At 48.3% G+C, this 72089-nt stretch overlaps 1 protein-coding gene across 2 annotated transcripts; it reads right to left on the bottom strand.

Annotated features, from left to right (window-relative positions):
- Positions 1 to 39035: 39035 nt before the first annotated feature.
- On the bottom strand, positions 39036 to 53320 carry GAPDH (glyceraldehyde-3-phosphate dehydrogenase). 2 transcript variants are annotated; one of them, XM_069243096.1, is made up of 12 exons: positions 53214 to 53320; positions 51301 to 51343; positions 47224 to 47323; positions 46776 to 46882; positions 43906 to 43996; positions 43680 to 43795; positions 43303 to 43384; positions 42898 to 43049; positions 40649 to 40727; positions 40244 to 40327; positions 39851 to 39948; positions 39036 to 39366 (listed from the first exon to the last, which is right to left on the bottom strand). In XM_069243096.1, the coding sequence occupies exons 2-12, from the start codon at positions 51321 to 51323 to the stop codon at positions 39297 to 39299; spliced, it is 1002 nt and encodes a 333-aa protein (XP_069099197.1). In that variant the 5' UTR covers positions 51324 to 51343; positions 53214 to 53320; the 3' UTR covers positions 39036 to 39296. The 2 variants fall into 2 exon arrangements, with proteins under 2 accessions (XP_069099197.1, XP_069099196.1); XM_069243095.1 differs by lacking the exon at positions 53214 to 53320 and adding an exon at positions 52368 to 52512.
- Positions 53321 to 72089: the final 18769 nt, after the last annotated feature.

The raw sequence follows: 72089 nt of genomic DNA, 5'->3' as shown, positions 1-72089 counted from the left end.
AGACAAGATTCTCGTCACATCGAAAATGAGAGTAGCTATGGATTGGTGGGCAGCACCAACAAATTTGTCCAGAGGTCTCACGTTTCTGCACCAGGTGCCTCACTATGTAGTGACAACGGATGCTTTCCCTAGAAGCGTGGGGTGCCCACCTTCAGGATCTTCGCATCAGTGGGTCCTGGACCCCGAAGGACAGACAGCTCCACATCAATCACCTGGAGCTCAAAGCAATAGATTTCGCCCTAAAAGCTTTCCAACCAAGGCTTCAGGGCTCAGACGTTTTGATCAGAATGGACAATACCACATGCATGTTTTACCTAAACAAACAAGGTGGCACAAAGTCTCTGCAGCTCTCACGGCAGGCTCAAAACATATGGAAATGGGCCAGAGAGCACAACATTTCTTTGAAGGCAGAACATGTCCCAGGGCACAACAATGTACTGGTGGACACCCTGAGCAGGACAGTAATTCCCTACCACGAGTGGGAACTGGATCAGGAAGTTCTGGATCAAATATTCCAGTTATGGGGCAAACCAAACATCGATCTGTTTGCCACACTCGAGAACAGAAAATGCTCTTACTACGCAAGCTGCCATCCCCAAAGAGGGTTGTGGGGGAATGCATTTTGGACAAGATGGTCAGGCATTTATGCCTACGCTTTTCCTCCGATCCCTCTCATACCGAGGGTCCTCAGCAAAATGAAAGCGGAGGGTTGTCGCATCCTGTTGATAGCACCGAGATGGCCCAGACAGGTGTGGTTCACGGAGCTCCTCATGCTCTCGGAACGACCACATGTGCTACTCAAACGGAAACCAGCCCTATTAACGATGCACCAGGGCCAAGTCAGACATCCAGACCCGTCATATCTCCCCTTATCCGCCTGGCTCCTGAGTTCCATGAGTACGCCAAAGTAAATATCTCTTCTGATTGCAGAAAAATTCTAGTCAGGGCTAGAGCGGATACTACCAACAAGACCTACAGGCTAAAGTGGAAGCGTTTTTGTCTGTGGTGCACGGCTGAAGGAATGCACCCGATCTCTTTGCCTCCAGAGCAGGTACTACCGTACTTGTTGCACCTGGCGAAGTCTGGCCTCTCATACGCTTCTATCCGCGTGCACGTGGTGGCAATTTCAAGATACTGCAGATCTCAGGATGCAGTTTCATTGTGTTCCACCAGAATTGTGAAACAGTTTCTTAAGGGGCTGTTTCGTACTTTTCCGCCAGTGCAAAAACCTCCACTGTTGTGGTCTTTGAACGTGGTCCTGGGGCAGCTCATGAAGCCTCCTTTTGAGCCCATTCATAGAGCAGAATTAAAGTTCATTGCATGGAAGACGGCGCTGTTACTGGCTCTTACCTCCGCTAAGAGAGTGAGTGACATACAGGCATTCACAATTAAAGAACCGTTTCTTCAGTTCACCACTTCTAGCATGATTTTAAGAACAAATCCCAAGTACATTCCGACGGTGCCTTCAACTTTCCGTCTAAACGAACCAGTTGTTTAGAAACCTTTCTTTCCTAATCCGCAGACAGTGGCGGAAAAAGCACTGCATTCCCTGGTCGTTAAAAGATGTCTGAAGTTTTACCTTCAAATGACTTCTAAGCATACGCAGGTCGGACCAGTTATTCGTAGCCTTTGGAAGTGCAAGGAAGGGACTTGCAGTATCCAAACAAACTATAGCTAGGTGGATTGGCCTAGCCATACAGTTCTGTCATACCCAAGCTGGTAAGCCTCTCCACAGCAAGGAACGGGCCCACACGACTAGGGCGGTAGCCGCATCGGCTGCCCTCTTCGCTGGAGTGCCCCTATGACAAATCTGTAGAGCAGCTACATGGTCCAGCCAACACACCTTCACGAGGCACTATTGTCTTGAAGAGGCAAATACCATGGACACAGCAGTGGGCCAAGCTGTCTTGTGGCACTTGTTTCGCTAAGGTGAGCCTCTTGGATCATCCCAACTCCACATCCGGGGTAAGGTGAACAACAATTTTGTCATATATTAATAAAGATTAGTCTGTTTCATGTCTTATGTTTTTTGCTAGAGTTTGATTGTTGTAGCAGGATATGTATATTTTTATATATACATACATATATATATATATATATATATATATATATATATATATATATATATTTCTTATTTAACAGTGATCTGGGCTTATTATGTTTGATAGTTACTTGCGTGATAACAACATTATGCTCTATTGATCACTAACTAGAACTGCTGTTGCCTTCTTTCCTATTGATATCCCAATGTTGGTTCGGTTGGTATGAACAGGAATTTATATATATTTATATCTGCTTATTCAATCTTACTGCTCGCTACTCTAATTCAAGCATGTGAATCTATGAAAGATCCAATACTGGAGAAGAAAATTAGTTACTTACCTGTAGCTGTGGTTCTCCAGTATTGGTATCTTTCATAGATTCACATGCGACCCACCCTCCTCCCCGCAAAGGCTCCCCTTATATGTAAACTCTTATCTTCACACTTATACTAGAAAATCTGAGGGAGAGAGCCTCTGTTGGGAGTGTTCTAGAGGGTGTCGACGCCTGATTGGCTGAGTTTCAACTTTGGGTCTTTTTACAAAACGACAGAGATAGACTGTAAAAGAACTCAAAGAGGCCCTTGAGGCCTAGTGTGTAAAATGTACTGCTATATGTATTTCAGGTTACCGTGAGGCTCCTACCTCGACGATGGGGATGATTCAAGCATGTCAATCTATGAAAGATACTGTAAGGAAATGCGTCCTTGGCATGGTTACCCCCTGACTTTCTGCGTTTCCTGATGCCAACTTATGATTTGAAAGTGTGCTGAGGCCTGCTAACCAGGCCCCAGCACCAGTGTTCTTTCCCTAAACCGGTACCTTTGTTTCCACAATTGGCACACCCTGGCATCCAGGTAAGCCCCTTGTAACTGGTACCCCTGGTACCAAGGGCCCTGATGCCAGGGAAGGTCCCTAAGGGCTGCAGCATGTCTTATGCCACCCTGGGGACCCCTCACTCGGCACAGACCCACTGCTTGCCACCTTGTGTGTGCTGGTGGGGAGAAAATGACTAAGTCAACATGACACTCCCCTCAGGGTGCCATGCCAACCTTACACTGCCTATGGCATAGATAAGTCACCCCTTTAGCAGGCCTTACAGCCCTAAGGCAGGGTGCACTATACCCTAGGTGAGGGCATAAGTGCATGAGCACTATGCCCCTACAGTGTCTAAGCAAAACCTTAGACATTGTAAGTGCAGGGTAGCCATAAGAGTATATGGTCTGGGAGTCTGTCAAACACGAACTCCACAGCACCATAATGGTTACACTGAAAACTGTGAAGTTTGGTATCAAACTTCTCAGCACAATAAATGCACACTGATGCCAGTGTACAATTTATTGTAACATACACCCCAGAGGGCACCTTAGAGGTGCCCCCTGAAACCTTAACCGACTACCAGTGTAGGCTGACTAGTTTTAGCAGCCTGCCACACACCAGACATGTTGCTGGCCACATGCGGAGAGTGCCTTTGTCACTCTGTGGCTAGTAACAAAGCCTGTACTGGGTGGAGGTGCTTCTCACCTCCCCCTGCAGGAACTGTAACACCTGGCGATGAGCCTCAAAGGCTCACCCCCTTTGTTACAGCACCCCAGGGCACTCCAGCTAGTGGAGTTGCCCACCCCCTCCGGCCACGGCCCCACTTTTGGCGGCAAGGCCGGAGGAGATAATGAGAAAAACAGGGAGGAGTCACTGGCCAGTCAGGACAGCCCCTAAGGTGTCCTGAGCTGAGGTGACTCTAACTTTTAGAAATCCTCCATCTTGTAGATGGAGGATTCCCCCAATAGGATTAGGGATGTGCCCCCCTCCCCTCAGGGAGGAGGCACAAAGAGGGTGTAGCCACTCTCAGGCCTAGTAGCCACTGGCTACTAACCCCCCAGACCTAAACACACCCCTAAATCGAGTATTTAGGGGCTCCCAGAACACAGCAAGATAGATTCCTGCAACCTAAGATGAAGAAGGACTGCCGAGCTGAAAACCTGCAGAGAAGACGGAGATACCAACTGCTTTGGCCCCAGCTCTACCGGCCTGTCTCCCCACATCTAAAGACACTCTCCAGCGACACGTTCCACAGGGTCCAGCGACCTCTGAAGCCTCAGAGGACTACCCTGCATCTAGAAGGACCAAGAACTCCAGAGGACAGCGGCTCAGCTCCACAAAGACTGCAACTTTGCAACAAAGAAGCAACTTTGAAACAACACACGTTTCCCGCCGGAAGCGTTTGACTTTGCACTCTGCACCCGACGCCCCCGGCTCGACTTGTGGAGAATCGCTGAAGAGACCCCTAGGTCTCCCATTGGAATACATTGCAAACCCGACGCCTGTTTGCACACTGCACCCGGCCGCCCCCGTGCCGCGGAGGGTGTACTTTTTATGCTGACTTGTGTCCCCCCCGTGCCCTACAAAACACCCCTGGTCTTCCCTCCGAAGACGCGGGTACTTACCTGCTGGCAGACTGGAACCGGGGAACCCCCTTCTCCATTTAAGCCTATGCGTTTTGGGCACCACTTTGACCTCTGCACCTGACCGGCCCTGAGCTGCTGGTGTGGTAACTCTGGGGTTGCTCTGAACCCCCAACGGTGGGCTACCTTGGACCCAACTTTGAACCCCGTAGGTGGTTTACTTACCTGCAAAACTAACAAACACTTACCTCCCTCAGGAACTGTTGAAAATTGCACTGTGTCTAGTTTTAAAATAGCTATATGCCATTTGTGTGACAACTGTATATGCTGTTTTGCTAATTCAAAGTTCCTAAGTGAAATACCTTTCATTTAAAGTATTGTTTGTAAATCTTGAAACTGTGGTTCTTAAAATAAACTAAGAAAATATATTTTTCTATACAAAAATCTATTGGCCTGGAATTGTCTCTGAGTGTGTGTTCCTCATTTATTGCCTGTGTGTGTACAACAAATGCTTAACACTACCCTCTGATAAGCCTACTGCTCTCACACTACCACAAAATAGAGCATTAGAATTATCTCTTTTTGCCACTATCTTACCTCTAAGGGGAACCCTTGGACTCTGTGCATGCTATTTCTTACTTTGAAATAGTACATACAGAGCCAACTTCCTACATTGGTGGATTAGCGGTGGGGTACAAGACTTTGCATTTGCTGGACTACTCAGCCAATACCTGATCACACAACAAAATTCCAAAAATTGTCATTAGAAATTGATTTTTGAAAATTTAGCTATTTTTCTAAGTTTTTAAAAGTCCTGCTAGGGCCTTGTGTTAGTCCCTGTTAGCATTTCTTTTAGAATTAGAAAATGTTGTAAAAGTTTGAATTCAGTTCTAGAGATAGTTTTAGATTCTTAAAGAGTATTCCAACTTTTAGAAACATAGGGGGTGAATCTCACCCTGGCGGGCGGCGGAGGCCACCCGCCAGAGTTCCCCCCTCCAAAATACCGCTCCGCGGTCGAAAGACAGCTGAGGGTATTTTGGGTTTTGCACTGGGCTGGCGGGCGACCGCCAAAAGGCCGCCCGCCAGCCCAGTGCAAAACACCTTCCCACGAGGACGCCGGCTCAGAATTGAGCCGGCGGAGTGGGAAGGTGCGACGGGTGCAGTGGCACCCGTCGCGTATTTCAGTGTCTGCAAAGCAGACACTGAAATTCAAAGTGGGGCCCTCTTACGGGGGCCCCTGCAGTGCCCATGCCATGCCATTGGCATGGGCACTGCAGGGGCCCCCAGGGGCCCCACGACAACCCATACCGCCATCCTGTTCCTGGCGGGCGAACCGCCAGGAACAGGATGGCGGTATGGGCTGTCAGAATCCCCATGGCGGCGCAGCGAGCTGCGCCGCCATGGAGGATTCTTAAGGGCAGCGGAAAACCGGCGGGAGACCGCCGGTTTTCCACTTCTGACCGCGGCAAAACCGCCGCGGTCAGAATGCCCTGCGGGGCACCGCCAGCCTGTTGGCGGTGCTCCCGCCAACCCTGGCCCCGGCGGTCCATGACCGCCGGGGTCAGAATGACCCCCATAATGCCTAATGCAGAAGAGAATGTGATGGAACTCGACATCACCCCTTACCTGAATCTTAGGATGTCAGAGTTAATGTCTCTCTGCAAAACCCAAAAGATTAGAACTGGTTCAAACCCTACCAAAGTACAGCTCCAGGAGCTTTTGGCAGAGTTTGCCAAGAACAACCCCTCTGAGGATGACCTCCCAGGGGGGGAAGCTAGTGATGTGGAGGAATTCCCACCACCAGTCCTAGTTAGGGAGGCCAGGGTCCCTCAAACCCTGACTCCCCAAGTGATAGTCAGAGATGCTGCTTCTCTCACAGGAGAGTCCAGCACCTCTGGAATCACTGAGGATAGCCTCAGTGAAGAGGACCTCCTGCTAGCCAGGATGGCCAAAATAATTGGCTTTAGAGAGACAGCTCCTAGCCATAGAAAGGGAAAGACAAGACATGGGTTTTGGTCCCATCAATGGTGGCAGCAACATAAATAGGGTCAGAGATTCTCCTGACATGTTGAAAATCCCAAAAGGGATTGTAACTAAATATGAAGATGGTGATGCCATCACCAAATGGTTCACAGCTTTTGAGAGGGCTTGTGCAACCAGAAAAGTAAACAGATCTCACTGGGGTGCTCTTCTTTGGGAAATGTTCACTGGAAAGTGTAGGGATAGACTCCTCACACTCTCTGGAAAAGATGCAGAATCCTATGACCTCATGAAGGCTACCCTGATTGAGGGCTTTGGATTCTCCACTGAGGAGTATAGAATTAGGTTCAGGGGGGCTAATAAATCCTCGAGCCAGACCTGGGTTGATTTTGTTGACTACTCAGTGAAAACACTGGATGGTTGGATTCAAGGCAGTGGTGTAAATGATTATGATGGGCTGTACAATTTATTTGTGAAAGAACACCTGTTAAGTAATTGTTTCAATGATAAACTGCATCAGCATCTGTTAGACCTAGGACCAATTTCTCCCCAAGAATTGGGAAAGAAGGCGGACCATTGGGTCAAGACTAGGGTGACCAAGACTTCCACAGGGGGTGACCAAAAGAAAGGGGTCACAAAGACTCCCCAGGGGAAGAGTGTTGAGACATCCAAAGGGAAAAGTAAAGAGTCTTCTATAGGGCCCTAAAAACCTGCTCAGGAGGGAGGGTCCAGAGTCTCTTCACAATCCAATTTTGGGTACAAGGGTAAAAACTTTGATCCCAAAAAGGCCTGGTGTCGTAGCTGTAATCAGCCAGGACACCAAACTGGAGACAAGGCCTGTCCCAAGAAAGGTTCCACTTCTAACTCTTCTCCAGCTAACACTGGAATGGCCAGTCTCCAAGTGGGATCAACAGTGTGCCCAGAGCAAATCAGGGTTCACACTGAAGCTACATTAGTCTCTGAGGGTGGGGTGGATTTAGCCACACTGGCTGCCTGGCCCCCTAATATGCAAAAATACAGGCAGCAGCTCTTAATTAATGGGACAAGTGTAGAAGGCCTGAGGGATGCAGGTGCCAGTGTCACCATGGTGACAGAGAAACTGGTTTCCCCTGGTCAGTACCTGGCTGGACAAACTTATCCAGTCACCAACGCTGACAATCAGACTAAAGTACATCCCATGGCTATGGTAACTTTAGAGTGGGGAGGGGTCAATGGCCTGAAACAGGTGGTGGTCTCCTCAAATATCCCTGTAGACTGTTTGCTTGGAAATGACCTGGAGTCCTCAGCATGGACTGAGGTAGAACTCAAAACCCATGCAGCCATGCTGGGTATCCCTGAACTGGTGTGTGTCAAGACAAGGGCACAGTGCAAGGTTCAGGGTGAAAAAGTGGTGTTGGAGCCTGGAAAAAGGGCCCAACCCTCCAAGAGAAAAGGAAAGAAAACTGGGGAACCAGTTTCAACACAACAAGAAAAAGAGAATCTCTCTTCCCAGGAAGAAGTTCTGCCCTCTGAGGGAACTGAGCCCCTGGAGTTAGAACCTTATCAGGTTGAGCTCCTAGGCCCGGGGGGACCCTCATGGGAACAGTTGTGTAAGGGGCAAGAAACCTCCTTTACACTGAGGCAAGAGATCCCAAACCTGGTGCCATTAGGAGAGTGGGAGTTCATTCTAACCTTAGCTCATGATATTCCTCTTGCTGGGCATTTGGGACAGACCAAGACGTGGGAGAGATTAGTCAACCACTTCCATTGGCCCAACATGTCTCAGAAGGTCAAGGAGTTTTGTGTCTCCTGTGCCACCTGTCAAGCCAGTGGTAAGACAGGTGAACACCCAAAGCCCCCCCCTCATTCCACTTCCAGTGGTGGGGGTCCCCTTTGAAAGAGTGGGTGTGGACATAGTGGGTCCACTTGAACCTCCCACAGCCTCAGGGTCCCAATACATACTAGTAGTAGTGGATCATGCTACTAGATACCCTAAAGCAATTCCCCTTAGGTCGACTACTGCCCCTGCAGTAGCCAAAGCACTCATTGGTATTTTTACCAGAGTGGGATTTCCTAAGGAGGTGGTGTCTGACAGAGGTACCAACTTTATGTCAGCATACCTGAAATACTTGTGGAATGAGTGTGGGGTAACTTACAAATTCACCATACCATACCATCCACCATCCAATGGTCTTGTTGAAAGATTTAACAAGACATTGAAAGGCATGATCGTGGGGCTCCCTGAAAAAACTCAAAAGGAGATGGGATGTCCTCTTGCCATGTCTGCTTTTCACCTACAGAGAGGTGCCTCAGAAGGGAGTAGGGTTTTCCCCCTTTGAACTTCTGTTTGGCCATCCTGTAAGGGGACCACTAGCTCTTGTAAAAGAAGGCTGGGAGAGACCTCTTCATGAGCCTAAACAAGATATAATGGACTATGTACTAGGCCTACGTTCAAGGATGGCAGAGTATATGGAAAAGGCAAGCAAAAACCTTGAGGCTAGCCAACAACTCCAGAGGTTTTTGTATGACCAAAAGGCTGCTATGGTGGAGTTTCAGCCAGGGCAGAAAGTCTGGGTTCTGGAGCCTGTGGCTCTCAGGGCACTTCAGGACAGATGGAGTGGCCCTTACCTAGTGCTAGAAAGGAAGAGTCAGGTCACCTACCTGGTAGACCTAGGCACTAGCAGGACCCCCAAAAGGGTGATCCATGTGAACCGCCTCAAACTCTTCCATGACAGGGCAGATGTGAATCTGTTGATGGTAACAGATGAGTACCAGGAAGCTGAGAGTGAACCTCTCCCTGATCTCCTCTCCACAGACCCTAAAGATGGTTCAGTAGATAGAGTGATCTATTCAGACACTCTCTCTGGCCAACAGCAATCTGACTGTAGGAAGGTCCTGCAACAGTTTGCTGAGCTCTTTTCCCTATCCCCTGGTCAGACACACCTGTGTACCCATGATGTGGACACAGGAGACAGCACGCCTGTCAAAAACAAAATTTTCAGACAGTCTGACCAAGTTAAGGAAACCAAAGTGGAAGTCCACAAGATGCTGGATTTGGGAGTCATTGAGCACTCTGACAGTCCCTGGGCTAGCCCAGTGGTCTTAGTCCCCAAACCTCACACCAAAGATGGAAAGAGAGAGATGAGGTTTTGTGTGGACTACAGAGGACTTAATTCTGTCACCAAGACAGATGCCCATCCCATTCCAAGGGCAGATTAATTAATTGATAAATTAGGTGCTGCCAAATACTTAACTACCTTTGACTTGACAGCAGGATACTGGCAAATCAAAATGGCACCAGGAGCAAAAGAAAAGACAACATTCTCCACACCTGATGGGCATTATCAGTTTACTGTTATTCCCTTTGGTTTAAAGAATTCCCCTGCCACCTTCCAAAGGTTGGTGAATCAAGTCCTTGCTGGCTTGGAGTCCTTTAGTGCAGCTTATCTTGACAATATTGCTGTCTTTAGCTCCAGCTGGCAGGATCACCTGGTCCACCTGAAGAAGGTTTTGAAGGCTCTGCAAGCAGCAGGCCTCTCTATCAAGGCATCCAAATGCCAGATATGGCAGGGAACTGTGGTTTACTTGGGACACCTTGTAGGTGGAGGCCAAGTTCAACTCCCTAAACTCCTGAGGCACTACCACTCTCCTAGTGGCACCAGGTTTGGGATCTCGTGCCTCAGTGTAAAGGAGTCCATCTTCCCAATAGACTCTATGTGTTCCTGTTATTTTTCCTTTGGAGTCTTCAGCAGCTTGCTGCCTAAGGCCTTCAAGAGAGGGACAGGTTTCTTGCCCCTTACACAACTGTTCCCATGAGGGTCCCCCTGGGCCTAGGAGTTCAACCTGATAAGGTTCTAACTCCAGGGGCTCAGTTCCCTCAGAGAGTAGAACTTCTTCCTGAGAAGAGAGGTTCTCTTATTCTTGTTGTGTGGAAGCTGGTTCCCCAGTCTTCTTTCCTTTTCTCTTGGAGGGTTGGGCCCTTTTTCCAGGCTCCAACACCACTTTTTCACCCTGAGCCTTGCACTGTGCCCCTGTCTTGACACACACCAGTTCAGGGATACCCAGCATGGCTGCATGGGTTTTCAGTTCTACCTCAGCCCATGCTGAGGACTCCAGGTCATTTCCAAGCAAACAGTCTACAGGGATATTTGAGGAGACCACCACCCGTTTCAGGCCATTGACCCCTCCCCACTCTAAAGTTACCATAGCCATGGGATGTACTTTAGTCTGATTGTCAGCGTTGGTGACTGGATAAGTTTGTCCAGACAGGTATTGACCAGGGGAAACCAGTTTCTCTGTCACGATGGTGACACTGGCACCTGTATCCCTCAGGCCTTCTACACTTGTCCCATTAATTAAGAGTTGCTGCCTGTATTTTTTCAAATTAGGGGGCCAGGCAGCCCGTGTGGCTAAATCCACCCCACCCTCAGAGACTAATGTAGCTTCAGTGTGGACCCTGATTTGCTCTGGGCACACTGTTGATCCCACTTGGAGACTGGCCATTCCAGTGTTAGTTGGAGTAGATTTAGAAGTGGATCCTTTCTTGGGACAGGCCTTGTCTCCAGTTTGGTGTCCTGGCGGATTACAGCTACGACACCAGGCCTTTTTGGGATCAAAGTTTTTACCCTTGTACCCAAAATTGGATTGTGAAGAGGCTCTGGACCCTCCCTCCTGAGCAGGTGTTTGGGGCCCTATAGAAGACTCTTTACATTTTCCCTTGTATGTCTCAACACTCTTCCCCTGGGGAGTCTTTGTGACCCCTTTCTTTTGGTCACCCCCTGTGGAAGTCTTGGTCACCCTAGTCTTGACCCAATGGTCCGCCTTCTTTCCCAATTCTTGGGGAGAAATTGGTCCTAGGTCTACCAGATGCTGATGCAGCTTATCATTGAAACAATTACTTAACAGATGTTCTTTCACAAATAAATTGTACAGCCCATCATAATCATTTACACCACTGCCATGAATCCAACCATCCAGTGTTTTCACTGAGTAGTCTACAAAATCAACCTAGGTCTGGCTCGAGGATTTTTGCGCCCCCCTGAACCTAATTCTATACTCCTCAGTGGAGAATCCAAAGCCCTCAATCAGGGTAGCCTTCATGAGGTCATAGGATTCTGCATCTTTTCCAGAGAGTGTGAGGAGTCTATCCTTACACTTTCCAGTGAACATTTCCCAAAGGAGAGCACCCCAGTGAGGTCTGTTTACTTTTCTGGTTGCACAAGCCCTCTCAAAAGCTGTGAACCATTTGGTGATGTCATCACCATCGTCATATTTAGTTACAATCCTTTTGGGGATTTTCAACATGTCAGGAGAATCTCTGACCCTATTTATGTTGCTGCCACCATTGATGCGACTTAGGCCCATCTCTTGTCTTTCCCTTTCTATGGCTAGGAGCTGTCTCTCTAAAGCCCATCTTTTGTCCATCCTGGCTAACAGGAGGTCATCTTCATTGAGGCTGCCCTCAATGCTTCCAGAGTTGCTGGACTCTCCTGTGAGAGAAGCAGCATCTGACTATCACATTTGGAGTCAGGGTTTGAGAGACCCTGGGCTCCCTATCTAGGACTGGAGGTGGGAAATCCTCTATGTCACTAGGGTCCCCCTCTGTGAGGCCATCATCAGAGGGGTTGTTTTTAGCAAACTCTGCCAAAAGCTCCTGGAGCTGTATTTTGGTAGGGTTTGAACCAGTTTTTATCTTTTTGAGTTTGCAGAGAGACCTTAACTCTAACATCCTAAGATGCAGGTAAGGGGTGAGGTTGAGTTCCATCACAATCTCTTCTGCATTAGACATTATGGGCCTTATTTATACTTTTTGGTGCAAAACTGCACTAACACAGTTTTGCACCGGCTTGCACCATTTTTTAGCACCAGCTGGGCACCATATTTATAGAATGGTGCAAGCCGGTGCAAAGGGTAGGCTAGCTTAAAAAAATATGACGTTAGGCAGTTTTGAGTCAAAATAAATGATTCTGACCAGATTAGCATCATTTTTTTTTTATGCTAAGGGGCATAGTTATACTCTGTTTGCACTGAATTAGGGTCACTTTTTTTTTAACTCTAATTCAGTGCAAAACTAACTCCATATTTATACTTTGGTGCTAGACCCATCTAGCACCAAATTTATGGAGTTCAAGTCATTTTTTGGAAGTGGAAACCTACCTTGCCTTAATGAGATGCAAGGTAGGCGTTCCCGTGAAAAAAATGACTCTATGGCCTTAACACCATATTTATACTCCTATGCAAAAATGGTGCAAGAGAGGGAGGAGGGGTAAAAAAAATGGGGCAAAGCTTGCTTTGCCCCCATGTTTTAAGACCTGGGTCAGGCAGGCGTTAGGGGACCTGTGGGCCTATTTCCATGGTGGAACACCATGGAATAAGCTCAGAGGTGCCCTCCCTAGGCCCCAGGGGCACCCCCACCCACACTAGAGGGACTGAGAGGATGGGGGACCCATCCCAGGTAAGTACAGGTAAGTGCATTTTATTTTTGAAAGTGCCATAGGGGGCCCTGAAGTAGGCCCCCATACATGGCACAGGGTGCAATGGCCATGCCCAGTGGACCCCTGTCCTCTGTGCTGGCCATTGTGATGGTGGGCATGACTCCTGCCTTTTCCAAGGCAGGAGTCATGTGGCATGGTAGGTTTAGCACCATAAAATGACGCTAATCTGGTTAGAGCCTTTTTTTTTTCTCTAACCTGCCTAAAGCCATTTTTTTGTGCTAAACCCTCTTCTTCTATACTGCCAGCCCCACCCGACTAAAGTAATTTTTTAAAACTCTAGCCTACCCTTTGCACCAGCTTGCATCATTCCATAAATATGGTGCCCGGCTGGTGCACAGAAATGGTGCAAGCCGGTGCTAAACTTTTTGGTGCAAAACTGAGTTAGTGCAGTTTTGCAGCAAAAAGTATAAATAAGGGCCAATATTTTGTAAGTTTGCACCACTTTTGCCTCAAAAAATGATGTTAATGCGGTGCAAAAAAAGTATCAATCAGGGTCTTGGTGCTAGATAGATCTAGCACCGAAGTATAAATATGGAGTTAGATTTGCCCCGAATTAGAGTAAAAAAAAAAAATGACGCTAATTCAGTGCAAACAGAGTATAAATATGCTGCATAGTATAAATATGCCCCTAAATATGGCGTTAAGGCCATAGAGTCATTTTTTGCACGGGAACGCCTACCTTGCATCTCATTAAGGCAAGGTAGGTCTCCACTTTCAAAAAATGACTTTAACTCCATAAATTTGGTGCTAGAGGGGTCTAGCGCAAAAGTATAAATATGGAGTTCATTTTGCACCGAATTATAGTAAAAAAAAATGACACTAATTCGGTGCAAACAGAGTATAAATATGGCCCTATGTTTCTAAAAGTTGGAATACTTTTTAAGAATCTAAAACTATCTCTAGAACTTAATTCAAACTTTTTAAAAACTTTTATACTCTAAAAGAAATGCTAACAGGGACTAACACATGGCCCTAGCAGGACTTTTAAAAATTTAGAAAAATAGCTAAATTTCAAAAATCAGTTTCTAATGACAATTTTTGGAATTTAGTCGTGTAATCAGGTATTGGCTGAGTAGTCCAGCAAATGCAAAGTCTTGTACCCCACCGCTGATCCACCAATGTGGGAAGTTGGCTCTGTATGTACTATTTCAAAGTAATAAATAGCATGCACAGAGTCCAAAGGTTCCCCTTAGAGGTAAGATAGTGGCAAAAAGAGATAATTCTAATGCTCTATTTTGTGGTAGTGTGGTCGAGCAGTAGGCTTATCAGAGGGTAGTGTTAAGCATTTGTTGTACACATACAGGCAATAAATGAGAAACACACACTCAAAGACAATTCAAGGCCAATGGGTTTTTATATAGAAAAATATATTTTCTTAGTTTATTTTAAGAACCACAGGTTCAAGATTTACAAACAATACTTTAAATGAAAGGTATTTCACTTAGGAACTTTAGGAACTTTGAATTAGCAAAATAGCATATACAGTTTTCACACAAATGGCAATAAGCTATTTTAAAACTGGACACTGCAATTTTCAACAGTTCCTGGGGGAGGTAAGTATTTGTTAGTTTTGCAGGTAAGTAAACCACCTACAGGGTTCAAAGTTGGGTCCAAGGTAGCCCACCGTTGGGGGTTCAGAGCAAAACCAAAGTTACCACACCAGCATCTCAGGGCCGGTCAGGTGCAGAGGTCAAAGTGGTGCCCAAAACACATAGGCTTCAATGGAGAAGGGGGTGCCCCGGTTCCAGTCTGCCAGCAGGTAAGTACCCGCGTCTTCGGAGGGAAGACCAGGGGGGTTTTGTAGGGCACGGGGGGACACACAAGTCAGCACAAAAAGTACACCCTAAGCGGCACGGGGGCGGCCGGGTGCAGTGTGCAAACAGGCGTCGGGTTTGCAATGTATTCCAATGGGAGACCTAGGGGTCTCTTCAGCGATGCAGGCAGGCAAGGGGGGGCTCCTCGGGGTAGCTACCACCTGGGCAAGGGAGAGGGCCACCTGGGGGTCGCTCCTGCACTGGAGGTCGGATCCTTCAGGTCCTGGGGGCTGCGGGTGCAGTGTCCTTACAAGGCGTCGGGTCTTTGAAGCAGGCAGTCGCGGTCAGGGGGAGCCTCTGGATTCACTCTGCAGGCGTCGCTGTAGGGGCTCAGGGGGGTCAACTCTGGCTACTCACGGGCTCGCAGTCGCCGCGGAGTCCTCCCTGTAGTGTTTGTTCTCCACAAGTCGAGCCGGGGGCGTCGGGTGCGGAGTGCAAAGTCTCACGCTTCCGGCGGGAAACGTGTGTTCTTTCAAAGTTGCTTCCTTGTTGCAAAGATGCTTCTTTCTTGAGGCAGAGCCTCTGTCCTTGGGAGTTCTTGGTCCTTTTAGATGCAGGGTAGTCCTCTGAGGCTTCAGAGGTCGCTGGACCCTGTGGAACGCGTCGCTGGAGCAGTTCTTTTGAAGTGGGGAGACAGGCCGGTAGAGCTGGGGCCAAAGCAGTTGGTGTCTCCGTCTTCTCTGCAGGTTTTTCAGCTCAGCAGTCCTTCTTCGTCTTAGGTTGCAGGAATCTATCTTGCTGGGATCTGGGAGCCCCTAAATACTCGATTTAGGGGTGTGTTTAGGTCTGGGGGGTTAGTAGCCAATGGCTACTAGCCCTGAGGGTGGCTACACCCTCTTTGTGCCTCCTCCCTGAGGGGAGGGGGGCACATCCCTAATCCTATTGGGGGAATCCTCCATCTGCAAGATGGAGGATTTCTAAATGTCAGAGTCACCTCAGCTCAGGACACCTTAGGGGCTGTCCTGACTGGCCAGTGATTCCTCCTTGTTTTTCTCATTATCTCCTCCGGCCTTGCTGCCAAAAGTGGGGCCATGGCCGGAGGGGGCGGGCAACTCCACTAGCTGGAGTGCCCTCGGGTGCTGTAACAAAGGGGGTGAGCCTTTGAGGCTCACCGCCAGGTGTTAGTGCCTGCAGGGTGAGGTGAGAAGCACCTCCACCCAGTACAGGCTTTGTTACTAGCCACAGAGGGACAGGGTGACAAAGGCACTCTCCCCATGTGGCCAGCAACATGTCTGGTGTGTAGCAGGCTGCTAAAACTAGTCAGCCCACACTGGTAGTCGGGTATGGTTTCAGGGGGCATCTCCAAGATGCCCTCTGGGGTGTATTTCACAATAAAATGTACACTGGCATCAGTGTGCATTTATTGTGCTGAGAAGTTTGATACCAAACTTCCCAGTTTTCAGTGTAGCCATTATGGTGCTGTGGAGTTTGTGCATGACAGACTCCCAGACCATATACTCTTATGGCTACCCTGCACTTACAATGTCTAAGGTTTCGCTTAGACACTGTAGGGGCATAGTGCTCATGCACTTATGCCTTCACCTATGGTATAGTGCACCCTGCCTTAGGGCTGTAAGGCCTGCTAGAGGGGTGACTTATCTATACCTATAGGCAGTGTGAGGTTGGCACTCCCCTCAGGGTGCCATGTCGACTTAGTCGTTTTATCTCCCCACCAGCACACACAAGCTGGCAAGCAATGTGTCTGTGATGGGGGAGGGGTCTCCTGGGTGGCATAAGACATGCTGCAGCCCTTAGAGACCTTCCCTGGCATCCAGGCCCTTGGTACCAGTTACAAAGGACTTACCTGGATGCCAGGGTGTGCCATTTGTGGAAACAAAAGTACAGGTTAGGGAAAGAACACTGGTGCTGGGCTTTGTTAGCAGGCCTCAGCACACTTTCAAATCATAACTTGGCATCAGCAAAGGCAAAAAGTCAGGGGGTAACCATGCCAAGGAGGCATTTCCTTACACACATCTACACAATAATGTTTTGTGAATGTATGAGGCGTAGACCATGTGGCTGCCTTACAGATTCCTGTCATAGGTATATTCCCTAGAAAAGCCATTGTGGCGCCTTTTTTCCTAGTGGAGTGCACCTTTGGTGTAATAGGTAGATCTCTTTTTGCTTTGATATAGCAGGTTTGAATACATTTCACTATCCATCTGGCAAGGCCTTGTTTGGATATTGGATTTCCTGCATGAGGTTTTTGGAAGGCTACAAACAATTGTTTTGTTTTGCGAAACTGTTTTGTTCTATCGATGTAATACATTAGTGCTCTTTTAATGTCTAACGTATGTAAGGCTCTTTCGGCTACCGAGTCTGGTTGTGGAAAAAAGACTGTGAGTTCCACTGTTTGGTTTAGGTGGAATGGTGATATGACTTTTGGTAAGAATTTGGGATTTGTCCGGAGAACTACTTTATGTTTATGTATCTGTATAAAAGGTTCTTGTATAGTGAATGCTTGTATTTCACTTACTCTTCTAAGAGATGTGATAGCTATTAGGAAGGCTACTTTCCAAGTTAAATATTGCATGTCACAAGAGTGCATGGGTTCGAATGGTGGTCCCATGAGCCGTGTTAACACAATATTGAGATTCCACGAAGGGACTGGTGGTGTTCTCGGTGGTATGATTCTTTTTATTCCCTCCATAAATGCTTTGATAACGGGGATTCTAAAAATTGATGTTGAATGTGTAATCTGCAGATAGGCAGATATTGCTGTGAGATGTATTTTAATAGAAGAGAATGCTAGTTTAGATTTTTGTAAGTGTAATAAGTAGCTTACAATGTTCTTTGCAGAAGCATGTAGTGGTTGAATTTGATTATTATGACAGTAATAAACAAATATTTTCCATTTGTTTGCATAACAATGTCTTGTAGTAGGTTTTCTAGCCTGTTTAATGACCTCCATACATTCTTGTGTAAGGTCTAAATGTCCAAATTCTAAGACTTCAGGAGCCAGATTGCTAGATTGAGCGATGCTGGATTCGGGTGTCTGATCTGTTGTTTCTGTTGAGTTAACAGATCTGATCTGTTTGGTAGTTTGATATGAGGTACTACTGACAGGTCCAGCAGTGTTGTGTACCACGGCTGGCAAGCCCAGGTTGGTGCTATGAGTATTAGTTTGAGTCTGCTTTGACTCAATTTGTTTACCAGATAAGGAAGGAGTGGGAGAGGGGAAAAAGCGTAAGCAAATATCCCTGACCAACTCATCCATAGTGCATTGCCCTTGGACAGAGGGTGTGGATACCTGGACGCAAAGTCTTGGCATTTTGCATTTTCTTTTGTTGCGGATAGGTCTATTTGTGGTGTTCCCCAGCGTAGAAAGTAAGTTTGTAGGATTTGGGGATGAATTTCCCATTCGTGTGTTTGTTGGTGAGCTCGACTGAGATTGTCGGCCAGCTGGTTTTGAATACCTGGGATGTATTGTGCTATTAGGCAAATGTGATTGTGGATTGCCCAATGCCAATTTTTTTGTGCTAAGAAACACAATTGTGAGGAGTGTGTCCCTCCCTGTTTGTTGAGGTAATATATTGTCATCATGTTGTCTGTTTTGACAAGAATGTGTTTGTGGGCTATCAGTGGTTGAAATGCCTTCAATGCTAGAAACACTGCCAACAGTTCTAAGTGATTTATGTGCAGTTGTTTCTGTTGAATGTTCCATTGTCCCTGTATACTGTGCTGGTTGAGGTGTGCTCCCCACCTTATCATGGAAGCATCTGTTGTGACCACGTATTGAGGCACTGGGTCTTTGAATGGCCGCCCTTGGTTTAAATTTATAGGGTTCCACCATTGAAGCGAGAGGTGTGTTTGGCGGTCTATCAACACTGGATCTTGGAGTTGACCCTGTGCCTGTGTCCATTGTGTTGTTAGGCACTGTTGTAGGGGCCGCATGTGTAGTCTTGCATTTGGGACGATGGCTATGCATGAAGACATCATGCCTAGAAGTTTCATTACAAACCTCACTTGGTAGTGTTGGTTTGGCTGTAAGTTTAATATTGTATTGCGGAACGCCTGTACCCTTTGTGGACTTGGAGTGGCATTCGCCTTTTGTGTATTGAGTGTTGCTCCCAAGTATTGTTGTATTTGGGATGGTTGTAGATGTGATTTTTGGTAATTTATAGAGAACCCTAGTTTGTGTAGAGTTTTTATCACGTATTGTGTGTGTAGAAGACACTGTTGCTGAGTGCTGGTTTTTATTAACCAATCGTCCAAGTAAGGGAATACGTGCATGTGCTGCCTCCTGATGTGAGCAGCTACTACTGCAAGGCATTTTGTGAATACCCTTGGGGCTGTTGTTATCCTGAATGGTAACACCTTGAATTGGTAATGTACGCCTTGGATTACAAACCTTAAGTATTTCCTGTGGGAAGGATGGATGGGTATGTGAAAATATGCATCCTTGAGATCTAATGTTTTGTTTTTTGAGCAAGGGAATCACGTCTTGAAGTGTTACCATGTGAAAGTGATCTGATTTGATGTAAATATTCAGTGTTCTGAGGTCTAATAGGGGTCTCAGCGTTTTGTCTTTCTTTGGAATTAGGAAATACAGGGAGTGGACCCCTGTTCCTTTTTGATGATTGGGTACTAGTTCTATTGCTTGTTTTTGTAACAATGCTTGGACTTCTAGTTGTAACAGGTCTAAGTGTTGTTTGGACATAGTGTGTGCTCTTTGGGGCATATCTGGTGGCAATTGTAGGAATTCTATGCAATAACCATGTTGGATAATGGCTAGGACCCATGCGTCCGTAGTTGTTTTCCCAGTTGTGGTAGTATGCGGTAATTCTTCCCCCACTGGTGTTGAGTGGTGGGGGTTTGTGACAAGTCACTGTTTGGTTTGAGGTGTTTTTGGGCTCTGGAATGTCCCTCTTGCCTTTGGGAATTGTCCACCCCTGTATGTTCCTCGAAAACCTCCTCTTTGATACTGGCCCTGATATGTGGGTCTGACTTGTGAGGTGGAAGGCTCTGTGGTTTGGGAACGAAACACCCCTCTAAAGTGCGGCTTTCTAAAAGTGCCTCTACTTTGTGGGGAGTAGAGCGTGCCCATAGCTTTGGCCGTGTCTGCGTCCTTTTTGAGTTTTTCTGTTGCCGTATCCACCTCCGGCCCAAACAATTGTTCTTGGTTGAACGGCATATTTAGCACAGCTTGCTGGATTTCTGGTTTAAAACCCGAGCTCCGTAACCATGCGTGTCTACGAATGGTTACCGCTGTGTTCACTGTCCTTGCTGCTGTGTCTGCCGAGTCCATTGCAGACCTTATTTGGTTGTTTGAAATCGTTTGTCCTTCCTCAACAACCTGTTGGGCACGTTTTTGGTACTCCTTGGGCAAGTGCTGAATGATATGTTGCATCTCGTCCCAATGTGCCCTGTCGTAGCGAGCCAGTAGAGCCTGAGAATTGGCAATCCGCCATTGAATGGATGCCTGTGCTGCCACCCTCTTGCCTGCTGCATCGAATTTCCGACTTTCCTTGTCGGGCGGTGGTGCGTCTCCTGAGGATTGAGAGTTTGCCCTCTTTCGGGCTGCTCCCACTACCACCGAATCTGGAGTTAGTTGCTGTGTTATAAACACAGGGTCCGTTGGGGGAGGTTTATATTTCTTCTCCACCCTAGGCGTGATGGCTCTGCCTTTTACTGGGCCCTGAAATACCTGTTTGCCGTGTTTTAACAAGCCTGGTAGCATTGGCAAACTTTGGTAAGAGCTGTGAGTGGGTGCTAAGGTGTTAAACAAAAAGTCATCTTCTATGGGCTCCGCATGGATGGCTACGTTATGGAAAGTAGCTGCCCTTGAAACCACCTGCATATATGCAGTGCTGTCCTCTGGTGGTGATGGCCTTGCCGGGTAGCAATCAGGACTATTGTCTGAGACCGGTGCATCATATAAGTCCCATGCATCCGGGTCATCTTGTGTCATCCCTGTGTGTGTCGGCGACTGCATTGGGGGTGTTGCTACCTGGGACAGGTGTGGTGAATGCAATGGTGAAGGCTGTGGCGAAAACCTTGGTGGTGCCTTGTCTTTTGCCCTTGGCTGCATTTCTGTCTCCTGGAATGCTAGCTTTCGCTTCATTTCTATTGGAGGAAGAGTTTGGATTTCCCCCGTGTCCTTCTGTAAATGCAGCCTTCTCTGGGTATGGTCTGGCTCTCCCATGCCCAGTTCTTGCTCAAATCTGTGCCCTTGCAGTTGGCTGGAAAGGTCGTTCTCTTCTGTATAGGAGCCTGTTTTCGGCTCCGAGGCTGCATGTTTCGGCACCAAAGGTTTCGGTACGGTCTTTTTCGGCTCCGAGGAAACCTTCTTGACTTTGGGGGTCTCGAACTCTCGGTGCAGAGATGGTTTGGAGCTGGTATCTCGACTGGAGTCGGATGTCTTCGGCTGTTGGGAGGCCTTTTTCGGTGCCAATGGTTGGTCACCGTGTTTTCGGGGTAAGCCATGGCCTGTTGGCGGTGGCATCCCCTTGACCTTCATTATTTTCGAGTGAATCTTTTCCGGTGCTGATTTACTCACAGTTTGTTGCTGCGTTTTCGGCTGCTTGCTTTCGGACTCGTCCGAGTCCGAATCTCTCCTCTTCCTCGACATCGACCTGTTCGGTCGGTGTCGACGCCATCTGGAGTCTTCTAGCTCTTCGATCCCGTAGGGTCTTCTTCGATCGAAATGCCCGACAGGCCTTGCAAATATCCTCCCCATGTTCCGGAGATAGACACAGATTACAGACCAAGTGTTGGTCTGTATAAGGATACTTTGCGTGGCAATTCGGACAGAAACGGAAGGGGGTCCATGAGATTTGAAGATGGATGCGGTCGGGCCGACCAGGCCCCGCCGAAGAGTGGAAGCCCCGAAGAGCCGCCGGAGCGCTTCTTTTTTCAGTGTCGATGTGCTAACACTGAACCGGTACCGAGCGCAAACAATACCGTCAAATTTTCAGATAACTAGCTAACTTCCCCGATTCGAAATACGGAGCTAAGAGGAACACGTCCGAACCCGATGGCGGAAAGAAAACAATCTAAGATGGAGTCGACGCCCATGCGCAATCGAGCCGAAAGGGAGGAGTCACTTGGTCTCGTGACTCGAAAAGACTTCTTTGAAGAAAAACAACTTGTAACACTCCGAGCCCAACACTAGATGGCAGGATAATGCACAGCATGTGTATCTGCAGCTACACATGCTATCGAACATATATATATATATATATATATATATGTAGTTATTTACCCACCATCCCCAAATATGGTATTTTTCTTAACACAGTTCTATTCTGATTCAAGCATGTGAATCTATGAAAGATCCAGTACTGGATAAGAAAATGAGTTACTTACCTGTAACTGCAGTTATCCAGTATTGGTATTGTAAAGAACAGACTCCCTGTTGCAATTACCCCCCACTTTTTGCCTGATACTGATGCTGACGAGTGAGAAGTGTGCTGGGACCCTGCTAACCAGGCCCCAGCACCGGTGTTCTTTCACCTAAATTGTACCATTGTCTCCACAATTGGCACAACCCTGGCACCCAGGTAAGTCCCTTGTAACTGGTACCCCTGGTACCAAGGGCCCTGATGCCAGGGAAGGTCTCTAAGGGCTGCAGCATGTCTTATGCCACCCTAGGGATCCCTCACTCAGCACAGACACACTGCTTGCCAGCTTGTGTGTGCTGGTAGGGAGATAATGACTAAGTCGACATGGCACTCCCCTCAGGGTGCCATGCCAAATTCACACTGCCTATGGCATAGGTACGTCACCCCTCTAACAGGCCTTACAGCCCAAAGGCAGGGTGCACTATACCACAGGTGAGGGCATAGGTGCATGAGCACTATGCCCCTACAGTGTCTAAGCAAAACCTTATACATTGTAAGTGCAGAGTAGCCATAAGAGTATATGGTCTGTGAGTCTGTCAAAAACGAACTCCACAGCTCCATAATGGCTACACTGAATACTGGGAAGTTTGGTATCAAACTTCTCAGAATAATAAACCCACACTGACGCCAGTGTTGGATTTATCACAAAATGCACACAGAGGGCATCTTGGAGATGCCCCCTGTATTTTACCCAATTGTTCAGTGCAGGACTGACTGATCTGTGCCAGCCTGTTTCTGAGAGACGAGTTTCTGACCCCATGTGGTGAGGGCCTTTGTGCTCTCTGGGGACAGAAACAAAAGCCTGCTCTGGGTGGAGGTGCTTCACACCTCCCCCCTGCAGGAACTGTAACACCTAGAAGTGAGCCTCAAAGGCTCAGGCTTCGTGTTAAAATGCCCCAGGGCACTCCATCTAGTGGAGATGCCCGCCCCCTGGATACAGCCCCCACTTTTGGCAGCAAGTCCAGGAGAGATAATGAGAAAAACAAGGAGGAGTCACCCACCAGTCAGGACAGCCCCTAAGGTGTCCTGAGCTGGGGTGACCCCTGCTTTTAGAAATCCTCCATCTTGATTTTGGAGGATTCCTACAATAGGAATAGGGATGTGCCCCCCTACCACCACCCCCCAGGGAGGAGGCACAAAGAGGGTGTAGCGACCCTCAAGGACAGTAGCCATTGGCTACTGCCCTCCCAGACCTAAACACACCCCTAAATTCAGTATTTAGGGGCTCCCCAGAACCTAGGAAACTAGATTCCCGCAACCTAAGACGAAGAAGGACTGCTGAGCTGAAAATCCTGCAGAGAAGACGGAGACACCAACTGCTTTGGCCCCAGCTCTACCGGCCTGTCTCCCCACGTCAAGAAAAACTGCAACAGCGACGTGTTCCACAGGGTCCAGCGAACTCTGAAGCCTCAGAGGACTACCCTGCACCTAAAAGGACCAAGAACTCCTGAGGACAGCGGCTCTGCTCCAAAGAAGAAACATCTTTGCAACAAAGAAGCAACTTTGAAAGAACACACGTTTCCCGCCGGAAGTGTGAGACTTTGCACTCTGCACCCGACGCCCCCGGCTCGACTTGTGGAGAACCAACACTACAGGGAGAACTCCCCGGCGACTGCGAGCCCGTGAGTAGCCAGAGTTGACCCCCCTGAGCCCGCACAGCGACGCCTGCAGAGGGAATCCAGAGGCTCCCCCTGATTGCGACTGCCTGCTTCTAAGAACCCGACGCCTGTTAAGGACACTGCACCCGCAGCCCCCAGGACCTAAAGGATCCGACCTCCAGTGCAGGAGTGACCCCCAGGTGGCCCTCTCCCTTGCCCAGGTGGTGGCTACCCCGAGGAGCCCCCCCTTGCCTGCCTGCATCGCTGAAGAGACCCCTGGGTCTCCCATTGAACTACATTGCAAACCCGACACCTGTTTGCACACTGCACCCGGCCGCCCCCGTGCCGCTGAGGGTGTACTTTTTCTGCTGACTTGTGTCCCCCCCCTACAAAACCCCCCTGGTCTGCCCTCCAAAGACGGGGGTATTTACCTGCTGGCAGACTGGAACCGAGGCACCCCCTTATCCATTGAAGCCTATGTGTTTTGGGCACCACTTAGACCTCTGCACCTGACCGGCCCTGAGCTGCTGGTGTGGTAACTTTGGGGTTGCTCTGAACCCCCAACGGTGGGCTACCTTGGACCCAACTTTGAACCCTGTAGGTGGTTTACTTACCTGCAAAACTAACAAACACTTACCTCCCCCAGGAACTGTTGAAAATTGCACTGTTGTTTAAAATAGCTTATTGCTATTTGTGTGAAAACTGTATATGCTATTTTGCTAATTCAAAGTTCCTAAAGTTCCTAAATGAAATACCTTTCATTTAAAGTATTGTTTGTTAATCTTGAACCTGTGGTTCTTAAAATAAACTAAGAAAATATATTTTTCTATATAAAAACCTTTTGGCGTGGAATTGTCTGAGTGTGTGTTCCCATTTATTGCCTGTGTGTGTGTACAACAAATGCTTAACACTACCCTCTGATAAGCTGTAGGAGGCTGGACTGGCTTGTAGTGAGTACCAAGGGGTACTTGCACCTTGCACCTTGCACCAGGCCCAGTTATCCCTTATTAGTGTATAGGGTGTCTAGCAGCTTAGGCTGATAGATAATGGTAGCTTAGCAGAGCAGCTTAGGCTGAACTAGGAGACGTGTGAAGCTACTACAGTACCACCTAGTGTCATATGCACAATATAATAAGAAAACACAATACACAGTTATACTAAAAATAAAGGTATTTTATTTTTATGACAATATGCCAAAGTATCTTAGAGTGTACCCTCAGTGAGAGGATAGGAAATATACACAAGATATATATACACAATAGCAAAAATATGCAGTATAGTCTTAGAAAACAGTGCAAACAATGTATAGTTACCATAGGATGCAATGGGGAAACATAGGGATAGGGGCAACACAAACCATATACTCCAAAAGTGGAATGCGAACCACGAATGGACCCCAAACCTATGTGACCTTGTAGAGGGTCGCTGGGACTATTAGAAAATAGTGAGAGTTAGCAAAATAACCCTCCCCAAGACCCTGAAAAGTGAGTGCAAAGTGCACTAAAGTTCCCCTAAGGACAAAGTAGTCGTGTTAGAGGAATAATGCAGGAAAGACACAAACCAGCAATGCAACAACTGTGGATTTCCAATCTAGGGTACCTGTGGAACAAGGGGACCAAGTCCAAAAGTCACAAGCAAGTCGGAGATGGGCAGATGCCCAGGAAATGCCAGCTGCGGGTGCAAAGAAGCTTCTACTGGACAGAAGAAGCTGAGGTTTCTGCAGGAACGAAAAGGGCTAAAGACTTCCCCTTTGGTGGACGGATCCCTCTCGCCGTGGAGAGTCGTGCAGAAGTGTTTTCCCGCCGAAAGGACGCCAACAAGCCTTGCTAGGCGCAAATCGTGCGTTTGGCGTTTTTGGACGCTGCTGGGGCCCAGGAGGGACCAGGAGGTCGCAAATTGGACCTGAAGAGAGAGGGGACGTCGAGCAAGACAAAGAGCCCTCACTGAAGCAGGTAGCACCCGGAGAAGTGCCAGAAACAGGCATTACGAGGATGCGTGAAACGGTGCTCGCCGAAGTTGCACAAAGGAGTCCCACGTCGCCGGAGACCAACTTAGAAAGTCGTGCAATGCAGGTTAGAGTGCCGTGGACCCAGGCTTGGCTGTGCACAAAGGATTTCCGCCGGAAGTGCACAGGGGCCGGAGTAGCTGCAAAGTCGCGGTTCCCAGCAATGCAGCCCAGCGAGGTGAGGGAAGGACTTACCTCCACCAAACTTGGACTGAAGAGTCACTGGACTGTGGGGGTCACTTGGACAGAGTCGCTGGATTCGAGGGACCTCGCTCGTCGTGCTGAGAGGAGACCCAAGGGACCGGTAATGCAGCTTTTTGGTGCCTGCGGTTGCAGGGGGAAGATTCCGTCGACCCACGGGAGATTTCTTCGGAGCTTCTGGTGCAGAGAGGAGGCAGGCTACCCCCACAGCATGCACAAGCAGGAAAACAGTCGAGAAGGCGGCAGGATCAGCGTTACAGAGTTGCAGTAGTCGTCTTTGCTACTATGTTGCAGGTTTGCAGGCTTCCAGCGCGGTCAGCGGTCGTTTCCTTATCAGAAGGTGAAGAGGGAGATGCAGAGGAACTCGGATGAGCTCTTGCATTCGTTATCTGAAGTTTCCCCAGAGACAGAGACCCTAAATAGCCAGAAAAGAGGGTTTGGCTACTTAGGAGAGAGGATAGGCTACTAACACCTGAAGGAGCCTATCAGCAGGAGTCTCTGACGTCACCTGGTGGCACTGGCCACTCAGAGCAGTCCAGTGTGCCAGCAGCACCTCTGTTTCCAAGATGGCAGAGGTCTGGAGCACACTGGAGGAGCTCTGGATACCTCCCAGGGGAGGTGCAGGTCAGGGGAGTGGTCACTCCCCTTTCCTTTGTCCAGTTTCGCGCCAGAGCAGGGGCTAAGGGGTCCCTGAACCGGTGTAGACTGGCTTATGCAGAATTGGGCACCTCTGTGCCCAACAAAGCATTTCCAGAGGCTGGGGGAGGCTACTCCTCCCCCTCCTTCACACCATTTTCCAAAGGGAGAGGGTGTCACACCCTCTCTCAGAGGAAGTTCTTTGTTCTGCCATCCTGGGCCAGGCCTGGCTGGACCCCAGGAGGGCAGATGCCTGTCTGAGGGGTTGGCAGCAGCAGCAGCTGCAGTGAAACCCCAGGAAGGGCAGTTTGGCAGTACCAGGGTCTGTGCTACAGACCACTGGGATCATGGGATTGTGCCAACTATGCCAGGATGGCATAGAGGGGGCAATTCCATGATCATAGACATGTTACATGGCCATATTCAGAGTTACCATTGTGAAGCTACATATAGGTAGTGACCTATATGTAGTGCACGCGTGTAATGGTGTCCCCGCACTCACAAAGTTCAGGGAATTGGCTCTGAACAATGTGGGGGCACCTTGGCTAGTGCCAGGGTGCCCTCACACTAAGTAACTTTGCACCTAACCTTTACCAGGTAAAGGTTAGACATATAGGTGACTTATAAGTTACTTAAGTGCAGTGTAAAATGGCTGTGAAATAACGTGGACGTTATTTCACTCAGGCTGCAGTGGCAGGCCTGTGTAAGAATTGTCAGAGCTCTCTATGGGTGGCAAAAGAAATGCTGCAGCCCATAGGGATCTCCTGGAACCCCAATACCCTGGGTACCTCAGTACCATATACTAGGGAATTATAAGGGTGTTCCAGTAAGCCAATGTAAATTGGTAAAAATGGTCACTAGCCTGTCAGTGACAATTTGGAAAGAAATGAGAGAGCATAACCACTGAGGTTCTGATTAGCAGAGCCTCAGTGAGACAGTTAGTCACTACACAGGTAACACATTCAGGCACACTTATGAGCACTGGGGCCCTGGGTTACCAGGGTCCCAGTGACACATACAACTAAAACAACATATATACAGTGAAAAATGGGGGTAACATGCCAGGCAAGATGGTACTTTCCTACATAAGCCTACTGCTCGACCACACTACCACAAAATAGAGCATTAGAATGATCTCTTTCTGATGGATACAACTACCTGTGGATTCCTCACCTAATGAATACTCCCATGGCGCCAGCATTCAACGGAAATCTTCTTCCTAGCTTCTGCACGTCGACGAGGACGTCACATTTGCCCACGCGACGCCGTCTGACGTCATACAGGCAATAAGAGGTCCTCGCCGACGTGCCGACGTCAGTTCCCTTTTTTCCGTGCCATTCGAAACGGTTATCTTCGAGGGAGCTACTGTTGCTTTCGAAGTTACAGTGTGTTTTTCTGCTGCGTGTTTTTTCTCTGAGGTTACTATGTCTCAGAGGAAGTCTGGTTTCAAGCCCTGTCGGGAGTGTGGGGGCAAGTTGTCCGTTACTGACCCACATTCGGACTGCTTGTGGTGCTTAAGTTCCGACCAGGACGTGGCCACATGTGATTCATGTCAACACATGAATCCGAAAGCCCTGAAGGAGCGTGAAGCCAAACTCTTTATGGCGAAGTCGAAGAGAAAGGAGAAGAGACATCATAAAAAGTCCTCTTCGCCGAAATCTCATCGGCGTCATCGAGACTCCTGGCGCCGTCAGGATTCACGGCGCCATTCGAGCAAGGAGAGGTCTCGATCGAGGTCGCCGTCGGCTCGGCGTCGGAAGACTTGGGAGGTCAGTCCCACAGTCACTCCACATCCATCGACGCCGTTGCCTTCTCCGGCTTCGCCGACTTCACCTGGGCAGACGTCTTCAGTGGTTGAGGTGCCACAGCCTCAGGTGTTCTCTCCGGCGTCGCAGACGTCGAGGCCGGCGTCGGGGTCGCCTTCGATCCAGGCACCCCAGTATCTGGCTTTCCCGGCCCCTGGAGCCGATAATACCGCATTTTTAAATGCGTTGTTTACCATCTTCCAGCAAATGGCTCCAGGCAGTGCTCCGACTGGTCCTTCGGGCCCGTTGGCTTTCAGCTTGGGTGCTCCGGCGCCGCTACGGCCAGCACCCTTTATGCCCTTTCTCCCCTTGGGGAATGTGGGCTCGGCGCCGGAGGTTTCGGCTCCATCGACTTCGGGGTTTCGGCCAGTGACCCCGACAGGACCATCTGAGACTCCGAGACGCACCTCTCTTCATCCGGCTCCTAGCTCGGCGTCGAAGCTTCCTGTGGCACCTGACATGGCATTGGATGGATCCGGCGACCGGCGTCGCTCCTCGACTTCTGCAGATGCCATGTCGACGCCGCATATTGAAGAGAGGTTACATTCTAGGAGACGTGCTCTCCGTCTTTTGGAGGAACAGGAATATCAACGGGTCCTGGAGGAAGGAGAAATTGAGGATTCTGGCGAGGGTCTTCATGGACTGGGTACAGCTAGTGGCCTTGATACTTCCCCTGAGTGGGACTTGTCATCTCCAGGGGAGTATACTGAGGAGGCAGCCACTTTTCATGCTGTAGTAAGAAAGCCGGCTAACTTCCTCGAACTGCCTTTGCCGGTGGCTGAGGCGAAACAAAATTTACTAACTGAGGTCTTACATCCGGCCTCTACTGCGGCAGAGCCTCTTTTACCATTCAACGAGGCTTTGCTTGAACCGGTATTGGAGGTCTGGAAGAAGCTGGTATCTTCCTCGGCTGTTAATAGGTCTGTGGCCAGGAGGTATCGGGCTGCACCATCTGACCCTGGCTTTCTATCCAGACACCCTACGCCGGAGAGCTTGGTGGTCCAGGCTTCCTGTTCTGCTAGATCTGCGCCTGGATCTTTTCCAACAGTGCTGGGGGACAGAGACTCCAAAAAGTTGGACTCACAGTCGAAGAAAGTATTTTCGTCTTGTAGCATGGCGTTGAAGTCCACCAACGCTACATGTATCTTGGGGAGGTACATCTATGCTCTTATGGACGACAGAGCTTCCTCAAGGACTCTTGAATATCGTGTCGGATGCTCAGGCTGCTGCAACCCAGGTTATCCAATCTGGGTTGGATACAACTGACTCAGTGGCTAGAGCGATGGGCACGGCGGTGGTTGCGAGGAGACAGGCTTGGCTTCGCAACTCAGGGTTCTCTTCGGACGTGCAGTCGACCCTGTTGGACCTCCCGTTTGATGGGGACAAACTTTTTGGTGCCAAAGCGGATTCTGCCTTGGAGAGGTTTAAAGAAAGCAGGGCCACGGCCAAGTCATTAGGACTGCAAGCCGCTTCTTCTGCCTCCTCCAGGTTTTTTAGGAGGTTTCGAGGATTTTGTCGTGGCTCATCCTCCTCTTCCTTTCGGGGGAGATTCCAACAACCTACCTCCTCTCTCACCTTTAGATCAATTAGAGGGAGGGGTAGGGTCCGTACCAGGGGAGCCTCTCAGCAGCACTCTGCCTCTTCCTCATCTTCTGGAGGGGTGCAGCAGGGGAAGCAGCCTTAGGCTTCCACCAATTCCCACTCACTCCTCTCCTGTAGGGGGAAGGTTACTGCATTTTCTTCACAAGTGGGAAGTTATCACATCAGACACCTGGGTTACCAGCATTGTGGGAAAAGGCTACACCCTTCCCCTTTCGGGAGTTTCCGCCCCCCATCCCGGCCCGCCCATCTTATTGTTCAAAAGAACACCTCCTGTTGTTAGAACAGGAGGTTCAAGTCCTCCTTTCAAAGGGCGCAGTGAAGTTGGTTCCAGAGCAGGAAAAGGGTGAAGGTTGTTACTCAAGGTACTTCCTGATTCCCAAGAAGGATGGTCGATTGCGACCAATCCTGGACCTGAGGATTTTGAATTGGTTCCTCAAACAGGAAAAGTTCAAGATGCTGACCCTAGCTCAGGTGCTTTTGGCGTTGAACAAGGGAGATTGGATGGTGTCTATCGACTTGCAGGATGCTTATTTTCACATCCCGATTCTCAAGTCGCACAGGAAGTATCTCCGTTTTGTGGTGGGGTCGCAGCAATATCAGTTTGCGGTCCTCCCGTTTGGTCTTACTTCAGCACCTCGAGTCTTCACGAAGGTGATGTCGGTGGTTGCGGCAGAGCTCAGAAGGAAGGAGATAGCAGTATTCCCTTACCTAGACGACTGGTTGATCAAAGCCAAGTCCCCGGAGCTTGTGCATCATCTACAGTCGACAACCCAGTTGTTGTTCGATCTGGGCTTTTCGGTGAACGTGCCCAAGTCTCACCTAGAGCCCTCTCAACGCCTTCTGTTCATAGGGGCAGTATTGGATACAACATTGGATCGAGCCTTTCCTCCGCCTCAGCGGATTCAAGATATTCAGGAGTTGGTTCCAATGTTTCGAAGTGGAGCGGTTGTTCCAGTCCTCAAGGTCCTTCGTCTGCTCGGTCTGTTTGCCTCCTGCATACTGTTGGTCACGCATGCTCGCTGGCACATGAGGGCTCTTCAGTGGTGCCTCCGAAGGCAGTGGTCTCAACACAAAGGAGATCTCGAAGGTTCTGTCAAGATCTCCAGAGATGCTGCTACGGACTTGAAGTGGTGGATTGCAGGCGACAATCTTTCCCAAGGAAGGCCATTCATGCAGACGCCACCAGTGACCACGGTCATAACGGATGCTTCCACTCTAGGGTGGGGAGCTCATCTGAGGGATCTGGAGATCAAAGGGCTTTGTTCTCCAGAGGAACAGATTTTTCATATCAATCTGTTGGAGTTGCGGGCTGTACGTCTGGCTCTCAAGGCCTTCCTCCCATCCCTTCGCGGTCAGTCGGTTCAGGTCCTGATGGACAATACTACCGTGATGTGGTATATAAACAAGCAGGGAGGAGTAGGGTCGTACCTTCTCTGCAGAGAAGCTCTTTGACTATGGTCCTGCGCAAAGGACCATCAGATTTGCTTGGTAGCAAATCATCTGGCCGGAGTCTTGAATGTACGTGCGGACGGTCTCAGTCGCCATTTCTCGGCCGACCACGAGTGGCGTCTCCATCCAGATCAAGTCCGTCTAATCTTCCAGCTGTGGGGGGTTCCTCGAATAGATCTGTTTGCCACCCAGGAGAACTCGCACTGTCAGTTATTCTGCAGCCTCCAGTATCCGGTGCAGGGGGGTTTGGGGGATGCGTTTCAGAGAACCTGGTGCGACCAGTTGCTTTACGCATTTCCCCCCATACCCTTGATTCCTCGAGTATTGAGGAAAATTCGCCAAGACCGGGCCCAAGTCATCTTAATAGCTCCGGATTGGCCAAGGAGGGTGTGGTATTCCGACCTTCTCCAACTCTCACTGTGCCCTCCGCTCCGTCTCCCTCTCAGGGCAGACCTCCTCTCGCAGTCGCAGGGGCAGGTTTTACACCCCAACCTCCAGAGTCTGCACCTACATGCCTGGAGATTGAACGGGGCAACCGGAGTTCCTTCTCTCTCCCACCTGATGTAGTGGATGTTATCTTAGCGGCCAGGCGACACTCCACTAAAACTATCTACGCTAATAGGTGGTCTAAATTTGTGGTATGGTGTGGAGAGAGACAGATTGATCCCTTACGTGCTCATTTGTCAGATGTTTTATCTTTTGCTTTGTCTTTAGCGTAGAAAGGTTGTGCAGTGGCTACTATTAAAGGTTACTTGTCAGCCTTCATTTGTCTTCCAGACCAACCATCGTTATTTAAATCTCCTATAGTACTTAGATTCTTGAAGGGCCTTATGAATAAATACCCTCCAAAACCTTTCGTTATGCCTCAATGGGATTTGTCCTTGGTCCTGACTTTCCTTATGGGGTCCCCTTTTGAGCCTATGAATTCTTGCCCCTTAAGATTCTTAGTTATTAAAACAGTTTTCCTGGTGGCCATAACATCTGCAAGGAGAGTGAGTTGCAGGCTTTATCGGTAAAACCCCCTTATACAACTTTTAATGGGGATAAGGTGGTGTTGAGGACCAAGGCTGCTTTCCTTCCGAAGGTTGTTTCACCCTTCCATTTGGCTCAAACATTTACTCTGTCCACGTTCTATCCTCCGCCTCATCCTTCAAAGGAAGAAGAGAGACTTCATCGCTTGGACCCAAAGAGGGCGTTAAGCTTCTTCATAGACAGAACGAAGGATTTCAGGCTGGATGATCAGCTTTTCATCGGATACATGGGCAAGAGGAGAGGAAAGGCAGTTCACAAGAGAACACTCTCCAGGTGGGTTGTTCTTTGCATTAAAATTTGTTACTCTTTAGCAAAGAAGGATCCTCCTGATGGTATTAGAGCTCATTCAACCAGGGCTAAGTCGGCCACTTCGGCCTTGGCTAGGGGTGTTCCTGTGGTCAACATCTGCAAGGCCGCAACTTGGTCGTCCCTTCACACTTTTGCGAAGCATTACTGCTTGGACTCTGAGGTCAGAAGGGATGGCCATTTTGCACGGTCAGTGCTGCAGGATTTCTTGGTTTGACCATACAGGCACCCACCACCGGGCGTGGTACTGCTTTGGGACTCTATTCATTAGGTGAGGAATCCACAGGTAGTTGTATCCATCAGAAGAACGAGTTACTTACCTTCGGTAATGACTTTTCTGGTGGATACATTAGCTACCTGTGGATTCCTCACGGTCCCACCCACCTCCCCGTTGCTTTTTTGGTCTCACCAAGTAATCCTTGAGTGTGCTCCTCTTGGTCTTTAGGACTACAATAGATTATGTATATATGGATATTTGTATATATACATATTTAGTGTATATATGTATTGATTTAATAAAAATCAAAGGTTATATTAAATCTATAGCCATCTTCTTGCAATTATGTGTAGTTTACAATGCATTGCATTGGATTATTGTTCTCAGGCACGTAAAAAATGTTGGTACTGACCTCGGCGAGGACCTCTTATTGCCTGCATGACGTCAGACGGCGTTGCGTGGGCAAATGTGACGTCCTCGTCGATGTGCAGAAGCTAGGAAGAAGATTTCCGTTGAATGCTGGCGCCATGGGAGTATTCATAAGGTGAGGAATCCACAGGTAGCTAATGTATCCACCAGAAAAGTCGTTACCGAAGGTAAGTAACTCTTTCTTTTGTCACTATCTTACCTCTAAGGGGAACCCTTGTGCATGCTATTTCTCACTTTGAAATAGTACATACAGAGCCAACTTTCTACAGGTATCTTTCATGGATTCACATGCGACCCATCCTCCTCCCCTAAGAGGCTCCCCTCATAACTCATACAAATACTGAGGGGAACTGCGTCTCTAGGGACTGTTCTAGGGGGCACCCTCCAGAACACCCCGAAGAGAGGCAGAATCCATCAGACACCGCACGTCGTGTGAGAGGGAGTCTCCCTGAGCTCTGCTCAGTTTTCTTCAAATTCAGGTATTTTACCTACTGATTCAAATTGGACATGGCTAAAACACCTAAAAAATGATTTAGATCCTGTACTACATGTGGAAAAAAGAGGCTACATGTTGATGACACTCGTAAGGATTGTATATATTTCCTTCATCCTGACCACAAGGTGAACTATTGTAAAATTTGCAGCACCTTTTTCATCAAAGACTCTTAAGGGTCATGAAGGCAGACTTAATCTGGCTACAGAAATTTAAGGCCTCTATAACAGTCTGCTCCGAAGAGGATTTCTCACAAGAAACCACCAAAAAGCAAAATTCCCACTGAGGAACAATCCAACACATCAAAAAAGGCCTTAAAAAGTCTCATCATGGGCGTACCAAGGGCACTGCTGATACAGAAAAAACATGTGGCTAGTCACAGTAGATCCCACCCTTCTACTCCACCCAGAAAATCTGCCACCTCTTCAAAACCATCTTCAGAACCGTCAATGGCGAAATCTACTTTATAATTCTCATTGATGGCACCTTCGATGAGGACAAGTACTACAGTAACATCTACTGTGGCATCAATGTCAACAAACCCGCCTAAGTTTGCTCTGACGCCTAACCTGTCAGCGACGACCATGTCAACAAAGACACCTACTATGCCACAGACATTACCACGGACGACGGTCCCATCAAGGAAGAGAGCTCCACCGTCAACAGTCCTACTGTCCATGACCACAACATCAACATCCTTACCGTCGACAATCCTACCATTGACAGCATCAATGACGACCTAGTCGACGACGGACTCTAACAAAGGTGCCACCGTTGACAGTTAAGGCATTGTCGACGATTATCAAAAAATATAATTCGACCATAACATCTCTCTTCCAGCAAGGTTTCACCCTAGCCCCCAAGTCATCTTTTAGTTAGATGATTCTGATGATAAAGGTCCATTCAGGACATCATATAGTCCCTCGCAGTTAAGAGTCAAATGTGAAGACTTGGACAATGAGGATGACGATGAACAGTATTACAGTGATTATCAAGAACCAAGATTCCCTAATAGACTCTCCCCTTCTCAACAGCATTACAGATTTCTTGAGCAGCCTCATTTGCCTCAAGACTTGGTACAAGTACTGTTAACATAACTACAGGATCTACAGAAAATGTTGAACGGTTACCAAACTAGATACCCTGATACACCTTGTCAACCAGATGCAGATCAGGTGCCTGCTCCACCTCAACAACCGCCATCTCTGCAACACCTTCCCCCAGGGTATGCCAAAAATTACCCCAGTATCTAACATTGCTGCTCCTCCTTTAGATGATCCCTCTTAATTCAGTGATGAGCATGAAGAAAGCGAAATCCAGTACACTCGTTCTCGCCATGAACAGGATGAATATGTTTTATCAACACCATCCCCACCGACTTTCCAACCAGTAGACTCTCTGCAGAGGATATTTTGTGGATTTCATGCTATCATGGAAAGGGCTGCTGACAGATTCACCCTCCTTAATAGGTTGCTTCTTGTACAATTTTAAAAAACCACAAAGCAAATCAGTAAGAGCTATACGGATAATAGATTGTATATGGCAGGAACGAATAAAGATAATGCAAAATCTGGCTGCAGTAGCTGCGGTATTGCCATGAATAGAAAAGAAGTAGAAAGCCCCATAGGATGCGCCAGCCTCCTTAGGTCACCTGAAGGCGGATTCCGTAATTCCTCAAGCAGCACAACGCCCCTCCAAGAATCAAGCAACACCCATATTGGCACCTCCGGATAAAGAAGGAAGGCACCTAGATAATATAGGAAAGCGATTCACTACAATGTCTACAGATACAGTACGAGCAGAAACCGCTCTGGCCATCCTAGCAGACAAATATGGTCTGGCATTGGTGATTTCATTGAACTTATACCTGAAGGAAAAAAAAAAGAACAGAAGCAAGGAAATTGCTGCAAGGATAATGTTGAGATAATCGACTGCGCTATAGATACAGCATCAATGGGGTTCCGTCAGCTAGCAGAAGCAGCAGTCTTGTTAAGATAAGGGTATTTAAAATGTACCTCATTTAGGCCAGAAGCCCAAATGAAGATATTAGATATGGCCTTTCATTGACAAGCACTTTTTGGAAAGCGCGTACACGAGGCACTACAGATAATGAAAGCAGATACATAAACAGCCCGGTTGTTGGGTACCATACAATTCAAAAAAGCTCCCTTTAGGGGAGCTAGATGGAGGCCTCTCCTCACATCCGGGTGCTTATCGAATATTTCAGCAACCCTACCAACAATAATACAGGCCTTATTTCCAGCAGCAAACACAGACAACCACCTTCAGCTGCACCTAAAAAATGGTCTCACAGAAAACCGATCTCTCACAGGAAGGACCCCAATAGGCCAAAGGGACCTGCATTGAGTGCCGGCTACCACCAATTCCAATCTTACACTGGGTGCAAAAATTTCCAACTATCATCACTGTTGGCAGAAAACAGACAAGTGGGTGCTAGACATTATCACCCACTGACCCACCCTGGAGTTCATCCAGCAACAACTCCACCGAAGGGTACGCACCCACCCCATTTACACTTACTGCGTCAGGAAGCTCGCAGCATGTTGGAGAAGGGAGCAATAGAAAGAGTTCCTCCCTCACAAAGGGGAATGGGTTTCTATTTCCCATTATTTCATAATCAAAACAAAATCTGGGGAATGGCAATCCATTCTACATTTACAGAAACTAAACAAATTCCTGAGGAAACAATCTTTCTGTATGACTTCTCTAGGAAGATGGCCTGGTGTGTGGTGGACCGCTATGGTGTTTGCACCTTATACTGGGTCCAGGCTACCCCCATTAGTTAGTGGACAGTGTCTAGGAAGCCAGGGCACTCTATTCGACACTGTGGTGAGCAGCCAAGACTTATCTAGGAAGAGTGGAAAGCACTTGCAGTACTACAGCAGTCACACAGTAACGTATCACACATGAAAGAAGCCACACAAATAAAGGCACTTTATTAAAGTAACACTGAACTAGATTTATGGGTAGTCCCAACACTGGAGGTAAGTACACATATTTATACATACACACCCCAAGTAAATATTAGGAATTAGCATGTAGGAACAAGCATTGGCAAATCAGAAAATAGCTAGGGCCCAGGGGGTTGGTGTGTTTTTTTTTTCTTTTTGGGGGTGGGGGGGGTGAGAAGAGTGGGGGGCAAGCCATATACTAAAATAGTGGAATGTAAAGTTAGGTCCCTCAAGCAAGGATGTGGATTAGGTAGAAGGGAGCTGGGACAACTCATGACTACAAAAGGAGAGTTACCCAAGTGACCCCCAGCGACCAGGAGTGCAGAGGTAAGTTACCTGGTCTCCCTAAAGACTAACAAGGGGACTTGGAAAAGGAAGATTGCAAGACCAGGACCAGTGGAACCCAACATTGGATTCTGGAAGAAGAGGACCTGTAAAAGAAGGGGACAGAGTCCAGTTCACACAGGAGTGTTTGGGTGGGTGCAGGAGCCAGTACCCACCCTTCGGAGGATAACAATCCAGGTGGACGAGGGAAGATAAAGATCGGTTGAGCTCCAGAGCTGCAAGGAGGTCCTTTGAGTAGCACAGATGTCGTCCCACACTGGGTCGCAGATGGTCAGGACCATCAACAATCCTTGGCAAATGCAAATCTGAACAAAGAGGATTTGCAGAGAAGGACCAGCAAGGTACAGGGGACTCGACCCTTTGAGGGGAGTCCAGGCTCACCGTCAGCAGTCAAAAGAGCCAGTGAAAGAGGACAGATAGGTTAAAGACATTGTTCATTGCCATTGAGGATTTATGGTAAATCACCTGGCAGTGAGCCCCAAAGGCTCACCCCTTTTGTTACAGTGCCCCAGGGCATCCCAGCTAGTGGAGATGCCCACCCCCTCCAGCCACTGCCCCCACTTTTGGCAGACAGGCTGGAGGAGATAATGAGAACAAAGGCACCCCCCTAGTCAGGACAGCCCCTAAGGTGTCCTGAGGGGACCCCTGCCTTGAGAAATCCTCCATCTTGAGTGGAGGATTCCCCCATAAGATTAGGGATGTGCCCCCCTCCCACAAGGAGTAGCCATTGGAAGCTTGAGACTTCTCTACACCCGATGCCCCGGGCTCGAGATTCAGAGAACCAACACCTCAGGGAGGATTCATGTTGATTGCGAGCAACCAGAGACTAGCCCCCCCCCCCCTCCTCCCCAGAAACACCTGCAGAGAATCCAGAGGCTCCCCCTTACCGCGACTGCCTGTAACAAGGGACTACACCTGGAACCAACCCAGGACCTGGAGTGACCCCCCCTGCCTAGCCCAGGAGGTGGCTGTCCTGAGAAGGCCCCCCCCCCCCCCCCCAATGCCTGCACCACTAGAGTGGCCCCCAGGTCCCTCCATTGTTTTCTACCTAAAACCCGATGCCTGCTTTGCACACTGCAACCGGCTGCCCCTGTGCTGCTGAGGGTGTGTTGTGTGCCTACTTGTGTACCTGTCAGTGCTCTACAGTGGAGTACGTCTGGGTGTTCCTCTATGGTCTGTGTACAACAAATGCTTAACACTACCCTCCGATAAGCCTACTGCTCGACCACACTACCACAAAAATATAACATTAGTATTATCTAATTTTGCCACTATCTTACCTCTAAGGGGAACCCTTGGACTCTGCACACTATTTCTTACTTTGAAATAGTATAAACAGAGCCAACTTCCTACCGGTACATACAAATAAATTACGAATTGTATTTACCTTCCAGGTTGACTCAATCACCTAAAATGTGATTGCTTTGTAGTATTAGTAATTCTATTAGAAGCATGTACTACCCATGGATGAGAATTGCATTTTGGCAATTAACAAGCTCCTCTGGAACCCAAAAGTTAGTATAGGGAACAGAGTTATTTAAGCGGTGAACATGCGAGTGTTAGACTGAATAGGATAATGGAGGAATGGCAGTGTTTAAAAAGTGTTGGGAACATAATAGTAAGATTAGGTTTACACGGTTGTATGTGATGTGCTAATGAGATGCTCGTTAACGTTAGTACTTAACATAAGGTATGATACTGTAATTCAAATAAGAGTATACCTTTTCCATTTAACCCAATTAAGGTAGAAAAAAGTAATTACAGGTTTGCTGCGAATGGCTCAGAAACATACATCAGAACTTCGGCCTCTAAAGTGGGCGAAAACCAACACATCCATAGGCTACACCATTTCTCCCTCCTCCCCGTTGCTCCCCAGAGAAACGAATTACACATGTTTCACACAGTGCCAAGATGGGTGTTTATTTCTTTACAGTTTACAGATGTTGGTGTAAGTTTATTCTAACAGACGGGAGGGCAGTGCCCCTCCAGTCAGCCAGGCAGGCTATAGACAACGGCACACGGCCACGCAGACAGCACTACGAAGGACTAGGTCAGGCACGATGCCTTTGTGCACAGGGCATAAGTGGTGGAGACATTTAAATGGGAAGACCAAACTGAGGCAGGGCAGCGGGGCAACGAGACAAGTAGATCGCATCTATTCCTTGCTGGCCATGTGACTCATCAGATCCACAACGCGTTGACTGTAACCAAATTCATTGTCATACCTGCAGGGAGAAAAGGGCCATTAATCAAACTGTATGATGCTCTCAAAGACAAGATACCTTAAAATAGGACTATCCTATGACGAAAGGGTCACTGCAACAAATACCCAAAAATCCAAACTGCTTAGGAGCCAAATTACTAGTTAAGTCAGTTGAGATTGCAGAGTACTGGCCCATAGGAGAGGCTGCTACCCACTGCACCCCACAAGGATATGCAGGTATTGTTCCACTAATATCAGGCGGTCACGACTTCAGCTGCTAGCCATGGTGGAAGCATGCTGCCAGTTAGCAGTTTACTCTGATAGACCCCAAGAGTACATTACTGCTTAACAGATCGGGGGGGTCCTACTGTAATGTAGCCCGAGAGGCTAAACTACCTGCAGCAGCGTCTTCTAGACAAGACAAACCCTGGGACCTTCCTGAATACAAGGTTTTATAGCGAGTCCAACTGGCAAAGTATTGTCGCAGGGCCGACCTTACCACTTACCAAGAAACCAGTTTCACAAAGTGGTCGTTGAGTGCAATACCGGCACCAGCATCAAAGATTGATGAGTGATCGTCACCGTTGAAGTCGGAGGACACCACCTGAGAGGAAGACGACAATTAGACAAGGCCCTTGCACGATTCTTTAGAGTAACAGTTTTGTGACCCTTTGAGACTCGATCATTGGGGCGAAGGGTAAACAGCTCAGTTTACCCTGTTAATTCATTTTGTACCAAGTGGTCACATGTTCATCCACCATGCACTGATCGCCTGCTGGGGCAGTGTCACGGTGGCTACCATGGCTTGTCCAAAGTCAGACTATACTTACAGCCAATTAAAGCATTTACCAAACCTAGTGTGCATAACTCAAATCAGGTCACTGACCAATTACACCTACCTGTTCCTCGGTGTATCCCAAAATTCCTTTCATTGGTCCATCAGCTGCTGCCTTTACCACCTTCTTAATGTCGTCATATGAGGCCTTAAAAGACAAATTCATTCATAATTGTACCCTTCCGCTTGAAGTGACTAGTTACACTCTACCCACCATCCACAAGCACAACTAATTCTACAACCTCAGAATTGTCTCCCCCCCCCCCCCACAAAAAAAAAAAAAACACTAGCCACCTCTAGATCAAACAGGCATACCAGCAAAACTTGCAGGTGCCTGCAGTTTAGTGCACCCTTATCCCACCAGTGAACAGGTCTACTTTTATTCAGGGTACCTGGCTGATAAGTCGCCAGCAAACAGGTGTGGACGTAGTCAAAGCAGTGTGTGTGCTACTGAAAGACCAGTACTTACAGCCTTCTCCAAGCGGCAGGTCAGGTCAACCACAGACACATTGGGGACAGGTACACGGAAGGCCATGCCTGTGAGTTTCCTGCACACAAAAAAAAAAAAAAATGATTTACACAGACATCCACTACAAGTTAGTACTTCATAGGATACGGCAGTTAGACAAGGACCCAGGTCTTTCACATACTGGGCAACTTATCACCCACTTCATAATTACCTGTAATCACCCGACTTACTATGGAAAGTTAGTCATACATATGGAGAGGACTTGAAACTCGTGGGAGAATCCAATTCACTGCTATGGCCATCAGCGCAAAGATCCTGTCGCTCACCCACGTGCTGTTAGAGATGCCACACTTACCAGAGACCATTCTATTTAATGTCAGGACTGGAACGTCCGCTACCAGGGAACTGACAGTATCCCTGTGCCTCTGCCATGCATACTACATGTGAAACTGGTATCCCGATATGTTTGGCCCTGCAATCACCTAGGCTAGTCCAAGGAATCCAGAGCACACCGAGACCTGCAGCAGCACTAACAGACCCTCATAACTGGCACAGGGTCAAAGTTCACACGCTGGGTTAGTCACATAATGCAGTGGTGGCAGCATACATAGTTCATGAACGACTTATTATAAACTGATTTTGTATCAGCATAGGGTGGTTTACAGACACCAACCCCTACCCAAAAAATGATTAGCTTTAGTGTTTACACCAGACGCTCGTGCTGACAATTCTTGGATGTTCAATTAACATGTCACATTAGTACTGTGGCGAGTTCGTGGAACAGTGGGAACCTTTTTGGCTTGCCCCTGGTTAAGCATGGGGCAAAATGGAGGGGATAATCGCCCCCAAACAGTGGACGTTTGACTAGTCATGTGATTGAGGGTTCAGACTCGCACTGAAAGGATGACAGGGCTACCCTTTAAATCAATCAAGACCTCATTAAAAAAAGTATTTAATTCTCCCTGAACACTAATTTGGCGCATATAGGTGAGGTGTGGGGCGTGGGGCTGCAGTTTGCTCAAGGTGAGCATGTTTCGGGCAGGGTCTGCCCCTGGTGTTCAAGATTACTACTTCAGGAATGTCAGAGTACCAGGTACGGACAGTTGCAGAGAACACTTCCCTGTGAAGTGTATTAGAGTCTACTTGTGTGCCCGATTATTCTAGCAACAAGCCGCCATGGTGCTGGCAACAAGTTACCATTGGAAAGAACTAACCTAAACAGTATCTGAAAGATATATACACATAGTCTGGAATCTAGTTTTAGGCGTGACGTTCCCCAGACCCCAGGTAAAAGGTGCTCTGCAGAGCACTTAGGATTGCAGTGTGACCAGGGTACTATTTGCCCGACAACTAGACCTCAAGGAAGTGAGATCACTGCAAGTCTGTAGTTCACCCCGGAGGAGCTGCTTGCTGAGACACGGTGCTGTGAAAAGCTAGAAGCTAGTGTTATTTTGGGTCGCCAAGGAACACCTGTTGAGAATTGTACTAAGCTGTATAAAAAAATAAACCGCAGTGTCATCCTTATCCTACCATGAAAGGCCCGTGCACTGCACAATATTTAGCTTCCAAGAATTGCTGTCACAGATGGGGACATACCCGCCAAAAGCTGCAGCTTCAGTGAAAGACCCACCGCCACAAATGTGAGGCCAGAACTGCTTAAGAAAAGCACTGCCATGTAGACCTGCTCTACAGATTCCCACCAGTGGTCCATGACCTGGCTGAGTTACTGAATTGCTGCATCTATGCAACATACAGGTACCGGGCTTGCCATCAAGCACCCCTAGAAGGTAAAGCATGTCCAAGTGCAAGAAGACTGAGCAGTCAGTGAAGTGAGCGAGACTGCAAGATCTGTACTCATTAGCTGGTTGGGCAGTCGAGTGACTTCTTCGTGAGGCATGCCCATGAAATATCCGGGGCCGATCTTCATAACTCCTACGAAGGAGAGCACCACCGTAGGATCATACATTTCAAATGCACTTTGTGGGATTTAGTTTTGCTGCGAGTTTAACTAAACTTGAGCACTGGCCGGACATTAGTCTGTAGAATCAAGTCTTGCGCCCCCCCCCCCCCCAACGTGCAAAAAAAAAAAAAAGATCTAGCCCTCCTGGGCCCATATAGGAGGCACTTAATTAAGGATTCCACCATGAAATGCAAAGGGACTGCACATAGCGTCTCGCCAACTACTAGTGCTGAACAGAAGTGTCAGATTTAATGTACATTTTACATATCAGACCGTCCCCACTACTCACCCATTGAGTTCAGGAATAACTTTGCCCACGGCCTTGGCTGCCCCGGTAGAGGCTGGAATGATATTCTGATTGGCACCTCTGCCGTCACGCCACAGTTTCCCAGAAGGACCGTCCACAGTCTTTTGTGTAGCTGTCACAGCATGTACAGTGGTCTGGAGAAGAAATTTAGAACCATGACTAATCTGACTAAAGTGACAATCCCACTGAAACGAGCTCCTTACATAAAGCTCTTTGCAATGGGGCTGTTTGATTGCTAAACCATTTGTTTGAACCGGAGCAAATACCCCGTGCACCAATAAGGTTACCCTGAGTCCTTCCTCTCCCCCCCCCCCCCCCCCCCAATAACGGAAGCCTACGGCCAGAGACATGACTGTACAAGAATCACTTCCCCAGCCAGTCACCTACCATCAAACCCTCGACGATGTGAAAGTTGTCGTGGATGACCTTAGCCAGAGGAGCCAGACAGTTTGTAGTGCAGGAGGCGTTGCTGTGGAAAACAGTAGACAAGGGCAGTCAATGAGAACTATTAAACATGGTAGTACTCTAGGTTCCCTCAATCCTACTGAACTCAGTCTCACTGCTCACCTAAGTCTGCTCTTGGATTCAGACATTTCACCAAAAGTCACTACTTCATTCACCCACCTTGGCATTCACGTCTTTGCTGCCATCGGTTAAATGTTTTGTGCCTTACATTCTCGCACCCAGTCAAAAGCCACATTCAGCCTTACTAACAAATGCAGTACTGCCAATTTTTTTTTTTTTTTTTTTTTAAATAAACCCACCTTACTACCTTCAGGGACTTGTCGTACTTCTCGTGGTTTACTCCCATCACAAACATGGGAGCGTCAGCAGAAGGGGCGGAGATGATCACACGTTTGGCGCCACCCTTCAGATGAGCCTACAAGGTCAGAGGTTAGAAGGACATGTCAGGGTACAGCCTAGCGAGCATAGAACTATACCGTTTTGCAGGAGCAGCTGTAAAGCAGAACTTATAAAGGCTTCACTTACAGATGCTTTGTCAATGGTGGTGAACACTCCAGTCGACTCAACCACGTAGTCTGCTCCAGCATCCCCCCACTTGATGTTGGTGGGGTCACGTCTGTAACAAGATACGGTTCCTTGTTAAGTAGGAAAAACACATCAGTACACTGGTGTGCAAACAGCGCCTGCATTTACTAGGTGTAAACTAGTTGTAAGGAAATGCCTCCTTGGCATGGTTACCCCCTGACTTTTTGCCTTTGCTGATGCTATGTTTTGATTTGAAAGTGTGCTGAGGCCTACTAACCAGGCCCCAGCACCAGTGTTTTCCCTAACCTGTACGTTTTTATACACAATTGGCACACCCTCGCATCCAGGTAAGTCCCTTGTAACTGGTACCAAGGGCCCTGATGCCAGGGAAGGTCTCTAAGGGCTGCAGCATATCTTATGCCACCCTGGGGACCCCTCACTCAGCACAGACACTGCTTGCCAGCTTGTGTGTGCTGGTGAGGACAAAACGAGTAAGTCGACATGGCAATCCCCTCAGGGTGCCATGCTAACCTCACACTGCCTATGCAGTATAGATAAGTCACCCCTCTAGCAGGACTTACAGCCCTAAGGCAGGGTGCACTATACCATAGGTGAGGGCACCAGTGCATGAGCACTGTGCCACTACAGTGTCTAAGCCAAACCTTAGACATTGTAAGTGCAGGGTAGCCATAAGAGTATATGGTCTGGGAGTCTGTCAAACACGGACTCCACAGCACCATAATGGCTACACTGAAAACTGGGAAGTTTGGTATCAAACTTCTCAGCACAATAAATGCTCACTGATGCCAGTGTACATTTTATTGTAACATACACCCCAGAGGGCACCTTAGAGGTGCCCCCTGAAACATTAGCCAACTACCTGTGTAGGCTGACTGGTTTTAGCAGCCTGCCACACTCGAGACATGTTGCTAGCCACATGGGGAGAGTGCCTTTGTCACTCTGTGGCTAGTAACAAAGCCTGCACTGGGTGGAGATGCTTATCACCTCCCCCTTGCAGAAGCTCTAACACCTGGCAGTGAGCCTCAAAGGCTCACCCCCTTTGTTACAGCGCCACAGGGCATTCCAGCTAGTGGAGTTGCCCGTCCCCTCCGGCCACGGCCCCACTTTTGGCAGCAAGTGGAGGAGATCATGAGAAAAACAAGGAGTCACTGACCAGTCAGGGCAGCCCCTAAGGCAACCTGAGCTTAAGTGACTGACTTTTAGGAATCCTCCATCTTGCAGATGGAATGTGACCCCCCCTTGGGAGGAGGGGCACAAAGAGGGTGTAGCCACCCTCAGGGCTAGTAGCCATTGGCTACTGCCCTCCCTGACCTAAACACACCCCTAAATTCTGTATTTAGGGGCTCCCCTGAACCTAGGAAATCAGATTCCTGCAACCTAAGAAGACGACTATTAAGCTGAAAAACCCTGCAGAGAAGACAGACACCAAATGCTTTGGCCCCAGCTCTACCGGCCTGTCTCCCTCCCTTCTAAAGACACTGCTCCAGTGACGCTTTCCCCAGGACCAGCGACCTCTGAATTCTCAGAGGACTGCCCTGCTTTTGAAGGACCAAGAAACTCCCGAGAACAGCGGCCCTGTTCATCCAAGACTGCAACTTTGTTTCCAAAAGGAGCAACTTTAAAACGACTGCGTTTCCCGCTGGAAGCGTGAGACTTGCTACTCTCTCCACAAGTCAAGCCGGGGGCCTCGGGTGCAAACACTTCAGGGAGGACTCCCCGGCGACTGCGAGACCGTGAGTAGCCAGAGTTGCCCCCACAGCAACGCCTGCAGAGGGAATCCCGAGGCTCCCCCTGACCGTGACTGCCTGCTTCCCAGATCCAGACGCCTGGTAAAGACTCTGCACCCGCAGCCCCCAGGACCTGAAAGATCGGAACTCCAGTGCAGGAGTGACCCCCAGGAGGACCTCTCCCTTGCCCAGGTGGTGGCTACCCCGAGGAGCCCCCCCTTGCCTGCATCGCTGAAGAGACCCCTTGGTCTCCCATTGATTTTCATTGGAAACCTGACGTGTGTTTGCACACTGCACCCGGCCGACCCCGTGCTGCTGAGGGTGTACTTTGTGCTAACTTGTGTCCCCCCCGGTGCCCTACAAAACCCCCCTGGTCTGCCCTCTGAAGACATGGGTACTTACCTGCTGGCAGACTGGAACCGGGGCACCCCCCTTCTCCATTGAAGCCTATGTGTTTTGGGCACCACTTTAAACTCTGCACCTGACCGGCCCTGAGCTGCTGGTGTGGTAACTTTGGGGTTGCTCTGAACCCCCAACGGTGGGCTACCTTGGACCCAAACTTGAACCCCGTAGGTGGTTTACTTACCTACAAAAACTAACAAATACTTACCTCCCCCAGGAACTGTTGAAAATTGCACCGTCTAGTTTTAAAATAGCTATGTCATTTATTTGAAAAGTATATATGCTATTGTAATTATTCAAAGTTCCTAAAGTACTTACCTGCAATACCTTTCATTTGAAGTATTACATGTAAAATTTTAACCTGTGGTTCTTAAAATAAATTAAGAAAAGATTTTTCTATACAAAAACCTATTGGCCTGGAATTGTCTCGAGTGGGTGTTCCTCATTTATTGTTTGTGTGTGTACAACAAATGCTTTACACTACTCCTTTGATAAGCCTACTGCTCGACCACACTACCACAAAATAGAGCATTAGTATTCTCTTTTTGCCACTATCTTACCTCTAAGGGGAACCCTTGGACTCTATGCACTATTTCAAAGTAAGGAATAGTATGCACACAGCCAACTTCCTACACTAGTTTAGTGCCTCTATAAAACGTGATCACCAGCATAACTGGAGCTGTGTATCAGATTAAACATGCAGGACCACTCCCCACTCACTCTTGGAAGATTGTGATGGGCTGGCCGTTGATTACAAGTTTGCCGTTCTCAGACTTGACGGTGCCTTTGAAGCGTCCATGGGTAGAGTCATACTTGAACATGTAAACCTGGGGATGAGAAAAGACAATTACTGCAGTAGCCAGGGAAACTGAAGAGTAACTTCTGATGGGTGGTCTGCATCCCCAAGCATCCCTTCCACCACTCCAAGAAAAGCAGCCAGGTTTCTTGGCCTGTTTTGTAATTCGGTTAATTGGATGCCCAAAAATTCGAAGTTGGTCATAGCTTACAACAAAGGTTGTACATAACAGATAAGCACCAAGCTAATGTATGAATAACGAATTAGGCAACCGACAGCATGATCAAGAGCAAGGCAGCAGATTATGCATCCAACACCCTGACCTCTTCTGTTAGAGAACTCCCCAGAGCCCTCACTGTTGTCCATACTTACCATGTAGTCTAGGTCAATGAAGGGGTCATTGATGGCCACAATAGTTTGTTTTCCAGAGTTGACTACAGCGCGGGTCACCAGACGACCGATGCGGCCAAATCTATAGGGGGAAGAAAGCAGGTTGGATTGAGGAAGGCAGTGATGGTGACATCTAACCACTCGCAGATCACTTGTCATGCTGTAAAGGACCCCATGGAGTATGTAAACTGACGTGTTCACTTACACAAGTGGAGTAATGGTGCAACAGTCCATGCTCTAACGCAGGAAGGGCCTAAAGAGTAGCGTTATTGTTTTAGTAAAAAGGTCAATACGTTTGTAAAAGGAAAGGCCCTTTAAATGTAGTTGTACGATCCAGACAGACCTAGAGGATCCCTGCCACAATGAGAAGCTTAGAAGAGGCCTGGGGCAGTCCCCACAAGCTGGCGGCCACGCAAGAGTGGCTATCCTAAAATCATAGGGTCCAGGGTGCCCCATCGTGAACAAAGCCATCCCATGCTACAAACAAGCCAAAATTCCATTTCCCCTGATTAGTCACACACAATACTTCAGAGGCTACGCAGTGCTTCATGGGGTTGACTTTGTTCTCACAAAACTAAGCTAATGTTACACATAGCCCCTGGAGTTGTGCTGCTGGCAACTTGGGGGACCAAAAAAAAAAAAAAAAAAAGTTCGAACGAGAGCTTCATTACACCTGCATCCATTAGCAGAATGTTGCCCAATGGAGGTCTGGATTATCAAACATCAAGGATGGCAAAAGCCAGGCTAAGTCATGATAAAAGCAAAGCAGTTTCCCCTAGAAGGAAAAATGTTGCATGTTCAATTAGTTTCCTTACTTACCAGGAATACATTTAGTACTAACATTGTGGCTTTATAAAAGCAAGTTGCAACCTCTTCTACAGAGCCATCTACCTCATCCATCAAAACAAAGGTCTCGACACTTTCCAATAGCCAGTGGTAAAAAGGCTAGTAGTCACTCAATGCACTCCAGCAGATGGGGAAATGGGGTGCTACAAATGTCTGCATGCTGCTGCATTCCAGGCATAAGTGCCTCCAGGTATGAATTGTTACTGTTGCAACCGAGTCACTAAAACCTCTGCAAATTTAATATCCCATGTTCACCTCAGCTTTGCAATGAGCACCTCATGTGCATGAACAGCTGACACGAGCCCAGCTGTTGCCTCTGCTTATTCAAGGAGTGCATTTTGCAATTAAATTGAGGGCAAACTCCCAGTAGGTATCTTAAGCCAATTCAGTGGGTGCAAATTTAGGAGCATATCACTGAGGGTTTAGGCCGAAGTGAGGTTTATATAAAAAAAAGGTACTTATGCTCTTTTTCTCCAGCCTAAATTTAACATGTTAATCTACTTGAAATGATGGCACACAAGACATCCTGCCTCGTGGGTGACTTAGCCACTGACTTTGGCAGTAAAGACTCCTGGGCATCGAAGGTTTACCAGGCAGCACTGCAGCAGCTCAGTACTGTAAACAAGTCCAAAGGGCAGAGTGCTTACACAGTCACTTGCTGCAAATACCTGCCCTTCAGCAGGGTACTTTGCACCAAGGGTGCAACAAGCCACAAACCAAAGGAAGAAAAGTTGCCAAACAAGCTACTCACGAGAAATTACCCAAGAGGCCCAGAGGGGGCACATGGGTGAGGACACAAGAGGGTGCACGTGTGTTAAGGAATTCATATCCAGCCCACACGGGAGGCTTACTGGGGTAGAAGTTACATTTTGCAGGCTTCCATCATCCTCTCGTAACCAGTATGTACAGACGGGCATTCCACCCGATGTCTGCCCCTGAAGCAGCCGCACTCCATACCGGAAATAGATGTTACCACAGGCTTCACGGCACTACCTCCTCATCTGGTGCTCCGCGGTTAAAAATTCGTACGCTGCTGAATGCCAGTGTGAGCGAGATGCCGGCGGGACCTTCCCGCAAAGGGGGATCCGAAGAGAGACATTGCACGGGTAGGCACAAATAATCCAGACGTGGTCTGGGTTATTACTTTCAGACCCTTGAAGGTTTCTTAAGGAAAGAACCGCAGGGTACCCGGCGATCTGTCACCCCCTTCTAAAGGGTAAGGTACTATGTTTAGACCAGTCCATGGACCAGTCTGTATAGCGTTTCAATCTGAAGGTCAAGGGAGGGGCCAGGCGTAGTCTATACCCTGCGTAACCCATCCTTTCCTCCAAAGGGTTAGGAAGCAGAACAGACTGAGTGCCGGACTGTAGCGGCCACTCCAACGCAGACTGCAAAGTTACTCGGCAAGGTAAACATGTCTGACTAGAAAGCAGACACCAGTAGCCTGACCGCGGCAAACGGATTAAATGGGGCGAGAGAAAAGTTCAAGACAGACCATTTCATTTGCTGGCACAATGGGAAGGAGTCCCTGGACTGGAATAAAACAAGTCTTGGCAAAGCCATTCGTCTGGGTTTGATGTGCTAATGGAGCAGCGTTAGTTCCTGCTGGCGCCCTCTCGCGGCTCTTGCTCTCTAATACGCAGACTGACAGCTGCAGTTAGGTCAGTCCGGCACTGAGCAGAGGCGCACGACGAGCGGTACAGCACTGGGCCTAGCCAAGAGGAGACTGCTCGTCTGAAGCCAAGGTAGTGGTTGAACTACGCCCAGGCCACCTCCACACGTCACGCAATACGTTAATTGGTCTGCTCGAACCCTGTGCTGTCAAAACCCAGGCCTAAAAAGCTCGGGGGCTCTGACTTGAGGGGTAAGCTCATTAATAGCTATAACTGCTTTTTCATTCGCCCTTCCTCCTGAAGGGCGCATGGGTGTGGAAGTGAAGCACTATTTTAAGTGTTCATCTTTGCCTCCCATCCGTATCTCTGCCCTCTTGTACAGGGCAGAGCTGCGTGAGCTTGTGACAGCCAATGCTTGCACGTACACTGAAACATTTCCTGTCGCGGAAGACAGGAAAGAGCATTAGTCACATCCCTGCAGTTACTCAAACTCTCCGTCCGTGGGGGGCGGGAAGCGCCGGCAAGAACCGGTGCAAAGCTGGTGGACGTAGCTGAGCGTGGCTATCCTATTTTGTGCAGTCTGAGGTTAGGTCTTCTTACCCAACCACAGTTCCCTTGTGGCAAGTCCCCTCCCACTCATCTAGGGTGCACATGCAGTCAGTGGCCTGACAGGGTTTTGAAGTGTTCCTATACTAAGGTGACGTGGAATCCCGCATTTACCTGGACAGTCCTGATTTTTCACCAGTTGTCCCAGCAGATTTAGCTCATGTCCAGGTTTTTAGAGACGGCCGAATAAGAACTATGGGGCTAGGTTTCCCAAATCAGGCATAGCAGGAGCAGTTTAATTAAAAATCCATGCCATTGACTTTAAGAATTGTTTTTCATTCATTTCGTTGAGCCTTTCCCTTAATTCTATGCCGATAAACTCCGTCATTATGTGCTCCGGGTTGGAGTAAAATAGTTCTATTGTTGCGAAGTGTCCCGGTTATTGGTTTTTAAGTCTGGTCACCCTAGCCCAGGGGTCTTCAAACTGGGGAGCTGGCCCCCTACGGGGTCCTCAAAGGATCACAGGGAGGCGCCAGGCTCTGGCCAAAATAAGCATCACACAGATAAGTGTTTTATTTTAAGCAGAAACATTATTGCATTTTTTTATTTTTTTTTTAAAGCCAACAGTACTTAACTGCAATGTTTAAATACGTCGAGACATATTTAAACACTGCCAACTTTATAAAAAAAATGTGAAAAAATCTGACGGGGGCCCAGTGATTTTTCAACTGGTGGCGCAGCATTAAAAAGTGGAGACCACTGTCCCTAACCTAAACGCAGTTTCAGAGGTAGGCAAGAATATTAGGCAGAGGGCGCAGTGACTGCCCCCTGGCGCACGGCCAGCCCCCGCGCCCTGAAGACGTGCCTGTCTGCACATTCAGAGGCCGCAGGGAGCTAGAAGTGCTGAATGGGCAGGTGGAGTTACCTGCAGTCTCTAGGCAACCGACTGCCTTGGAGCAGTTACAAAGGGCAGGGAGAGCCAGCCAGGGCAGTGCCAGTGTGTACAGGAGAAAAAGACGTACAGAAGGGACAGGGCACAGTACACGCCACTCACCCGTTGATTCCGATTTTAACCATCTTGGATGTGTGAAAAGTTCCTAAAACAAGAAAGAACTAGGTCAGTAGAGACAAAGCGCACCCCAATCTCCCACCCACCACAGCATCAACGTGCAAGTGAAATACAGCTACACATTCACTTAAACAAGTTAAGTGTCTAAACTTATTAGAAAGTACGCAGAAGCCGCCGCTACCTACACAAAACCTGTGAGCAAGCCGGTGGGGTGAGGCCTGTCTTATTCACGGGACCCTGGATTGGAGACACCGACTGCCTCCACGTCCACTTACACTCTTGTGTACGCACTAACCCCCCCCCCCCCACAAGTCCCAACAGTACCCTATGTTTTTAGTAGGGATTGTTCTACCGCCCCACCCCCTCAGCGCCCCATCCTCCAGGAGATGCTGCCCCGCAGATCCCCTTGGCAACACACCGCCACCCCTCAAGACACCGTATCCTGTCCAGAGGGACACGGGGCCGCCAAGGGATCCGGCGCGCCACAGGCCTGCGGGCTCCCACAGAGGCCTCAAGGTTACGGCCAAGGTCACAACGAGGCTGCAGGGCTGGGGTCGGGGTAGTGAAAGACCGGACAGCTCCGCCAATCAAGAACATGCCCCTGCTTATAGACGCAGCCGAGCCCACCCACGCCCCCAATTAGATACCCCCACCTCGAGGTAAAGAGGCCTAGCTTGACCCACCATCAGCGAGCTTGCGGGGGGCGGCGGTACCGCCTATAAGAGCCACTACGCGGTTTTAACAGCACATTTGTAAATGGCATTGATAAAGCCCCAACATAATTCTGTTATCTCTCGTACATGCAGGAATATCCACTAAAAAATTAAAGCTCAATGAACTGCCCCATCACTGCCTCGAAACAAGGCGGATATTTCTGAAGCGCCCCCGTCATCCCTGCACACAGGCATCCATTTTAAGATGAAATGCACTGCCTGCAGGCGGAAGTGAGGACACGAGATGGCAGGCTAGTCTGGGCACAGGCAGACCGGCCCGCCAGGGTGAGCAGCTCCTTCTCGTTAACCGCATTGGTGAGAAGCAGACAGCGAGCGGACCTTGGTGAGACTCCCAGCCATTACAGCGCCTCTCCCTGCAAGGGTGAGGCGTGTCCCACCTACTGCAGCCAAGGTGACCCAGTTCCGGAGGGGAGGGAGTAATAAAAGGAACACATACGAGCATTCGCATGCATGACTTAAGTATGTCATTTAAGCAGGTCTGCGCGACATGCATGAACGCCTGTTTTATCAGTATAGTACATGCACATCTTTTGATTAATTACAATGGCACCAGCTTAAAGATGCAACCTTGACAAGACTTTCAATTCAAACTGTGCGCAACGGGATGCCCAAGGCGACGACACATACATTTAATCACTCACAAGGCACCAGAAACGACATCAGCCAAGCATCTAATCATATTGCACGGTATGTAGATAACCCGTCGAGCCTATATCCGCACACACACACACCTACGACAGCCGGGGCTCAAAATGGCCTCAGCTGTGATGTACATTCACAAACACTACATTTTTTATTTGCATACGTAACTAGTGCAAGAACATTCACTTCCAAATTGATGCCCAGCACCTATACAAATACAACACTATCACAGAACACAGGCAGTAGCTTTAAACACTCCATTCAAGTAAAGAGGTTAGGATCCTTAATTGGATTCCACCTCTATGGGACCTGCATTACAGTAAACATAAATAATTATAACCAAGTTTGGCCCTGTGAGCTCCAGAGATTAGATTTATTCTAGTACCACGTTTACCAGCTCCTTGGTAAAAACTAGGGGTGCAGCATACAGCAGCCCGTCTGTTCTAAGGCAGCTCGACGGCTGTGCCACCCACCTTAGCATTCAGTGGTGCGGCTGGCCACATTCTACAGACCAGTGCTTACCTCGCGATTAAGACCTGGCTCTTGCTCTGCAGTAAGGTGGGGAATATTGGGCTGACATCACGCTTTTATAGCCCCCCAGGAGCCCGCCCACACCCTCAAGAGACGGCCTATCAGAGCTTAAGCTTGGGCACGCCTCCTAAGGGTTACGTGCAGCAGTAATACCGCTGATAGCAGCGCACACACTAAATTGAACGGGAAGCTGCAATGCGCCCCTCCCGTTGGGAGAAAACGGTAGACTCCATAACCCGTCACCAGGGACTGTACGCGGGTTTATGCAGCCCCCGCGACGCACGGAGCCGCCGGTTCAACCCCGGGCCTGCGCGCCTCTGCGGTATGGGACCCGCGGGGCTGGGGCTGTTGGGAGAGAGGGGAGGGAGAGACGCTTAATGTTACGTTACTGTAACGAGGAATCCAGAGACCGTAATTATTGTAATCTGAAAGTTAGGGCTTTTATTTTAGCAGGATCACAACTAATTAAAGCATTAGAGATTTGGGATTGTAGACCTCCATCGAAGACGCTGAAGTGGCTCATGTCTATTAATGACTGGTGTAAGCCTTCTGCCCCAATATTCTGATGTTTATCTGTTTCTCCCTTTTTATTAAATTAAAACTTTCAATTTTCAGTGGGTGAAATGCCCTCACAACCTTCTGCCTCGGGCTATACCGGTTGTTTAAAAGCCCCGTCTCTTGTTATATGCCTGTTATACTAAACTCAATGGGAAGTACATGTTTCTATTTAGGATATTGTGACTCAAAGCATTATTCTTAATGTTTACTCATTTATTTCCCCCTGTATTCTGTCATCCTCCCTTCACCCCCTCTAACCATAAATGGTTTAGCTCCTTCATGTGGAATGTTGATCTTGCAGAGTTCTATCTTTGATAGTTATGCCGGTGTTCAATGCCAATATTCCTCTGAGGGATAAATTATTCTGCTCCTCCTTCGCATTAGTTGTGTGCATTATTATCTAACAATACTCTCGCCTGCTGCTCAGTCCTATGACCCGTGTTCTGGGCCTTTAACAACTGATACAGCAAGCTATACAAAATGCTTACTCTGCTTCATATGAAATTATAGATGCTGCATAATTGTTATAGTTGCAGCGCCTCCCAGAACTCGGGTGGAGAACTTACCCGCTGCACCGCATATGATACTAGTCAATAGAGTCTGAAGTTAATGCAGTCTCAGCAGAACTCCCTTAAAACAAGGAGTGGTTTAATTATTTTTAAAGGGCTTGGTGCACCTTAATACCTTTAGCTGGCAAATCTGTGTGCAAAGTAAAATTACCATACCCCCTATTACAAATGTTTTTGATATGAAATAAGAATTATTAGTAGCCATTGACACTTCTTTAGCAGGCTACTACAGCTTTCCAAGTACAGAACAGGTTACAGATGTATCTTTCGGAACCATTGTCGAACTACACTACTGTGCCATGAGTGTGATCTTCACAGCTGTAAAGCTCAACAGCAAGTTCTGTAGTGCATTTTGTTGTTGGCTAAAAAGCCAGGGCCAGCTGAAGATGTCACACATGACATGGGGCCACATATCAGGAATATATCATTGTTTTTAGAGACATCTATACTCAAATGATTGTAGTAATCCAAATTAAATCACATAGTTCAAACCGATAACATCCACTTAGTTTGTTTCTTTATTTTTAATTTATGGCATTTCCAGACAGAGAAAAAGAAAAACATGATTACAGATACTCATTACAACATATATAGAACATACGAGAAAATGCAACAAGCTGAAAAAGAAAAAAGATAAAACAACGTCTTGCCAAACGGTAAAACTGTTTCCATTTCCACATATTCCGTCATTGAATTGAGCTCCAAATTCTTAGAAAATTATGTGTCTTACAGCATGCCAAATTCATTGTTTTTTTTATATCATTTCACATCCTGTAAATCAATTCCTCAAGTGTTCAAATGTAAGTAGAATAGAAGCTTTCCAATTTCTGGTGATATTTAATCTCTATATAATAACAGTAATAATAAATAGGAAAACATTACTAAGCACAAGCACAATGGAGCGTACTTCTGTTTTGTACCAATAAGAAAAAAAAATCGCTTACAGCAGTCTGAGAAACTGTGAAATAATTATTGCATAATTTAGACTGATTGACCCCTGATGACCCATTTGTGTGACAGTGTTACCAAAAGTGTGACCCATCCTGTGTACTTCAGTAGACATGTTACCATTACAAATGGAACCTGAAGATCACACAGACCGGATTGAGAAGAATATTTCAATTACTCCAGATAGGGATATAACGATTAACGGGGGAATTCCCACTTTTCGCCCCATGACATGAGACATCCGCTTTAAAGTGCATGCATTCTTCATTTACTCATCTGTGCTTGACTACACTGTTTAGCCCACTGACATCATAGGTAACCAGGGATTGAAGTGGAGGTGGATACAACACGGTCATATTGTTAACTTTATGGCAAAACAGTTAGATTTCTCAACAAGGACTTTAAAAAGCCATAAAATTATCCATGTCCGCAATGCCCTCCCAGGTCTCATTTTACTTTGTACTTCCTCTTCCATTCCTCAAGAGTATTTGCTTTTTCCAAATGCGGTGTCTGGGCTTTTTTTCATGCAACATATGACTCGTGCATTCTGTGAAATGAGTAACCTATGGTTTGGGTGAGTTCAGGCTGTAGACGCATATAATTCCAGGGCACGATAGAGAGCTCTAAAGTGGAAGTTGAAGGCAGTGCAAGTTTTTCACAGTGTCTGTCACTGAAGGATAATGTATTTGAGAGTACATGCTCATCCAGTCCTTGGCCGCTCTGAAGAGCGCACATATCGATGTTCATATTTGTGGCAAGGTTAGTTACTAGTTTATGTGAGGGTGTGCCAAGGTAGTACACAGCTGGCGGAATAGTGATGGCACCAGAGTAAAAGAAAATGCTGTGTTTGCAGGTGAGGAGCGAGGGAGTGTGTGTATGTGAGAGAGAAGGTGTGGTGAATGGGGAGTGACCCAAGGAAGGACTGAGTGATAAGTCAGAGACGAAGTGGGAGCAGATGAGACATGAGATATACAGATGGATGACTTTAGAAAGCGATAGGGGAGGAGCCAAAATGGCAGCCGAGACGGAAGCTTAAACCAGAGCTCCGACTCAAGCCCACATAAAACATCCTGCAAGGCGCTCCCGGGCTGTCATGCGGAGCACACATGCAGGGGAAACCGGTACGAGCACTCGGCGGTTCCCAGGAGCCGAGTGTGCTCGTGTGAGGCGACGTGCGATCAGAGATGCAGTGTGGGCCGCGGAGAAGCTGGCGGCCGCATTATCGTGGCCTTCCTCGGGCGGCTTGGTGAAGACGGGGACGGCGCGGGCGATACCGCAGCACGCAACAGGGAGGACCTGGATCGAGGTGAGGCCCAGGGGGTGCCCCCTGTCTGCGGAGTTTGACACGGAGGGGGGCCTGCGCGCTTGCCACCCCCCCTCCCCCCTTGGCCTGCCTTGTGCTTGCGGCTGCCGCTGCCCTGCTGGGAGAGCAGCGGAGCGGCCCCGTTCGGCCCGGGTGGGTGCGGGAGCAGCTGCGGCGACCAGGGGGTGCCCGCCGCATCGCGGCGCCCCTCCGGAGGCCAACTGAGAAGTGGAGGCGGTGCAGGGCCGGCACCAAAAGCACACGGAAAAGACCTACCTGGACCTGGCACCACCGAGGGAAAGACGCAGAGGCGGCTGGGGGCTGCCATCAGAGGGTGTCTCCTTCTGCCCCCGGCGTGGGCGAAAGTAGCTGCTGCAGCTGGCTGGGGGGGGGGGGGCTCGTGGAGTTGGGTCCCCCCCACCATCCCCCCAGCTTTGGCTGCACTGCGAGTTGTACTGGTTTCCCCCCCCCCCCCACCCCCCCCCCCCCCCCTTGCAGCTACCGAGGGGTGGGGTAAAGCGCGGTTGCGGGGAGCAGAGTGGACCGGCCAAAGGTCCCCGTGTGGGCCAAAGTGTGGCCTAGAGGCATTGCAGAGGCCTGCAAGCCGTGCTCAACCGCCACCCCCCTTTTTTGCGCAGTGAGGACCACGAACTGAGCTGGCAGTGGCGCGGGGGGAATCCCGTCTGGCGGCACACAGGTGCATTAATAGAGGAACCCACCACCCAACCGGCGCACCGTCACATCGTCCTGCTTACTGCGAGTTGCCCATCCACAACACATCATGGCCGGAAGAACTAAATCCGTGAAAAATCAAGACCGACTCACACAGGGACAGCCAACAAGCGACCAGCAGCTAGCACCGGCTTTACAAGCACTTGAAAGTACACTGCAGGCCCACTCCACCCAATTTGAAAAAGTACTACAAGTGATTATGGACACTAAAACCTCTCTGGAGAACAGGATAGACTCAGTATCACAAGATCTGAATTTGCTTAGAGTGAATCATCGTAACTTGGCGGAGAGAGTGAATTCAACAGAAGCGGAGCTAAAAGATTTGAATCCATCGGTCTTGGCTAACCAAAAACAAATACAACGGCTGGATGCAGAGGTAAAAATACTATGGCGTCGCGCCGAAGAAGCGGAAGGCAGATCCCGGCGGAATAATGTACGCTTCCTAGGATTCCCCGAAAAGCTAACAGAGCAGAATACAGAAATATTCTTAGAGCAATGGCTGATCAAGGAGGTGCTAAATGGGGCCCCATCAAAGTTTTTCTCTGTGAAAAGGGCACACAGGGTACCAGGGAGGCCCCCGGCCCCGGGTCAGCCACCCAGACCGCTGATAGCAAGATTCTTAAACTACAGAGACCACGACCTAATTTTACAGCAATTCTGCAGTAAAGGCCCATTTCGACACAAGGACTCAGAAGTTAATGCTTACCCAGACTTCACTCAGGAAGTACAGAGACAGCGCAACTCCTATGTGAAAATCAAACAACGCCTCTGTGAGCATAACATTAAATATGCCCTGCTGTTCCCTGCTAAGCTGAGAGTAATATCAGATGAACGCACTCACGTATTCACTTCTCCTGAGGATGCCTGGACGTGGCTGCATGCTAAAGGCCTGGCGCGACCCCAAGCCGGAACGGACGAAGGAGAAGAATGGCTGACCACTCCATTGCGGAAGCGTCCCAAGAAAAGAACTAAGGGTCAGCCCACTGAACAGCAGGCAGCAGAGGAAAGGGCAAAAGCCTTGAAAGAAACTCCTTTGTACACACAAAACACCTTTGAGGCACTGCGGGAGGCACCAGTGGACAGCCCGGACTCCAACTCGGTCAGCTCGGTCTCCACGCTCACAGAAGCACTTGCGGGACCGAAACTCACGCCTAGAACGGCAGACGAACTGTAGATGAAGGACACCGGCTGCCCCCCCCAACCGAAATGAACGACAAATTTGCAGGGAGGCACAGATTAACTTTCCGCGCACCTGCATGTAGAAGAAAGCTGTCACTGACCACAAGTATCTTTTGACTATTCAATCTCTCCTAATGAAAGTATTGTTTAATGTCATTGATCATGCGCTCAGGGTGGGGGAAGACAGTCCGGGAGCGCCCAGTTGTACACGCAGTCCATGGCTGCGGAAAGATGTGTGCCCCGTACGTGAGCCGCATCTGGTTGCCAACATGGCTGCCCCACAGGTATTCACATGGATACAAAGTTCATTAAGTAGTAGAGTGTTTGGTAGTCTGACATTAGTTAATCGTTTGGTGCTGGGCTTAAGTAGAGGGGGCGTAGGGGGATTAATAGTTAAGTTGAATTCAAAAGGTCAATACAAAATACTGGTAACACTGCTAGTGCTGATACACTTAAGCGCACACTAAATTGGGTTGGATGGGATTCGCGAGGGCACAGACAACAGGACTGCGTTGCGGGCAGGTGCTCTATACAATGCTAAATGGCGTTTAACGTAAACCCCTCAGTGCATCAATATGATATAATCACGTGGAATGTGAGAGGTATGGGTGCACCAAGCAAAAGAATTTGGGTATATGACCGCCTCAGACGCCAGGGCGCACACATCGCCATTCTACAAGAAACACACTGCCTGGAACCTGACTTACGGGAACTACGGGAAAGATGGGGCGGACAGGTGGTGGGCACAACGTACTCGGCATTCGCCAGAGGAGTGTTGATATGGATAGCAGGCGGGGTTCCCTTTGTCCAAACCTCAGAGAGAATAGATCAGGGGGCTAGATACGTGGTAAAAGAGGGGCACCTAGACGGGAAACAATTGTCAATAATCGGCATCTACGCCCCCAACAGTGCGATAGTTGAATTCCTGGGCACACTCACCCCAGCACTATTAGGAAACCCTAAAGCCCCAGCTATCTGGGGTGGCGATTTTAATAGCATACCGAATGTAGAATCAGACAGGTCAAACATTACCCCGAAAGCAACACTAAATAGAACCGCCAGAAGCCCCTTGCTTGCCTGGGTGGCAGATATGAGAATATCTGACCTATGGCGTACAAAACACCCGCAGCAGAGGGAATACTCATTCTACTCAATACCCCACAAAGTATATACAAGAATAGATATAATGTGGGGGACCCGGGATATTTGCGATCTGATAAATAAGTCAGAATACCTGGCCAAAACCCTATCCGATCACTCTCCACTTAGAATAACATTGAACTGGGGCAGGAGACGTTCGCGGATCCCCACCTGGCGAATGCAGGGGGATGCTCTCCAGGATCAGGCGTTCAGTGAAGGATTAAACGCAGTAGTGAAGCAGTATTGGGAAATCAATAAGGAATCTACTTGCTCTAGAGCATTAGAATGGGAGGCACACAAGGTTGTAGTGAGAGGGCATTGTATTTAACTAGCTGGGGAGTCAGGCGCACGCTACACGCGGAGATAAATAAATTAGAAAAGGAACTGAGAGAAATGGAATAAGCGGTGGCAAGCAACGAGACCCCTTATACAGCGCTAAAAGAGGTACGAACAAAATACAACGAAGTAGACTCTCGTGTTCGGCGACACGACCACAAATACCGCTTAACACGCTTACACACAGAGGGTGACAGATCGGGCAGGGTGCTGGCGTGGCTCCTCCACGAAAATCGGCAGCACTCCCCCATTGGGATCATAAGGGGAGATGCAAGGAAAAATGTCCACCACACAAGAAGAGATCAACGGGGCGTTCAGGGAATACTACACTAACCTATACACCAAACGCACAACATGCACACCCCTACAGCTGGGGTCTTTTCTAGAGGGCTCCCCAATGGCGCAGTTATCGCTGACAGACAGGCAGACACTAGAGGCTCCACTAACACTGGAAGAAATAGATAGGGCAGTGTCACAGATGCCCAGGAATAAAGCCCCAGGAACAGATGGACTCCCAATAGAATACTACTCCACTTACTCGACACACTTGAAGCTGCACTTGCTGAAAGTGTTTGAGGAGGCATGGTCTAGCAGAATGCTGCCTCCAACACTAAGAGAGGCAATGGTAGTGGTCCTCCCTAAACAAGGGCGCGACCCCACCGACGTTAAATCCTACAAGCCATTATCCCTCCTGAACCTAGACTGCAAAATACTAGGTAAAATCTTGGCCAATAGGCTGGCCCCCCTTATACATACTGTGATACATGAAGACCAAAATGGCTTCATCCCAAAACGTAACACTTTTTAAAATATCAGTAGGCTGTTGGGGGTCAAGGGGGACACTCCTCCGGAGGCACATGACGAGATGGTACTATCGTTAGATATCGAGAAGGCATTTGATACCCTGGAGTGGAATTTCCTGTTTGCCACTATGCAGAGCATGGGAATTGGGTCTAACTATATACAATGGGTACAGACATTGTACGCCAAGCCACAAGCCAGGGTAAAAACGGGTGGGGTCATATCTGAGAGTTTTCTGATTACAAGAGGCACTAGACAGGGCTGTCCCTTGTCCCCCTTGCTATTTGCCATAGCAATGGAACCGCTGGCTACCCGAATACGCGCTATGAAAGAGAGATGGGGAGTGGCCAGGAGCAGGCTACACCACATTATATCACTGTATGCAGATAATGCCCTAATATATGTGCAGAATGGAAACAAGACAATACCCTTAGTAATGTCACTCCTAACCAAGTACGGGGACTTATCGGGGCTGGTGGTGAATTGGGATAAATCGTGTATATTCCCGCTAACTAGATGGTCTCCGGCAAGAAAAGAGAATGCCCCAGAGGGACGCTTAAAATGGTGTTTTGATATGTTCAAATACTTGGGGGTGCACATATACCACCGAAATGAAGACCTTAGAGATGGGAACCTAGGGAGAGCACTAGCCTCTATGAAGGGATCGCTACGGTTCTGGACCAAACTTCCACTGTCGCCCTTGGGCAGAGTGGCGGTGGCAAATATGTTGCTGCTGCCTAGGTTATTATATTACTTTGCGGCGCTGCCACTCTGGGTCCCCAGGAGCTTCTTTCGAGATCTGAATGCAGTCCTACTGCAACTTATATGGGGCGGTGGCAGGATAAGGGTTGCATTCACCACACTGCAGCGCCCGCTTGTTGCGGAAGGGCTGGGAGCCCCCAATTTTGAACTCTATTACGCTGCCGCACAGCTACAGTGGATACTGAACTGGATGCACAGACCAACACAGGAGGAGTCCACATGGCTTCAGGCGTGGCTAAATGGGGTACCCTTGATTACATGGCTAACAAATAAAATACAGAGGGGGGAACCTGGCAACCCGTTAATGGCAGTGGCGCACTCGTGCTGGCAAAGGTATATACAAAAGGGCTATAAGGCAGTTCCATACTCGCCGCCCCTCCCATTGGGATTGATCCCGGGATGGGCTAACGCAGTGGGATCGCACTCACTCCAGACTTGGACCGAGGCGGGAATAACAATGGTTGGGGACTGCTTCGAAGAGGGGACACTGATGTCATTTGAATCCATCCAAGCCCTCTCGGCAGTGAATCCTGGGCACTTTCTGACCTATTACGCCATATGTCATCTAATTAAAAAGACATGGGCGGCTGGAGATAAGGAACCCTTGATTTCTCCCACATTGCACCACATGCTGCAATTTGATGACCAAACAAAAGTAGTGACAGATTTGTACAAAACCCTGAATAAACCCCCTGAGCTTAACTTGGAGAGAACAAGGGATAGATGGAACGCAGTCCTCACTGAACCGATATCGCAAGCGGATTGGCTGAAAGCCCTCTATCACACTCGGGGGGTATCCAGAAACCCCAGGTTTCGCTGCACGCAATTCAATTACATGCACCAAACATACCTATCTCCAGCCAGGATTCACCGCATGTTCCCTGGCTCGGCGTCTGCCTGTCCGCGGCGTGATGCCTCAGAGGCACACTTCTACCATATGGTATGGGAGTGTGCACACATACACAGGGAATGGAGAGGAGTGGTAGAAGAGGTCTCGGAACTGACAGGTCTGACACTCACAGCAGAACCTAAATCCTGCTTGCTAGGGCTGAGAACCAGAGAAAAGAAACATAGGCATTTACATATGTTTGTAGACCTAGCATATGTGATGTACAAAAGGCTGATTGCTATGAACTGGAAAGCGCCCAGGGCACCCAACCTGAAATCTTGGCACTCCCTCACTCTGTGCTGGACTCTGACAGAATCCCAGGTACTGAGCAAATTAGCACGCGGGGGACAACAACACACGGGGAAGGAAGCCTGGGAAACACTGGCAGCCCAACTAGAGGCAAAAAACGATTAGAGGCCGTCTTGAGCTAGATAGAGACCTTGCGTTGGTGCTGACCCGGCCAACACTCACTCAGTGGCAGCTTATCTAAATAATACCCCCAGCACACCATGCGGAAGGGGTGGGCGCCCACATCCGCATACCAGAGGTCGTTGTCACTCATAGCGATCAATCAGGGAGGAACGTACAAGCAGTACGCGCACAACGTACACTAACACGCCACACTTAATGATCAGACATAAGCTCAGTTTCCCTCCCCCATTTCAACCAATAAGTGTTATCAGGGAATAAATCAACCAGGAGCCCCGAGATGGGACCACCAGGTGCCACAAAGAATGCTCCTTCAACTATGCACGGCAGATAAATATATATAAATCAAATCATTAACATTTATAAAGCGCGCTACTCACTACTGTAACTACTGTACTACTGTAACTACTGTAACAATAAGACCTAAGTTATGTTATAAGTGTGGTGGGGTTTTCTTTTTTTTTTTTTATTGTATATATATTCTTTTTTCTTTCTCCTTGCTTTGTTGTATCCTCCTCTCTTCTGTTATTATGTGAGAAAGCAAAGGTATATCAGACCCACAAAATCCTACCAATGTAACCACATATTCATGTTGTATGGATCTGCATTGAAAATTCAATAAAACATATTTAAAAAAAAAAAGACTTTAGAAAGCGATAGGGGGAGAGGCGTCAGTTATGAATAAAGTGGGAGAATGCAGAGGGAAGAGGGCCAGTGGCACCAGTGCCACAAGGAGGCCATTGACCCCTGTAAATTGCTGCATCTTACTACCCCAGCAGCAGTCACAGGGACCTTTTTCTTTGCTTGCACCAGGCCCATGGCTTTCTTGCTCTGCTGCTACAGAGAGGATATTGTTGTGACATGACTAGGAGTGATTGAGACTCCGAAATCAGATCTCAGTATTGCCAGATTTTTACACATCTGTAAATTCCTCGACTGCTGTTGTCATCCTTTGGACCCTTTCCCACCAGCAAAACAAGCAATACCTGATCTGCCACCTATTTTTTTAATGGACCCCATCCCACACCCTGTGATTCCCCTCTTCATTTATACATTCCTCCCCCTCTGCTGGAGCCTCTGCCCATCTCTCGCTGAGGCCCTCCTCACTACTTCTGAGCGTTCACACACCCCAGGATGAAAAGTGTTTTTGTTTGAAAAAAAAGGGTAGGCCTGAATGAGAGTGCAGGAGGGGGCAGTGGGGCTTGCATTCTTTTAAAAGCAGGGTCGTCCAGTTGGTAGGGTGGGTAGGTATGTCATTGCACCACGCGACCTAGGTTGGAGATGGGGTGATTAGTGTTATCACATTGGTTGATATAGGTACCCAGATACACGAACCAAGCAGGTTGGAGTGGTGCCGTAATCTCGCTAAAAGCAGGGTCTGTGAGATGTCCCGTAGAAGCTGCAGCTCCCTCCCACCCCCTCACATTGCCGAAGCTATAGATAGATGAGTCATCGTGAAGGACACTCTTTCTGCCTCTCTCTTCCGCCGCCATGGCACCTGGTGACGTCGCAGCCCTCGAAAGCACCAACGTCAGTCCCTTGGCAATCCATCAGTATATCGATTTGCTTAGTCTTTCCCTATCTTGAAATCTGAAAACTGAAACATTTTGGATCAGAAATGACATAACCGATGTCACCCACGAACGCCAGATGTGGAATTATAGAGGAAAATGAGGGTGTAGGAGCGAATAAAATAGCTGGAAAATGGTAATTCCTGTCAGAAAGGTCTTTTAAAAAATGGTAATTTGTGCCTCAACAAATACTCAGTTACTGAACCGCCTTCCCCAGGTCCCCTTCCCTCCCAGGAGCAGCACATTTATCCATGCAACCAACAATCAAGTAAGTGAATTATTTTACTGAGAATGAAATTTGCAGTTTGCAAACTAAATTCAGAAGAAGGCACATTGACAAAAGACATTCAAACATATGACTTGCAAGTTTCTTCAAACCTTTTCAGCAGGTACACCAAAGAACCATGTTACCAATATTGCAATGTGTAATTTGCAAGTCACACAGATCTCTGCATAGTAATAATAATGTTTTTTTTTTGTGTAGCCCTTCATACCTCACTTCTGTTGTTTGTAAGCATTGTAAATAGCAGCTGTTGCTATTAACCAAATTATGATACTTGAATTACCGACCTCAGAAGGATGAAGTTTGAGCCTGCTTTGTTCGGATATGATTCATGGCCTCTAGACCATTGCATTTGCCTTGGGCGATCGCTTACCTTACTGAGCCATCCTACCGGCATAATTGCCTGACTTATAGTATTGAGTTCCAAACTGTGACCTGTAGGTTCATACACCCCTGCAGTTGGTAAAATAAGTTTCATAGCTTTTATCAACAAGTGAAAGTCCAAACACAGGCAACAGGGAACCAGCAGAAAGTTGTGACACTAAAACCGTCCCACTCTACTTGAAGAATTTATTTTTCAAATCCAGCGTCATTGCTGGTGAACCCTTACTAATCAATCCAACTGGTATGCTTAGGCACACCAGATAAAATTGAGTGCATTGCATTATTATAGGGAAATAAAATCACAGATGTAAGGTAATGACCTATCAAACATGTACTCTTCCACACACTCAAGCCTGGACCCTATTTGTCTGGTGAAACAAATAATAAATGCTGGACAAAATGGAGCCTTGAATACAAGTATAGATTGTAAGATTTCATAGATAAGCGTCTGTGCAGTTTCTTCTTTCACATATCATTTGCAGAACCTTCTTCAGGACAAATTAATGTAACTGTTGATTCACAAGTGTTTCGTCACACATAAAGAGTGAGGAAAGTTTTGAAATACCATGATTTTCTTAACAGTTCCGTTAAATGGCCAAACGGTTATCTTTGGCAGTCAAGAATTATTGGGAACCTCTTATCAGAAACAATGCGTTTTAAGAATTTCTTGCAAATATACTCCACATCTCCTTTTCCTAAATACTACAGGAGCCACCTGGAGGCCAGGGAAATCATCTTGCAGAATTCCTCTAAGAAAATCTCCATCCTGAATACAAACTTGCAGTTAAAATAGGGTTAGGATGCTGCTCTTAATTTGTCGTTTTGAAAGCTGGAAGCAACAGCAGTAGTCGACTCGCATAAAGCTCCCCAAAAGTCCTCCATGCTGGCATGTGGCAAACACCACCAAAGTACGATCATCTTCACTCCTTAGAGCTTCAGGTCTGACTCACATGGTTTGCAAACTTAGACCTGGGTGTCACACACAATTCTCTGCAGAGTGTTGTTTAACCCTTTGAGCTATCAGACTGATATTCAAATCTATGTCCCGTAGGTTAAACCCACACACAAGCCTGCAGCAGGCACATTCTTCTTTCTTGCATCCAACACCTCCAACTCGGTTAAAGTCTTAGGTGTTTTCTTTGACTCAGAAATTGCTTTTACAAAGTGAAGTGGTCACTACAATAGTCTTTTTTTCAGCTTCAATTGGCGATGCCCTAACTCCAGTTTATTCTGTTAAGCTTTCATCATCTGGTGTGGGGGGGAGATGAAGAACAATTGGTTAGACTACCCTAATTTCCTGTGCGCGAATCTTCCGTAGTGCCCCTTCCATAGGCTTCAGACCATAGAATGGGATTGTTAGAAATGGGGTCTCTAGTTGGCAGTCGGTTTGCACCCTGTCCAAGTAGGGACCCTCACTCTAGTCAGGATACCCGCTCAGATAACCCCTGCTCACCCCCTTGGTAGCTTGGCACGAGCAGTCAGGCTTATCTCAGAAGCAACGTGTAAAGCATTTGCACATAACACACAGTAATAAGTGAAAACACAACAAAAGGACACCACACCAGTTTTAGAAAAATAGCATATATTTATCTATATAAAACAAGACCAAATACGATACAAATCCAACATACAGTAATAAAAATATGAATTCTGCAAGATTTACTCAAAAATACAGTTCCTTGAAGTCAATAGCTCCACCTGGGGCTTTCACGGCGTCGTGAGCAACAAAACCAACAGTTCAGGCCGGCCGTGACGTCGCAGCCCAGCTACGGTGTCGGGAAGACCCGCAAACAGTACCTTGGATTTGCAGGGCGTTGGGATCCTCATGGTGAGCTCTGGAGAGCGGCGTTGTGGTGTCGGTTCTGGAGTCGGTGCAGGAGCCGTCGGGCCCTTGAAGTCACACACTTTGCAGATCGAACTCCGGGCTGATGAAGTCAGGTGCGCCGGTGTTGATGGTGTCGGGGCTGCAGTGTGAAGCCGGACGTTGCGACATGCGGTGCCCACAGGTCACAGTGCAGGCAGCGGCTCTGTGACAGCGTCCAGCAGCGTCGGTGAGACCAGGGCTGCGGTGTGAAGCGGGCGGTGCAACGTGCAGTGTCCACAGGTCACAGTGCAGGAAGCGGCGGCGCCATTGCGGAAGAGCTGTTGTCGGTATGCCCAAGCCAGCGGTGCTTCATGACCCTCATGAGCGGTGTCCACAGTCCACGGTGCAGGCAGGATGCCTGGTGACGACACAGGAGTCAATGATGCTGGTGTCGGTGGACCGGGGCTGCGGTGCGAGATGGGACGGTGCTTCATGTACCTCACAAGCGGTGTCCACAGGCCACGGTGCAGGCAGCGGCGCCGGTGTCAGCAGGTGCGGCGGCGTTGGGAATGCCTAGGCTGCGGTGTGAGCATGCGATGCCTGAGTGTGGGGCTCACAGTTCACGGTGCGAGCAGCGGCTCGGTGAAGGCTTCTGATGAAGGCGTCGGTGAGACCAGGGTCACGGTGCGAAGCGGGGCAATGCGACTCCGTGCGCGTTGGCAGGTCACGGCGCAGGCCAGCGGCGTCGTTGGCGGCGTTGTGGTGGTTTCTCCTCTTTGAACAGCACAAAACACACAGTTCCCAGTTCTGCAGGTCGAGGAAACTGAAGTGTTTGGTGTCCCTGAGACTTCCAACAGGAGGCAAGCTCTACTCCAAGCCCTTGGAGAACTTTCTCAAGCAGCACTCTATTCAGGCAGAAGTAGCAACTGCAGGCCAGTCCAGCAAAGCAACACAGAAAATGGACAGTACTCCTCCTCCAGCTCTTCAGCTCTTCTCCTTGGCAGAGTTTCCTCTTGATTCCAGAAAGATTCTAAAAGTCTGGGGTTTTGGGTCTTCTTCTTATACATTGTTCTGCCTTTTGAAGTTGGCAAACTTCAAAGCAAAGTCTCAAGTGTTTGCAAGATCCTTCCTTGTCCAGGCCAGGCCCCAGACACACACCAAGGGGTCGGACACTGCATTGTGTGAGGGCATGCACAGTCCTTTCAGGTGTGAGTGACCACTCCTCCCCTCCCTTCCAGCACAGATGGCTCATCAGGATATGCAGGCTACATCCCATGCCCCTTTGTGTCACTGTCTAGAGGAGAGGTATGAACAGCCCATCTGTCAAACTGACCCAGACAGACAATCCACAAACAGGCAGAGTCACAGAATGGTTTAAGCAAGAAAATGCCTACTTTCTAAAAGTGGCATTTTTAAAGAGACAATTTAAAAACCAACTTCACTAAAAGATGTGTTTTTAAATTGTGAGTTCAGAGACCCTAAACTCCATAGTTGTATCTGCTCTCAAAGGGAATCTGCGCTTTAAGGATATTTAAAGGCATCCCCCATGTTAACCTATGAGGTGCAAGGCCTATAGGAGATAGGCCTTGCACATTGAAATCCAAATTTGGCAGTTTTTATGTCCTACCTTAAACATACACTGCACATTGACCATGGGGCTACCAAAGGCCTAACTTAGGGGTGCCTTACATGTAGTAAAGGGAAAGTTTAGGCCTGGCAAGTGGGTACACTTGCCAAGTCGAATTGACAGTTTAAAACTGCACACACAGACACTGCAATGGCAGGTCTGGGCCTTGTTTACAGGGCTACTAATGTGGGTGGCACAACCAGTGCTGCAGGCCCACTAGTAGCATTTGATTCACAGGCCCTGGGCACCTCTAGGGCACTTTACTAGGGACGTATTAGTAAATTGAATAAGCCAATTATGGATAAACCACAGTACAATTTATATGGGGAGCACTTGCACTTTAGCACTGATTAGCAGTGGTAAAGTGCGCAGAGACAATAAACCAGCAAAAACAGAGTCCAAATCCAGGAGGTCAGAAGGCAAAAAGACAGGGGAGACACGCAAAAAGCTGCCAGGTCTAACAGGGATGTTCGGCTACTGTTTAAACTTAGAAGAAGGGACTGTGTCATTTGTTGGAAGGACTGCTGCCTTTGGCTGCTGGAGTTAAATGTATAGTTTTGAGGCAGGGATGACCCCTGCATTGGTATATAGGCATGTACCCCGCCCTGCTCTGAGTGCCCAGCTGCATGTGACCCCGGTATCCTGTCTTTCATTTTATATCTGATGTCATGCTAATCCAGCGTGAGTGCAGAGGACAAGCATGGCCTTGACTACGCACGGTCCAGGACATACCCAGTGATCTTGAGCACAGAGAACGTGCCCTCATAGTTGACACATGACTAGTTTCCCTGGTACATAAAGCGGTGGGGGCATTGTGCCATGTTTTGTTAATCTTTAGTGTCATCAGATCTTTTTGTCTGTGTCAGTAAGAGGATGTGGCATACTACCCCCTACTCCATATCCCCTCGGGTAATGTTACGTAATACCAAGAAACTTGCGCTGGCATCCTGTTTGCATATCGAAGGTGTGTACAGTGAGTCTGCATGTGTGTTTCTGAGTACTGAAGCTCCTGAGATTCATTTTCGATGCCACTGATTGTAGAATGGCACAAGCTGGAATACAGCAATAGCTTCCCCAGACATTGGTAGTGTATTGCTGGCATTTCTGTGGCTGGAGGTTGGAGATCCCGGCATTGAAGTGGGGATGATGGAGACAGTATTATCCTTACAAAGTCTGTGAAGACATTGTTTACCAAGAGCTGCTGATTAGGACTTCCTGAGCTTTGCCATTTGTTAGATGGCAAGGTTATGTACTGCAGTTTCTGTTGTATAATGTGGGGAGGTTTCTCAGCTAGTTCTGCACCTTGAGACAATGAATTCACATTTCCTGTCTGCAAAATGTGGATAGAAGTAGGATCCAACCCATCCCACTTTGTTCCAGTACCAGGTCCTTTTTGACCAATGAAAGGTGCCCACCAGTGTACGCAGAGAGCTGCTGTGTAACCAGGCCTGGTGACTGTCTGGCAGGCAGTTTCCCAGAAATGAAGGGCCATCACCTGGAGGAGCTGACGGTCTGCCTGAAGAGCCTTAAAACCTGCCTGCCGAAGGAAGGAATGCCCCTGGCCTTGCAAAAGGGGAAACTGTCCTGAAGGAGAGGCCAGCAAGTGTTTTCTGTGAGAGGAACCCCAGAGATAGATGAAAGCGGAGAGAGTACCACTTTAGTCCCTGTGCTTGATAGGGTTATAGGGTCTCCCCGGCCTCTCTGTGCAGTTTGTGGAGTGAGCTGTGCCAAGTTTATGCCAGAAGTGCATCACCTGGGAGCCATTCTCAAGGAGTGGAGAGGCCGATCTGCCAGGTTGCAGCCACTGCTCAAGGGATCCCTGTTTGAAGATTCCACCCGGAGGCCGCAACTCCCCCCTCTGAGCGCCTGCCTGTAGCCAAATACTAGAGTTGACGCTTCTGCGCAGGGTGCTGCTCGAAAGACCCCCACCCCCAGTCAGTCTTCTCACGACATCCAGAAATCCCATCGCCACAGTCCTGCGTCGAAGAGTGCAAGCTGCAAAGGAGGGCCATTGTAGCTGCATCCGCTGCAGAGCCAGGCTTGGAGAGCATTCCTACAGGTAAACCACTGACTTAGCCTGCCAAGGGACGTGGGACACGAACTAATGCAGGGCGATCCACTGTGCTTACTAGGAATTGTTAGTTCAGTGATAAAGAAATTATAAATTGTTGATCTGAGCTGCCGAATGAAACCGTTGATAACATATGTGCACCTTAGCCTAATCCTGTCCCGATCAATAGAAGGGTGAGGACGGTGGTAGCTGGAATGTTGGCCCTTGCGTGAAAAGAGGATGATTACTGGGATGGAAGGGGTTCCAACTCCTCACAATAGAATACAGCAGTGGTTCCCAACCTGTGGTCCGGGGACCCCTGGGGGTCCGCGAAGCCTTCTCAGGGGGTCCACGAGAGCCTAGAAAATGACAAAATAATAATAAATAGACAAATTAGGTCTCCAGCTTCCAGTAATGACTCAGGCGAGGGTTCCCAGATGTCAATGACGATTCAGTGGGGGTCCCTGGGTTCCATTAATGTTAAAGTGGGGGTCCACAGAAATCAAAAGGTTGGGAACCACTGGAATACAGAATTCTGCAGCTATGTATTCATATTCGGTGAGGTCTGCCCTATTGAGAGGTGCTGTGGGATTACGTCTTTTCTTTTTCATAAAGACTAGCACTGGGCTGGACAACACCTGAATTGTATATTAGTTGATTGTTGAGTTCTAAGCGCTTAACCCCCACTATGTCTCTGAGACGCCTAAGACTGCTCGCCCTTGCTACCCTGAAGGTCAAGTGCTGAAGTGGTTGTACTCGGACCAGTTTGCAGAGCCATAGTAGGACAGGCCCAAGGACACCAGTGACAAACTACCTCAAACATCACAAGTGGTAACCAACAGCTCGTATTCCCTACTGTCCCCCACTGATGGGGTGGATGGGTCTGACTTAAGGTCGTATATCTTCTTCACAGACCTCTCCAGGAAAATCATCACATTATTTTTTTCAGGAATATAAATCTCAAGATCTGCCATCTCATATTTAGGAAATCCAAATCCTCCTCTTTTGCAAGCAGCTGATCAGGACTAAGGAACGCTTTGGTCCATAGTGACCACTATATATTTCTTAATTTTCTCACTTAACTCATTTTGCTGTTTTTATTGGCTTATGCAGTTCCACCCCAGAACACAGAAATGAGGGATCCCCAAAGGCCTCTTATCTCGTGGCAAACCCAAAGGTCACCTTGACGGGAACTTTCTTAAAATGTTGGAGCGGAGAAGCAGCAACGAATGATATGTTCATCACCAGCCCTGAGGCTAAATGTCCGAGAAGCAGAACAGTCACCGCCCTTCCCCCGTCCAATCCCAGCAGGCGTTCTTCCTTGTTTGCGGAGCAGGCTCCCTCCATGCATAACCGCGCTCATCATCTGCAAGGTCACCGCTCTGCTTTTCACCCCCTCCCCCCTGTGGCATCAAAATCAATAATCTGTGCGCTGAGCTGGAGCAAGACTAGAGACACTGCATCGCACAAAGCTTGGAAGGCGCAACAAATATAGCAACAAA

This window comes from Pleurodeles waltl, chromosome 7 (assembly GCF_031143425.1).
Source record: "Pleurodeles waltl isolate 20211129_DDA chromosome 7, aPleWal1.hap1.20221129, whole genome shotgun sequence".
Lineage (NCBI taxonomy): Eukaryota > Metazoa > Chordata > Amphibia > Caudata > Salamandridae > Pleurodeles > Pleurodeles waltl.
The sequence above is the reverse complement of the archived record's forward strand: the minus strand, read 5'-3'. Positions and strand labels throughout refer to the sequence as shown.

Coding starts and splice junctions, on each gene's coding strand:
- GAPDH (XM_069243095.1), bottom strand. CDS start 52,497: ATGCGAATGCTCGTATGTGTTCCTTTTATTACTCCCTCCCCTCCGGAA. Junction 46,883..47,223: donor TCATTGACCTAGACTACATG/GTAAGTATGGAC, acceptor TCTCATCCCCAG/GTTTACATGTTCAAGTATGA. Junction 43,050..43,302: donor ACATCGTCGAGGGTTTGATG/GTAGGTGACTGG, acceptor TTTCTTCTCCAG/ACCACTGTACATGCTGTGAC.